General features: G+C 35.4%; 1 protein-coding gene across 3 annotated transcripts; it reads right to left on the bottom strand.

The window, feature by feature from the left end:
* Positions 1-15,279: 15,279 nt before the first annotated feature.
* Positions 15,280-59,306, bottom strand: LOC149545899 (pentatricopeptide repeat-containing protein At1g03100, mitochondrial-like). 3 transcript variants are annotated; one of them, XM_089790876.1, is made up of 4 exons: positions 59,141-59,306; positions 19,039-19,122; positions 18,848-18,923; positions 15,280-18,744 (listed from the first exon to the last, which is right to left on the bottom strand). In XM_089790876.1, the coding sequence occupies exon 4, from the start codon at positions 18,678-18,680 to the stop codon at positions 16,389-16,391; it is 2,292 nt and encodes a 763-aa protein (XP_089647002.1). In that variant the 5' UTR covers positions 18,681-18,744; positions 18,848-18,923; positions 19,039-19,122; positions 59,141-59,306; the 3' UTR covers positions 15,280-16,388. The 3 variants fall into 3 exon arrangements, with proteins under 3 accessions (XP_089647002.1, XP_089647001.1, XP_089647000.1); XM_089790875.1 differs by having other exon boundaries at positions 15,280-18,923; positions 19,039-19,154; XM_089790874.1 differs by having other exon boundaries at positions 15,280-18,923.
* Positions 59,307-72,089: the final 12,783 nt, after the last annotated feature.

Here is a 72,089-nt window from a genome sequence, read left to right as displayed (position 1 = left end):
TCCTGGCAATAAGAACTATTTCATCAAAACCCTAAATCTTACATGGACATTGTATTTTTATTCTGCCATATTTTGTGCAGCTTAATCCCCGATTCCTTCACTTGCCACACAAATTGTGCCAATAAGGGCCTGGTTTTCTTTGGCTGTTTCTACATTGATATTGGTTGGTTTCTGTGACATGTCAACATAAATGTGGGCAACCAATACGCTATTGATTTTGGGAGGATGTAAGATGCTACATGCCTATCAACCCCAAATAATACAAAATACGTTTAATTTATAAATAACAATGTGCATGGTTGGGGTTAACGAATAGTTCATCCATGTGCTTGGTTCTGATTTGATGAAAACTAAATCTCTTAATAACCTACCTCAAAAAAAAAATTGGCAATTGAGATTGGATATTAAAAACCACATATCTTGTTGTTTGGATGGTTTGCTTGTAACTATGTAATTAATGCATTGGATTCTGGTTGGATCAGAATTTTGCTAATACCCATTTTGTCTGAATTGTTAAGGTAGCTCTTCCACAAGAATTTTTTTCTGCTTTAGATAACTTGCATTTCATTGCAGGTTTCTGCGGTGTATTGATTGGAAAGTAATAGTGGCTCATTTCAAAAAATTATCAAATTTGTGGGATACTCAGCTTCAGAACCTGCACAAACATACTCATGTTAAATATTTTTATGGATCTGTCCAAAGAGTTCTCTTAGAGATTGCAAGTTCTTGCAATCCATACTACTAAACAGAATTGCTTCTGCGAAGATTGTGCAACAAGTGGATTTAAAGAACTAATAAAATTTAGAATAGATAAGTGTGATTGCTGTCGTTTGGAAAGAATGCATGTTTTATGCTTCTCAATAACTTTTCTTACATCGTTCTTTGTTACCTCTTACAGGAACTAGGATGACGGTAGGAGAGGTGGACAACAGTGTTTGGAGTTCTCTTCGGTGATTTAGGTAAAATGCCATTATGCAATTCCATGCTCTATGGTGTTCTGATTTGGTTTGATAGCTTCTTCTGTTGTGAAATTTGGATTTTTAGCCTTTGTCCCTGTTTAATACTGGTGTACAAATTTGTTATAGATTTGGAGTCTCAATTTTACTATTGAGTTTGTGTTCCTTATCTCTTATGTGCTCTTTAACCTTGAGCAGTCAAATGATGAAAACATTGACAATATCTAGTTAGGGCTGTGTAATATTGTTCCATGCCTTCACTGGCCTAAATTTAGTTGTTGTAGGTATTGGTCTCTTGGATTGTTTAGTTCTACCAATCCACCATTCTACATCGTTATTCTGCAGGATCCTTGAGGTTGTCAGCCTCTAAAAACTTATACCAAAACCATTCTGCCCTGAAATCCTCACGCTGCTACTTGTGATGGCCGGGAAATTCAGTTTGCCTGTCTTTACTGGTGGCTGTGTCAAATTGCATGACCTCCAAGCAAGCTGTTGTTTCACACTGGGGTCTTTCTGATGGGATCCATTAAAGTTCGGATAAATTACATCTACATAGGCAGGTGTATGAGCCACTTCATTGAACTTCATATTTTGCATTGCAAAATTTGCTTTAGGTGTTTTGTAATTAATTAGCATCTCATCATCTTATTCAAATTCCATTTTTATTCTTTAATTGTAACAAGCTCGATTTTACATATAATGATGTGTGTGTTATGTTCTTCTGTTTAAGATAGTATGGTCCTGTAATTCACTAACTTCAATGTCTGATTCCTGTTACTATGATTTAATTTGACACTTGGTTATTGATATAAATTAAAGCAAGCTTGTATATATCTCTATTGGCACAACCCATGGAGCTTCATCCTCATACCAGTGATTCTTTAGCAAGCTACACCTTATGAGAATCACAATGTTATAGTAAAAAGTATAAATTCTAGAAGCATGGGTAGCAAAAAGGCGAGAATATATATTTCATTTAGCCACGTAATGGAGTCAGAAGATCGAGAGGATGTCGTTACCATCTCCAACACCACCTGAGGGAGCAACAACAAGGCACCGGCAAACAATATGTGTACAACCAACCTCCACGATAAGAAGAGCAAATGGAATGGAAGTTTCTCGGCACGCCATCCAATTGCTTGATATGACTCGTAGGCCCATTGATCTGACGCTTTGGGGCTCAGCAGCCGAGCAAGTGGGCATTGAATTGCAACAAAGCTACTACTTGCAAGACACTACAGTTCTAGTGGTTAAGGGAGGCCGTGTTACTGAGTTCAATGGAAGAGTACTCAACACCACAGGTAATACACAACTGATGATCAATCTCCAAATTCCAGAGACAGTGGAGTTAAAGTCATGGTTCGATGACAATGTTAAGGACAACAGTGAGCCATCGATTAGCTATGCCCCACAACCTCCTGCAGTATTGAGAATGACAATTCATGACATACATGATCAAACTGTGCATTCTACTTGTGCTATAAAGTGCATCGTGAAAGCAACCATTATAGAGGTCAACACAGACAAGCTATCCTACCCAGCTTGCCCCAACCAAGTGGCAGGAAAGCAATGCAAGAAAAAGTTGTCTGAAAATGCAAATGAAGAATGGTACGATAAAAAATGCGACAAGCAGTTTACGGAATGCAATTATAGCTACATGGTCTGCCTATAATTGCAAGACCACACTGGGGAGCTATGGGCAACCACATTGAGCAATACAAGTGCTCGACATGACTGCGAACACATTGCTAGAGCTAGCAGCTGAAGATGATGCTTGTGGCAGGGCCGTTGTGGCGGCGACGGTAGTTGGCTTCGTCGCCACAGCGGCCCCGCCATATTGCTAACCACGGACGTCGTAATTGCGATGTTCGCACGTGCATTGCGACGAAATAAGCGTCGCATGCATAGTGACGTCGTCGCAATTGATGATTTTACGTTGTAATTGTGACACATTCGCAAACATTGCGACAGCTAGCAGCGTCGACAGCAACGCTACCACGCTCCTAGCACCGTTGCAAGTTTCCATGGACATCGCAAGTGCGACGCCCACGAAAGAATTGTAAAGGCTCCCACCTCAGCGAACCCGTGGGCAAATGCCGATGCCACCCCATCGAAATGCGTGGTGAAGACGTCAGAATTGTGACGGGAACCACATCCATTGCGACGGGAGCAATGATGGGTTAGAATGTTGAGCTTGCGACGGATAGGCATCAAAATTGTGACGTCCAAGAATAGACATCGTAATTTGTGACTAAAAAACAATGACATATGCTGTCGTCGCAGTGGAGACACATTTGCATCACAATTCCAACACTTGGCCGTCGCAAATCGATGCCAAATGTATTAGTGTCTAGAAAATAAGCATGTATCAATTGTAGGATCAAGATAGAATATGTTACCCTTTGTTTGCATTCATGTTCCAATCATATTACCTTCAGCATCAAAGATCTTGACCTTTCTTTTCATCAAAGATCTTGACCTTTCTTTTCTCAAATTCTAGCTTGTAACCTGAGTTATTCAACTATGCAACACTCAAAATATTATATTTAAGTCCTTAAACCCAATATGCAGATCGTCACATCTAATCTTATCATTCAATATTGGTGATCATCTAGCTTTCACCAGCCATGGAACATCATTACCAAGCTTAATAGTTCCATCATCGTCAATTTCTTCAAATTGATCAAACTCACTTAGATCACCAAACATGTGATGTGAGCAACCACTATCAATAATCCATGAATCATTCTTACTAATATGTAAAATAAGGGTAGTTTCACTTTCATACCTCTCTCCATTTGGATCTTTCTTGATTGCGATATAAATCATTTCAACTACTTCCTTTTCTTCATCAAAACTAGACTCGATATGCTCTTCCTCATCTATGTAGTGTGACTTCTTTCCTTTGTCTTTGTAGTCTATGTTCTTCATGTACTTAAAATATTTCTTGTCATTTATATCAGTCTTAATTCTATTAGGATATTTAGTAGCAAAGTGACAACCTCATTACATTTGAAATGGGTCAAGGGAAATTTACCTTTGTATTTACCTTCACCTCTTGATAAGATTCTTGCAGGAAATGCTTCAAGATCATCTAGATCATCTTTACATTCAGACTCACTTTCTTCTTTACTTTTCTTCTCTTTATTCATATTGTTGATTGTTAGTGAAGACTTGAATGTTTTTCTCATAGTAACCATACTATTGTCATAATTTATTATCTCAAATGCAATCAACTAATCAACTAGACAATCAAGTGTCAGATAATTACGAAGCATGGCTCTTACTTCTTGAATTGCAGAAACTTTAATAGCATAGACAGGCAGAAGAGTTCTAAGAATTTTACTTACAATTTCAGAATCAATGATAGTTCCTCTAGTAGCTTTGATTGCACTTACAACATCATTGATTGATTTGGTTCACATATTGTGCAACATTCTCACCTTCTTTAATTCTCGTGTAATCATACTTACCTCTCAAACTTTTAACTTTGGCTCTCCTTACATTATCATCTCCTCCATGTAATAGTTTCAGCTTATCCCACATTTGTTTAATGTTAGCACAATTCTAAATATCATCAAACTCGAAATCATTGAGAGAATATGCAATCTCAATCATCAACCTATTGTGATTCCTCTTTGCATTTGTTTGTTCCACAGTCAAGGGACCAGCAAGTGTAGTTTATTAATTATCTAACTTTCATGTGAAATTATATCCAATGCCAAATAGATGCATCTTCATTCAGTCTTCCATTGAGGAAAAGTTCTCCTTGTTTAGTTTTGGTACCTCTCTCTTATACATCTTTGATCTTTAGCTCAAGTTCATTTAAACTTCTTTCTCCAAGAACTGTTCTCTGATATGAATTGTTAGGTAATTGAGAGGGGGAGTGAATCGTTTATGTCCAGTTAACATACAATCCCTTTAAAAAAAACTAAGCACCAAAAAAATTTCATAAAATTCAACAAAAATCACTCGACGTAACCATTCAACTTATCACTTAACTCTTTATGTCACTTTATACCAAACTATTAACAAACTATTCTTTGCATTATCGAGTATTAGTAAAATTTCTAGTTATTTCCTAGTGATTACTTAGTTATTACCGAGTTGTAGAAAACTATAAAAAACATGTAAAATAACTTGCAACACAAATAACATTCACATTTAACACCGTGATTTTAACATGGAAACCCTGTGAAGGGAAAAAACACCCAGGACCAACAACCCAAAAAAATTCACTCTTCGAAAGTGAGTTCTGCTAGGAGTCAACCTTGTTAAAGATTACATACACATTATTAATGTGACCTTGTTTGAGAATTTCACCAAGATATCATCTAGACCTTATCACTCCTTGTTTCAGACAAAAGAGTGGCCTAATTTAAAGGACTTACACACACCACTAATCGATGTTACCATATAGGATTTCACAAACTTGTTAGGTCCACTCAGTACTTCCAAGATTTTTACTACAATGGTTAAAAAGTAATGATAGAAATGATCTATTAAGAATAGAAACCACCTTTTCTTGTTCAGATCACTATTCCTTGCTCTTGTCTATTTCTAATCTCTCATCTTGGTCTCCTTTCACTCTATTCCCTTGACTAGATGCTTAGAGCCAACTCTTTCTCCTTTCTCTTCTTGGTTCACTTGGCTCAACTATCTTCTTTCTACTTCCTCAATAGTTCACACTTTGATCTCTTCTCTTGCATTCGATCAACAACTTTAGCATAATTAACTCTAGACCAACATAATTATCATCAGTAGCCTAAAATTGTCTCAGTCTCCTTAAATGATCATCTTCAAGCTTCAAGATTGTTCCATATTTTATTGCTTAATCACAATCATCAAACTTAGGTTCATACCAAATTTCTAGATTCAAAAATTCATACAATGAATTAGACACTAAGAAAATATAACTTGCATAGAACTTGGTGTCCATCATTATCCTTCTCCAATCTCTGTCATCATATCCTTCTTGAACTTTCCCAGTCGTAGATCTTGTAACAAACTTTGACTCATCCCTTGGATCATCTCAAACTTTCCAATTTTTTTTATCAAAAGTCAACCTTAGAATCCAATTCTCCAAACTTGTTCATCTAGTTGTTACTAGATAAACATAAAATTTACTCATGTAATATATTACTCAATTATTACTAGACTTGCTCAGTCGATAATAAATTTCCCTTCTTCCTTTGCCAATGCTTGAGCAACATTGTAGTCACTCGGTGAATACAGTATCCCTTCATTAACCTTGTCATGCGGTTAATCTTGTATTCTGAAATAATATATTATTATAAAATAATCAAACCAATATTACATTATCATTGTCCAACTCATTCAAGTACCCATTGAATACCTTACATGTCAACTCTGTCTTCATCATACTTTCTTCAAATCCTCTTCATCAATCTAATGATATAGTACTCTACAGAGTTAGCGCAATGTCTAGCCAACTAAGACTTTGCCATCAATGACAATATAGAAAGCTATATGACTCTCTTATAGACATTAGTAGCATTATCAGTTCGGACTAACAATATCCCATTATCAATTGGGACTAACAATGATATCTTGGTTCAGTAGAAAATAATCATCAATAGCTAAGAGCTCCACAAAAGTAGAGTATATTGTAGCATCTATTGGACCACAAGAGGCAGTATGGTTGAGAAAACTTCTAGTTGGATTATTTGGGAAACCACTAGAATCTGTCATCATTTATTGTGGCAACCAAAGTTGTATAAAACTCTCCTTGAATCTAGTGTTCCATAACAAATCAAAATACTTAGAGATACCATGTCACTACATCTAAGGCATGGTGAAGAAGAATGTAGTCAAGATGAAGTATGTTATTATAGATAACCAGATAGAAGACATCCTCACCAAACCTCTTGCAAAAACAAAGTTAGAACACTTCTAAGGTAAACTTGGTATGGCTGTATTATCAAGAATGAGTCTCAACACCTTTGGTTTTTGTACTAATAAATACTACTATTTTATCATAAGTGTTATTTCATATTTCACTGGGCCCTATGTACATCATGAAGAAGTGAAAACTTCTAAATGATTATCACTTGTATTCTTATAATTTATTGTAAGGTGATGATCTTATAATAACTTAATCTTGTATCATGATGGATATCATATGGTTAATATCTAGGTAGGTCTTGATAGACTATATCTTGTAAATCAATATCAATTAAGGTATCATCTAATACATATATGTGAGTTGTATTGTATAGATATATCATGGTGGATTTAATAACCATTGACAAGCCATGAATTTGATGCCCCCATGGTAAGTATCATATGAGTGATATGTGTGCACATACCTTATGGACATATCGAGTACTTAGTGAATATCATGAGATTTGATATTCATAGGATAAGACATGAATTTGGTGTCCCTGTGATAAGTATCATATGAGTGATACATGTGCACATACCTTATGGGCATATTGAGTACTTAGTGAATATCACAAGATGTGATATTTGTAGGTCATTACTTTGAGTATTTGGTGAATATCATGAGACTTGACATTTGTAGGCCATTACTCTTAATATCTAGTGGATATCTTGCATCAAGGTATTTGTGGACATGGCATACAATTTAATTATATTTTTATGGTGAATATCTTGTAGTAAAATATCCATGGACATGCCATACAATCTAATATCACATTGAGGTATCTTCCCTGTTGCAGGGGGTTGGTCACGGGTTCTAGTCTCCCCCATCCTCGTGGTACCGGTGGGCGTGTCGCGCCAGCGCTACCGGTCACATTAAAAAGTTTACCAGGCGCACTGCAGTTTATAGGGGGGCCGTGTTGCACCAATTCCTACAGTCATATATATATATATATATATATATATATATCACATTGAGGTGATATATCTTCTTTCACTTTGTGATTGATGTACTCATGATCCTCCCTAGCTAAGAGAGAGTGTTACTAATTTCTAGCTTCAGTCAAATAAAGTCATGTGTGTATGTGTGTGTGCACGTGTGTGTGTGTGTGTGCGTGTGTGCACATGCGTGTGTGTATAATTGGAAAAAAAAATTACTAAAGAAGTTAATATTAAAAATTAATACTATAAATTTATATATATATATATACAAAGATTATTATAAATAATATTGACCTAATTAGGTTGACCGATTATTTAATTAAATAAAGCAGAGTGATTATGTGGACTGACATCTTTATAGGTTGACTCCATATTGATTTGCATTGTTAAGTTGTGGGAATAAATCGTGGAGACATGTTCATTTTTGGGCATGCCTCCACAAATGTTCCTTCACCTTCATACTTATATGTCATCGAGGGACTATAAATAAGATATAACAAACACAAAATATAATAAGCCTTCTAAGTTCCCTTTGCAACGAAGGTTGATCTACAATAGAAGTTGAAACAAACCATAGTAGTGTACAGTCTACAAATTATATAATAATTAAACAATCAAAATTTTTCATTGTCATTATTCATAGTTAGTATCAAAATTATTGTATTATTTTAAAGATTTCCCTACATGAATTTGTTCCAAAACTTTAACACTTGGCTTTATCCGCTATGAGTAATGCAATTTGAAAATTTATTGATACTCATTCTTATTTGATAATGTTCAATAATTTCTTTTTCATTCCCTTTTCATCTAGCATGTTGACTTGGATAAGGAATTTTTCCAACTCCAATGTAGGGTCAAATTCCTTCTCATGACTCATTTTCATCATTTCCCCTAACCAATATGGAACAACAATGCGTTGATCATATACTAGCAACTATTATTGTCCCTACATCATCCCTTCATTAATTTCCTCTTCTATGATGGGACTTTTGGCCTTGTGAAAGGGGCACCTATCTATTTAATGGGAACTTATGTCTTTTTAGTAAGGACTTCTACCTATGTATTGGGGACTTTCTCTTTTGCAACTGGTTAATCTAATATGGTCTTAAGGTCTTCCTCAATAGTATCCCCTTTCTCTTGATTTATCTATTGAGTGAACCTTCTTAAGCATTAATGTTTTCTCTATCTTGTACGAGCTAACTTATTTGATGTTTTTTCAACATCCTTATCCCATTGTTCCAACTTCCTCCCTTGTGAAAGGCTCAATCTCCTATAAGCTTAAGGACTAGCTACAGGATGTTGGTATTATCATTGGCCTTGGCTTCTTTTATGGAGGTTCTTCACTATGCACATCAAGTGTGTTTCTGAATTGTAGTTCTTAGGCAAGACTCTTATGTTTTCCTTAAGAAAAAAAATCTTGTGGAATCCCCCCTTCTTCTATTTTGACCCCTGGTGATTGCCTCACATCATCCCACCATGCCTAATGTCCCATCAACTCATAAGTTAAGATATCCTTGATCACCTTCAATTGTTGAGTTGACACTTGACCCACCGTTTTATGAATTTCATGACTAGTTCCAATATTGAATCGAGATCCAATATTTCTTTTCTAGACAAATCATATGGCTACATGATCTCCCCAATTTCCATCTTGTATCTATATTGGACTACATTTGTATCTTCTTCTACTTGGCATGCTACATGGATGATTTTGTGTGCCCTAATCATTTTGAGCGACAACTTGGAGAACATTCTCTTCCTAATTTTATATTCATCTACAACATTATCCAATAAATCTATGAGGTGGAGCCTACGTTAGTATTTATATCACACAAAACTCTAATTTGGTTTATGTGGATCATAATCATTTCTTGCTAGGTAATGTGCTAGATTGTAAAAATGTAATTTATTAGTTGATTTTTTCAGCTACCTATAAACATGGATACATTTCAACCTCATCTCCTATGGTGATTGGAAACTAAAGTTCTAAATTCTTCTTCTAGATTATTTTGTACATGGTCATGCTTGGTGACCTCCAAAAACACCATCTTATCAGTCAAATATCTCAGAAGTCTATGTGTCTCAAAAAACATTCCTACAACCTAATGTAGTAGAAAGTCAAGAACTGGATGAATGATGTCATGCACATCTCTACCAACTTTATCGCCTAATTTGAAATCCTTATATGGAAGTTGAGTCACAAATTTGTGATTTATATGTATGATAAAGGTATCATTGACCCTTATAAATTCATCTTTGGCATAAGGGTACAAATGGGGATAATATTTGTGCACATCCATATGACTTGGACAACTTCTTATTGGCCCCTTGTGCCTTAACCATTCATACCTTGTCTTTCTAACGAACATGTATATGATGTAAGAGTTTATTTAGAATCTCTTTAATTACTCTAAATTTCTAATTTGTTCATCCAAATTATCACTAACCATCCTGGCCTAATCCACAGCATTGATCCCTTCTATTACCTACTCAATGAAGTAGTATATCCACTACTCAATATGTATGATTGTGGACTTCTAAATATCCTACTTAACACCATCACCAAATCGCTATGCTCTTGTTAAATGTCTAACAACATCAACTACTTAGGTAACTTAGAATGGTGAGTCTTGATCCTCCATAGACATTTTTAATTGATTATACAATCACAGTGATCAATAAAAAAAGTGTAGAATCTAAGTGCATTATCTTTTGTCCTTAGCACCATTGATTTGTATGTCGAGATTCTAAAAGATTTAGAAATCATTAGAGGAGAAAGGTCACTTTGCACCTTAGCATCTAGGCATCTGATTGTTCTATCTTCTAGATTATAATGTCTATCACCCTATGATTAATTATGCATGTTGGATAGCTAGAAAAATTGAATTGTTGTTGCAAACCTATTCTTGGCTATCTAGTTGGCTAGGTATGTGGGAGTATGTTCCTTGTAGCCAAACATCCTTGTATTGAATTAACTCATGTTGAGGCAGCCCAAATTCGTATCCACTAATATATTTCCACTTTGACCCAACCTTTGACTCCAAATGAAAACACCTTTTCTCATTCTTAATCAAGGTCGGTCTAGAAAAACTTGATCATGTGGGCTCTATCATTCTCTTTCCTGCAAAACCAAATTCAATGTCTTCAGTCACTGAACAAATTATAACTTAAGAAAAGAAAATTTAAGAACTCACTACTAGATTTCTTCTCTCTAGAAAGGAATTTTATCTCTCCAAGGATTTATGCCCCTTCTCTAACTTTACAAACTTACTATTCAAAATTGCCTTCTCTTCAAATGTCACAATTTCTTCCTCTACTACTTTGAGCTCTTTCCAAGATCACCTCTCTCTAGAAAGAGATTTTTTCTCTCCAAAGATATCTCTTCAAAATGTGTGCTTCCTCATTGAGACTCGCACTTCATTGCAACTTCTTCAAAAAATTCACCATCAACTCTTGCCTCTACAATTCTTCGATGTGAGAATAAAATGAGAATTCAACTCTTCTTGGGAAGGCATCTATATTGAATTATCTTTTATGTTGCAATTCTAAGAGAGATTTTCATATACAACTCACCAATTGTCTCCAAGTTTCCATTATTTTCAAAAGATGTCATTTTGAATATTTAATTTTTTTGTCAAGTTTTGTTATGGGTGTATACTTAAATAGATTACATTTCAATACTTTGTTCATCATATTATTTCCAATATTTTAATTAATTATTCAACATTTTAAAAAAATCAACACTTTCCAATTTTCATCTCCATCTCTACTTAGATTTTGATTTTGACAAATTCCAAATCCACCATTACAGCTTTTTTTTAGTTGTCTTCAACATTTAAACAAAAAGAAAGGCAAAAACCTTAGTTCTTGCTAAAGGCAGATAACTATTGGAACCATAAGATGCCAAATTTTTTTGGAAAACCAATCAGATTCATAGATTTTTGGAGCTTAATTATATTTTACAAAGTTCTATAATTTCAACATATTTTCAAAAATATTATAATACCATTTATTGAGAATCTTATTGACTACGAGTAAAAAGATAACAAAAATAATAATATTTTCATTTGAAAAAAATCAATAAAATTGAACCTAATTGTTCCAAAAGGTACAAAGGATCAAAGTATACTAATATAATCATCAATAAATGTGAAACAAATGTCCTCTTGTCCCATCCATTTCAAAAATATCTATAATCATTTTTGTAGAGCAACACGCCAAATAACTCTTACAATGCATTAACAAATGTTTATAAAATTAATGGGACTACCATCTTTATATCATCTCTTTGGAATCTAAAATTTAAATCATTGTATACCAACCCTTCTTGAGTTTATATTGAAACTTTGTTGAATAAAACATAGATTTAGGTGAATGTATTGTGCCCTCTTTTTTAAACATGTTTATAAGTTAATTTTTAATGGGCTCATACTAGTTCGATACTTTTTTTATATTGGATGTAAATGAATCACATTTTATAATTAAAATTAATCATCAAGATCACATTTTATAATTAAAATTAATCATCAAGATTTCATTGACCTTTAAACTTCTAAAAGTATGTGTCGAGGTAATATTAAAATAGACAAGTTTCTATTTATTATTGAAAAAGATTGCTTACTTTTTAATATATAAATCGTGTAAAATTCTTAGTTAGTTAGGTTTTAAGATAAAAATATAATTAGTTGTCTATTTTATTATTTTAGTAAATTTTAATTTTTTTTAAATTAATTATTATTATTTATAAGAAACATTTTCGATGTCTTGATTTTGTATTGTTAATGGAGTTGAAAAATAAATTATATATTTAATACAAAGTTTCTTAATTCATTATTTGAATTGAGATTTCTTTTTTAATATGAATTATTTAAATATGTTTCTTGTATTCATCTTATTAAAGTTGTAAACTTAGTTAAATTTATCAACTATTTAAGAAAGATAAGTATTTAAGAAAATTGTGTAGCTAGTAAGTTTAAATACTATTACTTTTAAATAATGAATATAAATAAGTTGATTATTCTATTTTATTAGGTATAGTTAACTAAGTTGTTTCATGAATAAAAGTCCTCAATTAGTTCTTCCTTCCTTATGCATGTATGAATTTGTGGGTCTTTTGTGAATATGATAGAAGAGGGTTCAAGAAGGTGAAGTCAATATGGAAGTGAAGCAACAATAAGTAAAAAATACTTGTGTCAACTATTAAACCACACGAAACTATTTTGTCTATTTTAGGTTGTTATGTTTGATATCTATTAAATTTATTAACTCTAGGTAGTCAAGAATTTGTCAAAGCAATTACCAACTATTATTATACGCAACTTCACACATACTAAGCTTCTAAATGTTACATAGAATTTTCATGATTTTATTTTAGTGTTTTAGTATGCAACTTAACTAGTATTAGTCATTATTTTGATTTTCAAGTAGTTAACACAAATGCAATTTGATTCATAATGCATACAATTTTAATTTCATTCTTTGAATAGTTTTAGTGTTTACCTTGTGTCAACACTCATGAGGAGGATATTAATTCTGCAAAGAAATTTGAGATGATAGACTAGCATTTGTGGATGCATGTGCAAGGGATTTGAATGTTTTGGATAGATTGCTTGTTATCCGTTTTCAAATGCGTATGGGGCTTAATATTCATTCTTCACCTTCCATTTTATTAAACAAGTTTTACGTGTCTTAGTTTGTAGCACTTATGAGCGTGCAACACGTACGTAGGTAGATTTTAAGACAAAAAAATTCTCATGCCCTTCCACATTGGGCGTGCTTTACAAGGTCCAAGGGAATTTTAAATACTGGTCATGTTTTTGTCATTCTTACTTCCTCTAAAAAAAACACTCGGCAAACATTTCACACCCCTCCATTTGATTTCTACCTTTCTCATCTAGACTTAGCCAAATCCATTACTTACCAGTTGAGTCATGAGGAATTTCAGAGAAGATGGGTCATCAGGAATTTAGAATACTGGGACCACAACCACAAGAAAACAAAAAACAAAAAGACCAGGCAGACCAAACCCCAGATTCTATTTGCAATGGAACAAAGTATTAGGTCACATCAAATACATTAATAGTATTCTTTAGTCTAAATTTTGAGTTTGTAAAGATTTTTTCTCATTGATTTTAACACTAAATTTTGGTTATACAACTCATTAGCTTGTGGCGCAAAAAAACAGTATCATCGTAAAATAAACAAGATCAAAGTTCATGCAAATAGTCTGAATTTAAATTTAGTGAAATTAGTATGATTATATTGTTTAAATAAAATAACTTTACAAATAAATCTAAAATAAATTTGGGGTTAGTTATGTTCTAATGGTTATCTGCTAGTAGTCATCCAGCTTGCTTTAATGGGCCAGCCCCCTTGTTTTGGCTGCTTTTATTTCAAAAACTTTACAAATAAATCTAAAATAAATTATATGAAATATTAAAATAATACGCTAATTGATATTTTTTAAGAATTAAATTATTAAATATTTACACTTGACAAAGTTTAATTTTATATTATAAGTATATGGTGTGATAGTTGAATGACATGGGTTAATATAAAGGGTGATAATGTCTAATTAATGTAAGGGGTGATAATGTCCAATTTAAAATAAGGAAAAAATATAATGTTGACTTGAAAGAGTGTTTGAATGAATTCAAGTAATAGAGAGTTTAAAATTATTAATATAGAAGGTTCGCCACCAATTTACTTCCATTTTGTTTAATATATTGATCTATTAGTCTTTGTTTTGTTTTAAATTGCAATCATTGTTTAAATTTTATTTGTCACATTTATTAATTGAAAAGTCATTATCTCATCAAATTTATTTATTGTCACATTTGTCCTGTCACATTTATTAATTGATAGGTCATTATTGTCTCATCAAATTTATTTCTTGTCACATTTGAGCACTCTTGAGAACTTTTTTTCCTCGGAATTTTTTTTATTGGTAAGAAGTTGAAGCCAAATTTAAATATTATGTGTTTGGATTAATTATTATTATTATTTATTAAGTTCGAGTAGACTCATTAAAGAGGCTCACAATTTACTATTGTATTGTAGGCTCTTGCCTCATTTTTGCTTATTGAATCATTGCTATTGAATATTTTTTGAATTGTTTCAATACTTACACTAATTTGCATTAAGTGCATGTGCCATCATATACACACACACACACACACACACACACACACACACACACACACACACACACACACATATATATATATGATTTTATGATATTTATATTATAAATTTATGCATTAATTTTGAAACATGTCAAAATTAAAATATATTTATTTCTTGAATTTTTCACCTTAGAATATTTCTTAATATAAATTTAGAAACTTACTTAAATTTTGTATTACTTTTTTACTTCATATTAATATATAATTTTTAATTATAAAAGATTTTATATATAATTCTTGAAAATTAGATATTTTTCAACAATTTCTATTTTTCTTAAAAAGTTAAGATAAAGACATTTAAATCGTGATATTGCTATCAGATTGAATTGTGTACTATTTCAAGTCAAACTCATTGACCCATGTTTCATGAGTAGCAATTCACATGAATCCGTCTTTCATCAAAATGAATGAAACACTCAACACTCATTGCATCTAGGTGATGTTCACAGAGTTGAAGCACTGAAACTTCCCAGGGGGTCACCCACCAGTACTACTCCAACTCAAATGCACTCAACAAACATAGCATTTGCAAGGGTAAAATCAACTACCAAAGAGATTTAGGTTTCTGATAGTTGAATAGATGTCTTCATAGGATTGTCGAAATTCAGATTGGAGTGACTGTCAAATCACAGTCACTTTAATCTAAAATATAATTTTATCAAACCCTTTGTTGGAAGTAACAACTGTCAGTCCCAGGAAAGCTAGTCCAATTAGAACCCATTTTCTCCTTATCGCAATATTCTTGCCACCCTGTTATCTCAAGAATCTGACTAGCCAACATAGATTACTTGAACAAAAAATCCTTGGCCATCATAACAGACAGATCCATTAATAGACAGGATTGAAGAGGAGTAGTCGCTATGACTCTTGTTCATGTACATTCAACCATTAATAAATCATAATTCAAGTTAGGATTGGACAGTTACATTGTTTCCACTGCTGGAGAGGCATAAGAATCTCGTTAATAATATCCTTGCGCATGCTCCAGAACGTAATAATAGAAGCTGTACTCTACAATTATGTGTATTTATCCCATTATGTTCACAATGCACATTGCAAGCCTAGAGTATATATAATAGTTGAGATTAGAGCACTCATGATCCAACAATCAATTGGACTTGCTACAACTCTTTTTTTGTGTGTGCATTCAATGTTACTCTTGAAAGGCTGTAATTAAAAAGTGATCGCACATTTCATTGCACAAATGTCATTAACAGGTTGGATGCCTTTATTCCTTTCAATGACACCCCCAACCTCTCACTAAGCACCTTGATTCAACTGGCAACAGTATCTGAGAACCTTGCATAATCTACGCAGAGAGTCTACAAGTAACAGGAGTAGTGCATGTGGAGTCTCAACATGGAAGCCTTTCCCCTCACACTCCCCAACCAATATATGAAGAATTCTAATCTAAGCCTGCCCACCTTTTATAAGCCGTCGCCTGTTCTCTTTTTGTAAATTGAACTTCAGTTTGTACTTTGCGAGTTTTCGTATTTGTAGCAAGGTTTCTATGATACTTCAAGTAAACCTGTCTGTATTTGACTTTGTCTATAAACATATTCTCCCGCTCCATAATAGAAATCACTTCGAGGGCTTTTTCAAAAAAGCCCCCTCTAACAAACACATACAAAATATTGTCAAGAAGTTCTTGATCAAAACGTAAGGGCTTTACTCTAATATTTGAAACTTTCGATGCCATCTTCTTCATATCCGCCCACAGCATTATTATCTCTTCATACTCGCCTCTTGCAGTATAGTAACCTTGTACCAAAGAATAAAATGTCTGTGAATTAGGCTGATAGCCTAGCTTTTTCATCTTCTTTAAAGCCTTCTCTGCGTCATGCATTAGCTGTTTCTTGCAGAAGAAGTCTATGACAGAATTCCAATCACGCACACCAACAGCATCTGCTTGATCATCTTTTACTTCCTCCAGCAAACAGACCCTCAATTCTCGCTTACTTTGATTTGTAAATTCTGTCAGGGGCTGGTAGTTATCTGTTGATGATGCAATCTTAGTGTCTTTCATCTCTGTGAAGAGATCCAAAGCACCACACAGGTCCCTGTATGACACACGTAACTCAATTAGATCATCATAGCAGCTGGCATCAAGCTGAAGGCCTGCCTTCCTAACTTCCTTGAGAAGTATAGCAGCCTCTCTAGGTCGTTGTGCTTTGCAGTAAGCTTTCAGGAGTGAAGCATAAACTCCAGCTCCTACTGGAACCTCAGCTGCAGTTACTTCATCAAGAATATCATGTGCCTTGTCTATCCAACCCAATGCAATACAAGCATCAATCACTTGAGCACTAGGAGAATTTTCCGTGGAAACAGAGCCTTCCTCCCGATGCACTTTGATAAGAAAATCAGCCAAATCAGAAACCTTGTCCACTTCCAAGTAGCCTTTCACAAGTTTTGCGTAGGCTTTCTCATTTGGAATAAGTATACGATTTTCTAGGCTAACAAGCTCTCCAAAACTAGCTTCTATTGTGGATTGCATAAGCGAATTCTCAGCCCCAGCTCTGAACATGAGATCACTCTGTATTTTTCTAGATTCTAAAGATCCTCCTAACTGTTTAGGATCCTTGTCAATCATAATGGAGGCTGTTTCTGGTAGCTTATCATCTTGAACCTGAGGCGCATTATTCAGCTCTGTACTAGACCTATGTGGATTCATCTCTACAGCTGACAATACTGATTTGGCTGCAGCTAGAGAGCTCCGAGCTGCCTTTGCACGTTTTAACATTCCCAGTATAACATCAGAGGCAGCATCAAGATCACCGAAGTTAAAGTGGGACATCAGCAAGCTACTGTAAAACTTCTGATATTGATGATCAAGCATTCCAGGAGTTTCATCAATATGCCTCTTTAGTTTTATCAATTCATGTCTCTGTCCATTTTTCTCATAAATATCAACCATTATAGTGAAAGAAGTGGCATCAGGTTTCACACCTACTCGTGGCATCAGCTCTAAAAGCTTCTCAGCTTTTTTGGCCATCCCAAATGCCAGTGAAGCATTCAGAGCAATGTTAAAAGCTGCAGTGTTTGGTTTCATGGCAAGTAACAGAGCATTTTTTCTCTTTCGTGGATCCAACCTTCCATCTTTGAAGAAATAACACATTTCAATAACTACTTCTGATGCTAGATATGCACCATTCACTGTTTTAGACATGTCTGCTATCACAGCACTCCACATATTCACAGATGGATATTGCTGCATGTCCACCATTGTTCTCAAAATAGTGGAAGCTGGAATAGGCCTTCCTTCTCTTGCAAGGCTCTGACATAAAAGTATTAAAGAATCACAGTCTAGTAGTTCCCACTTCTTCTCCTCGATAACTGTGAGGACTAAAGAATAAGCTTTATCAAGCCATTGTAGATCTCCAGAATTAGTCAATACACAAATCAACCTATTTAAAAGAGACTTTCTTGGAAAACCCTCTAATTGTTTGTAATGCTCATAGCCCTTCCAGGCATCTTCAATCCTGTGATCCTCTAGGGCACCCTCCAATTCCTCAGCCAATGCTGCTGGATTGCGAGCTTGCCTCAAAATTGTAAGAGACCTTGCAGAAGATACATGTCGCCATGAAGGGTGAAAATATATCAATATATCAGGAGAGAATCCACGGTTAAAATTATCTCGTTCTGGAGAGAAGCCAATTTTATTTATGCTAGAATGATTTAAGGTCAAGGGACAAGACATGCTTGTAAAACTATACACATCCTGAAAACTGCCCAATGATGCCGACGGGTTGGCACATATAGCCCTGCTCTGACCATAAGAATTTATGTGTAAAACTTTAGCAAACTTTTTTATAATATCCAAAGAATGGATTGGAGAAGAGAGATATTTGGACAAGATATATGTACAAATGGCAGTTTTCGTGGCTTTACTCCTCTGGCTAGCAACAACAATCATGGCTACCCAAGCTCCTCAAAAGTACAACTGCAAGAAAAATAAACCTTTGAAAATGAAAATGTGCATCAGGAGATCTCTAGATCCATTTAAAACCAGCAGATCCAAATACCCAATATATTTCAGTAAAGGAAGAAAACCATACTAAGTTCTCATAAAACTAAAAGCCAGTAAACTAGCAACAGGAGGATTCCATGATGGGGAGGCTTCCTGCTTTGTCTCCTAGCACCTGCAGAAGACCTTGTACAGACTCAGACGGGTCTGAGGAAATTAAGAAACAAATTTGTAACCTCTTCTGAATTTTACAAACAAATGACAAAAAGATGATGCTAAACTGCCTGTGACATAAGATGACAAGAAGAGCAAACAATCTCTATTGGACACACAGCTTAGCTACCATTAGCATACTGAAAACTGATGGCTCAATGGGATTTCTCATTTTAAAGTCTCTAAGTTTTGACACACGCATAAACAATTGTCAAAGATTTCAATCTATTAAAAATGTAACACAGTCATATTCACTTACATAAATTACTTTTGCTAACTCCAGTGCAAAACGGTTCAGAAGATGATTTCATTCTAGAAGAAACTAAATGGTACACATTTTTTACATGTAAGCAATCAATATTTTCAGTAACATTCTAAGATGTCTTGCATTATTCAATAAGATTTGGTAAAATGTTAGGTAGAAAATAACAGACTTTTGCTTCTACTGGCTCCAGAGTATATTTGCCACAGCTTCTTCGGAATTTAATGTATTAAAAGCACCTTTTGTGGAGTATTCCAACCACCCAAGGGCCAATGCTACTTGATAATGTGTAGAATTCTAATCACTTTTAAAATACATTCACTAAGAATGAAGCATGTAGTGCTCACATTAAAAAGTACCAAAGAATAGGACAATATCAATGATAGCATTCCAGCAACTGAAATATAATGATGATTGTTCAAACATGTAGCTGGTTAATGATAGAAAAAGAATTTTGAAGACGCAAGAGATTTTATTTGCAACAAAAATTTGCTATTTTGTAAAGATCTACCCACAAGGAAGGAGGAGAGTAATTGTTGATCTCCTACCACCCAAAGGAGGGAACAACCTAGGACAGCTATGAGCCACACTGTCATCATTAATGCCACTGTTATCTATCAAGATAATAATTTTATGTTTCTAATGGTCATCTTTAGTAGTTTTAGTTTTATAACATGGTATCAAAGCAGGTTTGGGTCTAACTCCCTCACAGGAGGCACAGGGTTATGTGGATTGCATGTTCTTGCATGTGCTTTTTGTGAGTCGCATGTTGCTTGCATGTGCTCTTTGTGAGTTGCATGTTGCTTGCATGTGCTGTTTTCTGCACGTAGTGTTTTCTGGTTTTACTGCATGATGAAGTTTGGACATTTTCTGGGGTATATGACCACATGAAATCTAGTGTTTTGCCACGTGAAGGTTTCTATGATGAGTTGTTTTGTTTACTGAGTTTAGTTTAAATAAATTAGCATCATTATCAGCCACCATTTTACTTCAGTTGCCCTACAAATGGATATGCAAGTTTTTTCCATCATGGGAAGGAAAGTTTTTTCAATTTGTAACTGCTAACAAATAATTTTTTGCTCATTCAGGGGTGTTTTCCTCTACATTGCTCACATTTTTTATTTTTATAAGTTTTGTATTGCATCTGCTATACTGTAGTCATGTTGCTGGTTGTGCTAATTTCAAATCATGAGCTCCTGCCATCAGTCATGAACAACTCAAGTTAGAAAATTTTATGGAAGTTATGTTGGTAGTTGATGTTTGTATAAGGTTTCAGCTAAAGGGAACAAAAAAATTCGAAACCACAGTGGTCTAACTTGTAACTTGTTTCCAGCCGATGTGTGGTCTAATTTCTACCACTTTTAGGAGGTACAGCTTGCCATATTATTGAAGGGTAAAAGAAGTCAAGGTTTTAATATTCCAGATTCTTCATTACATAGAAAGAGCTGATTGTTGCAAAAAAACACAGTGATGAGTACATATGGAAACCCTTGATCTTGTGGGAGTTTGCAGGTATTTTCATGCATCATCAAGTCAAAAAGGTAACTTGTTTCCAGCCCATGTGTGGTCTAATTTCTACCACTTTTAGGAGGTACAGCTTGCCATATTATTGAAGGGTAAAAGAAGTCAAGGTTTTGATATTCCAGATTCTTCATTACATAGAAAGAGCTGATTGTTGCAAAAAAACACAGTGATGAGTACATATGGAAACCCTTGATCTTGTGGGAGTTTGCAGGTATTTTCATGCATCATCAAGTCAAAAAGGAGCATCTTGAGAGTGAATTACATTTCTTGTCTTAAACTATTTGGGAGACTCACCAAGATATCATCACAAATTTTTTTAGGGGTTCCTATTGTGTATACTACCCACTTGTTGGCCAAATTGTTTCCAAAGTTGCATACAATCCCTGTTGGTAGAGTTGGAAGATGGTGTTATTGTTGGCCCAAGTTTATTCCCTTGACACTCATGGAATCAAAGACTTTACAGGTGCAAGGGAGTTCTCAAATATTGGGTAGAGATCATCATCCATCATCACATTCGCGAAATGCATATGGAGAGTAGGTTGTCTCCATCGCTAGATCCAAGTCAAAGATAGGTTCCAAGTTACATGGACATTATTATTTGACTCATCAGATTGTTACAATGACACTTGAGAATCCAGGTCTACATGGTGTTCTTTGGCAAGAGATGTGTCATTTGACAAGATCTAGACTCTATCGACTTTACAGTATACATGATTCATCATTGAGTTTGAACTTTGCAATTGCAAGCGATCAAGCAATTTTTGGGAAGAGTGAACTATCATGCCCTTTTTTAGGATTAAAATTATTAACGAGATTACTTAAGCCCAATGAATTATAATCCTAGGGGCAACTTAATAATATTATTACTTGTACCCTCTTAAAAAGTAAGAGCTTACTCTTATGGTATTTTCGAGACCATTCTAGCCCTCCTTAGTGTGTTTCTTACATTAGGACCTCCTATTCCATTTAATATTCAAATAAAGGTCATTTTCCCTATTCCAACTCTTGCTCAAGACTCTAAGTTGGCATTAATTTCTACACATGGATTCTCGTTTATTCCTCTAATCACAAAAATCAAGACTTAAATCCATTTCTGACTAATTTTTCTGTATATCTCACCATATTTCCCTCGATCCCCTTATATTTCTTGGCTCTAGGAATTTCTACCTAGAAGTTTACACATCTAAATAGACGTCAACCTCAACCTATACTTGGATAGAGGTTGAGGTCGACTTCTACCTAGGGCAAATTTTAATTGGTCCTCGGGCCTAATGCAAAAATATTAATGCTTTTCCTACCTTGTGCAATCGGCCCTTTCAAATTTGATCCCCAAAATCAATATAAAAGGAGATCTTCTCACTTCATATGATCATCTACAAGTTCCATATGCGATCCACAGATCCACAATTTTCATGAGCATCCACTCTCAAGCATTCAAGGAGTTCAACCAAGCATTCATCCATCCATTCAAGCATGCATTTCCTTTGTATGGATCTAGCTTCTTTCATCATTAGAGACAAAGAAGTTAGCCTTCAAAGGAGGAGATCCACCTACATACATTCATACAAGTCTTCTTCATCTTCTTCAATCCTTCATCGAGGCGAATTACAAGCATCTACGACATGAGGTTTTGTCTTACGTGATTTCCTTTTGGGTTTTTGTGTTAAGGCTATTATATCAACAAACTCAATCACATACAAAGCACAGTTACATCTACATTGGTATGATACATGTCCATTGTTAGATTTAGTCATTACTACATGCTAGTTTTTCATTTCCTTTATTTCAATTCAAGGTTAAATCCTAAATATGGGCTTGCCTCCCTAACAATTTCCCCTCTCTTTGTTGTGCAGGTCCATATCCGGATTCATTGTTCCAGTTGAAGATATAAGTGTGCTAAAATGTTGACACACTTCTATGAGTCATTATATCCAAAATTACTCAACAATGAGATCTCAAATGGTAACTCATAGCTCTCTATTTATGCAGTGCAAGGGTTTGTAATGGAGGCCCTCAGTTTGACCTAGTTTGTGCCCATGCAAGTACACCGTAAAACGAGAGATTAAAAGAGGAAAAGCAAGAGTGCTAGTCTCCATGATCATCAAATATGCATGCAAATGAAGATGCAAGCTAATCTAAATGATAACAATGCAAAGCACTATAAGAAAGGAAATCTAATCTATGAAAGGAAATAACAATGCAAGATTAATCTATAAAAACAAATATGACTCTAAGCTAATATGAAAATGCAAGGATGAAACATGATAATGGAAGCCATGGATGCATGAGAGAAGAAGACAAGAAAAGAGAAGTTGCAATGAAGCTCCAATATCCAAACCCTAAGGCTCAAACCCCAATGCTCAAAACTCCTCCAAAATCGCTCTCCAAACCTGTGGCATAACAATACTATAGCAACTAACATCTATCCAAATGAGAAGGAGAGGGCTCCTTATATAGTCAATTGTGGAGGTGGGCGGCTTCTCACAACCAATATGGGATAATAAGGCTTGATCTGTGTGAGACAAAATTCCACCAATGAGAAAAGAGGAGTGTTTGACAAGAAAGTGGAAAGAGGAAATTAAGGAATCCCACTTAAAAATATGTGCATTTAAGTGTAAATAAAAAGGATTTTTTTTTTTTTTTTTTTTTTTTTTTCCTTTTTTTAATCGTACGGAGAGATTTAAGTGGGGATTTTATTTAATTAAAAGGGAGCAAGTTCTTTTAATTAAATAGGAGCTATTTTATTCAATTAAAAGAGAAGTTCTCTTTTAATTAAATAAGATTTAAAATAAGATGATCAATCTTAGGAAATATCGAAATAATTAAATTAATTGCAATTCGATCAAGGAAAATGATTTGAATTGATTTAATAAAATATTACAATGCATTGATTCAGGAAATTGATAAATTGAAGAATGGGAGCCCATAGTCTAGGCAACCATTTTAGGGTGCATACAATAAGGACCCTTTTTAAAGCACTTTCAATATCTGTCTTTTATTCCGAGTTTTGACACTTTCAAGTACAGGTTGAGGTCGACCGGTACCCCACTATTGTAGTACCAATTTTTGTGATTGATCTGAGAAGCCACACACCAAATTTCTCAAAACCCAGTTCCAATTTTGAGCCCAAGTCTAGGTCAAAGTCAACCTGTACCCTCCATTTCAACCTATACCAAGCAGCAAAACAGAGGGATACCCATATTATATTTGCAAGTTTTTGGTTGTTCAATTCATTTTAAGGCTCCGATCAGCAGATAACCAATCTCTTGCACCTTCATTCTACTTGATTTCATAGGTGCACACCTTCTTACCAACATTCTTTGCATTTACTTTCATAGATTAGGTTTGTCTCTTGCATATCATTTACGACTCCTCTCTGGGAAAGCAAGAACCATCCAAGACCCTACATTGTGAAGATCACGAATTCCTACCAATGTTCTTTGCATTTACTTTCACAGACTATATTCGTCTCTTGCATATCATTTACAACTCCTCTTAGGGAAAGGAAGAACCATCCAAGACCCTACGTTGTGAAGATCACGAATTGGCACCTTACCTTGGGCTAATCGGATTTCCTTTGTTCCAAGGTCTTGGATCTTCCTAATTATAACATATACTTTGGTGAGTGATCTGTCCTAGCATTGCTCACCATTTTGTATGTCATATTTTGATAGATCCAACTTCTTACATCTCCATTTAGATTTTGGTGTTAGTTTTCCTTCTCTTTGTTAAATTGTATGCACCTAGTTGCATCCCTTTTGCATTTGTATATCTAAATCTACTTTGTACACATTTCATTTACGTCATTGTTACATTGTATTATTTAGATCTAATATAGCTACATTCTTTGCATTCTTGCATTTTTCACACTTTAAAATACAAAAATATTTAATTTCACGCACTCATTTAGTCACATAGATGATCTAATTTCTTCTTTATGTGTTTGCATATAGTTTCATCTTGCATATCTCATCATGAATAGTTTCTTTAGGTTAATCACATTTTGTTCTCCTAAGGATCCTCCTTCTCATGGGAAGATATTAAGCCAAGACAATAATCCATATTTTCAGGATCCCCCAATTTTGGATGAGTCATTGCAAGATAATATTGATTATTCTCTTAATATGCATCTTCTTCGTGAGGATACTATTCAACCCCCGAGGGCCACTTTACATTCTATCCATCTCTATCATTTCCTTTCTACCAATGATGACTTAATGAGCAATGATCGTCCTCCTATGACATCCCCCCTTTCTAAGGATATCTTAGCACAAGAGGACAACACCATAATTAGTTTTCTTTATAACACTTTCTGAGGATATCTTAGTGCAAGAGGACGACGCCATAATTACTTTTCTTAATAACACTTTATTTGACACTCTTGGTTGAAACGAAGCCTTAAAGGAAGTCCCTAATCCCTATTCTAAGGACATCTTGGGAGAAGAGGATTCTATCATTACTAATTTCCTTAATACACTCCATTCTAGTGATGTACTCATAAAGAATCACAAGCCTAATCAAATTATGTTGTCAATATCATGCTCAAGCTTTGATAGTCAATAAGCCTATAATAAGTATCAAAGGATGCCCTCAATCAAATTCTACTCAAATTCCTAATAGACCTATCACCACTATTAAGGGTTATCCTCAATCTAATCCTCAAAATTCCAATTCACGTGTATTACAATTAAAGGATGCAATCTTCAAAGTTCTTTTCAACCTTTGAACAAGCCTATAATAATGGTCAAAGAAAAACCTAAAAGTTCTTTGGAGTTCTTTCAAGATTATCAGCAATGGTTCACACCTATCATACAAGAAACAGTCCTCGATGTTGATTTATCAGAATCCCTGCAAATGTATGCCATTATATTTGGTGTGTTTTTCAAATGGCAGTAACCTCTTATTTAAATCGAGAATAAGCAATGAAGAGATATGTCCCTTTACAGGACATGGGACATGTCTATTCATTAATTAGATAATTATTATGATAAAAACTTAATCATAGTTTATATATATATATATATATATATATATATATATATATATATATATATATATATATATATATATATATATATATATATATATATATATATATATTTCTCTCGTATATGATGAAAACATATATAAAAATTATATTACATATATAATTATGTATAGATTTATATGGGACATGTCGATTCATTAATTAGACAATTAATATAATAAAAACTTAATCATAGTTGTGTGTGTGTGTATTTATAGAATATTGATTTCTCTCATAAAAACTTCTCTCATATATGATGAAAACGTATATATAAATTATGTCACATGTATAATTATATATAGATTTATACGGGACATCTCTATTCATTACATAGATAATTAATATAATAAAAACTTAATCATAGTTATATATATAAATATATATAATATATATTTCACTCATATAAACTTCTATCTCATATATGATGAAAACGTATATAAATTATCACATATATAATTATATATAGATTTATCCAACAAAAGCTACCAAACATCAACACTCCCTCTTAGCTAGGGAGGATAAACACAAGACAGATATTACACCATTGGTAACATTCGGCATGACAAATTTTAAGGTGATCAAATAATATCCACCATTTTGATAACATGAGTATTAGCCTTCAGAATATATGATATTCACCGAATACTCTAAGTGATGGTCTCCAGAATATCAACATACGATATTCACCATTTTGATATCACATTAGTATTAGTCTCCAGAATAACAATATATGATATCCACTAAATACTCTTTAAGTAATGGCCTCCAGAATGTCAAGATGCAAGATATTCACTACGTACTGTAAGTAATGGTCTCCAAAAGATCAAGTTTCATGATATTCACCAATTACTCTGTCTAATGGCCTTCTAGAACATCAAGTTGCATAACATTCACCATGTACTCAAAAAATGTTTAAAAGTTATGTGCACACGCATTCTCATAATGCTTACCATATAAACATCCAACATGCAAAAGTATAATCTATCATGATCTACATAGATATCATAAGATATCCATCATAATAAAAAATTAAGCTATTTTAAGATCGTCGCCTTTCAATAACTTCTGCAGATACAAGTGACATCATTTGGAAGTCGTCAATTCCTCATGATGCACACAAGGGGTAGGCCCATTAAAATCACATAGTCACGAAGTCACGAAGTCTATTTATGAATCACAGCCTTCTTGGCTGCTACAATTTATTGAGCACTAGAGAATCCATCTTGACATGGTCTACTCCCTCTGAATCAATACGACCAAGATCACTAAAGGTTGACTGAACCATATCCTATATCTTCTCTCTCTCTTTCAAGGTTTCCTTATAGTGAAATGTCAAGCTCCCTCTGAATCTCAATCTCCCTCCTTTTCTTGTAGGAACATTCTTGGAAAAAATAGCTCTTATAGTACATATTGAAATAATAGGAGAGGCACTAATATAATATCCAAATAATATAAGACCATTCCAATATAGATAAAAATCTAATTTAAATATATGCTTTGAACATATATATATATATATATATATATATATATATATATATCCAATCTTATAAATATATATCTTTAATCTATATTTTAACACATTATTTTCTATATTGACAAATTTCCCAATCTATAATCACCTATATTCATAAGAAATTGTTTTAGAAATATATATATATAGATATAATCCTTTTAAAATTATGTATGAACATTTACATCTCTATTTAGAAATGAATAAGTTATATTTATATATATGAAAGTCTCTAACATAAATTCATATAAAAAGATATAAAATCATAAACTTACCTCTTATCTCCTTCCACGTGAATTTTACCATAAATTCATAAAAATGAAATAAATTCTTAACCTTATCTCTTATATCCTACCAAGTGAACTTTACCACTATTCCTTCCATTTAATATCAATAGTGGGTCCTTGTCTTTGGACTTCTTCAAGATCGATATCTTCGTGGTTATTGTAATGTTCCCGTCATAAAATAAATTATTAATCAAACCTTTGTTAATGGACCGACTGATTTAGTATATCTCAGACCCATTTTTATTTTTGTTTCCGTAAGTAAGTGTAGCCATTGGCTATCTTTGTACACCCTTGGAAAGGTTTTCCCTGACGAGTATTTAAGCATGGCTTGTAGGTAGTTGTGGGTATGCAATTTGGATTTTTTTTTGTACTGTGAATTCCTGTTGGGATTCTCTGTTGTTTGTCATTTCGGAACTGAAAGACATTCCCTACTTGGCTCTTCCGGTTCTTGTGAGATTCATCCCTCACCCTATTCCATTCTGTATTACTTGCTCAGATCTGGCAAATCCACACACCATCTTTGTTTGCAAATACCTATATTTGTATCAATCTGTGATTGGTTTTCAATATTTGTACTAGCGTTGTTTGGTGTCTCTAGTGAATGTAATCACTTGTAATGATAACTCTGAGCATGGCCTAATCATTAGCAAAGCAACCTGCAATACGCTCCATCCCTCACAGCATTGCACCATCTGTACACACTCATACCATACATCATCCGGTAACCCAAATATTAGTTGTACGACCATCCCTATTCCATACCGTACACACACCCCTCTACCTTCACCAACTAATCACCATACTGCATTCTTGGCTACCGTACTGCCTCCTTTCACAACCGTACGACCTCCTTGGTTACCGTACGACCAAGACTTTGTCACCATACACCACTGCCCCCACTACCATACGACGTTTTGTGGCCTTCCATACGGACATCCTGTTACATCCCAAATTTTGCCCTAAAATTTTTAATTGATTATAGTCGTTGAACCAAATTATTTCTTCATGTTCATGTGAAATTGAATTAGTTAATTATAGCCATTGTTATAACATGTTAGTTATAGCCGTTGCTTATTCCTTCATGATCATGTGAAATTGAATTAGTTAATTATAGTCGTTGCTTATTCCTTCATGATCATGTGAAATTGAATTAGTTAATTATAGCCATTGTATCGATTTAATTATCATATGAAAGTGACTTAGTTAATTTTAGCTGTTGTATCAATTTATTCATGATCATGTGAAATAGAGTCAATTAATTATAGCCGTTGTACATATATGATGAACAAGTTAGTTATTTTGACATGCCTAACAGTCACTTGATGATTTTTAATTAGCAATTTATAAATCTTGAATTGATGTCTTGGCGAAAATGTTGTTTTTGAATGATTACAGGATGAAGACTGGAGAGAGAGAGGGGAAACATTGCAAAACGAGGTCATCGGAAGGGGATGGTCGTATGGTTCAGTCATCGGATTCGACAAGTTTGACCTAAAACTATCCTTATTAGGACTTGGCAACATATTTTATGGTGGAACCGCATGAGCTATAAAGTGAAACGATATAATAAAACAATGTAAAATAAACATAAGTTCTTACCTTTACGAATTATCAAATATTAATATCATTTAACTATTATTTTATATTCTCAGATATGATCATATGTAAATAATAATAAAGTGACAGCATTACATTTAAAATATTAATCCAACGATGCCACCTTATCATTACGTACATATAAGCATTATTAAGAAAATAAAACAATAATAAAATAATATTAATTATTTAAAACCTTTCATCTTCTTTCCTTCTCATCTTTCCCTCCTTTCTTTCTTTTTCTTTTTAAGTCGATTTGAATAACCTTCGAATATAATCTTGTAACTAAAGTTAGCCGTAAGGTCTGGCTCAATTCTATATTATGGAATCCTTTACTCGTCTATCGGCACTATCCCCCACTCTCGGCTTTTCAAGTCCTTTATGTTGTCGAAATCCCTGTTAACTTCTTGATAACTTGCAGAGACAGTCCAAATATAAATATACTGTGCTTCCGACTGAGCTTCCTTGCTGCAGATCTCCAAGCAAGATAGGCGAGATTAATCAAGTGTAGGCACATCTCAGATATTGGTGACAGAGAGAGTCACATAAGAATCTAATTGAACTCGTGCCATCCTTCATATTTTCCATTTGCTGTTATGAAAGCTGAGTTCAATCATTAAGCCGACCGTAAGGCCAAAACTGTTCATAGTTATCGTTTTTCATTGCAAAGGTGTGTCATATTTACTTATATGATATATGCTTGGAGCCTATTGTTCTTTATTCAAAGTTTGTCGTTTTCTTGTGATAAAAGACAATGATAAAAGCCTGTCGTATTCCTTTCAAGTCTGTTGTGATCTTTGAAAAGTCTGCCGACTGCCATGTGTGATAACATAGCAATGATTTTATACTCAAGTCTGATAGTTTTCTTGTTGATATCTGAATATGTAATCTCTCTGAATTTTTCTTTGAAAGCTATCATATTAAATCATTTACAACTTGATATAAAACTTGATAACTGAGATTGAGATATTGAACCCAAAGCACCAAGGAATTCACCAGGCAAAATGCCAGAATAAGGTGAAAAAGGGTGTAAAATATCTAAATGAAGTTAATCTGAAGGCACCAAGGAATCACTGGCTTGATGGCCTGAATTTGGTGAGGAGGTGTAGATGTATCTGTAAAACAAGAATGATATCAGAATCAAATAAATATTGCATTAGCTCATGCAAGTTCCACTTGTGAAATAAGTTGTCAAGCCAAGTGGTGGAGATCGGATTGTAAACCCACAATTTGAAATCCTTGGCCAGGGTAGAATTAGGCAGATTTTCCGGAACAAGTGATCTATGTTGTTGTCCAGACACTTCAGTTATTTTGTTGAATAACTGTTGAGACCTCAACCCACCTGGATACTCTAATGGCTGGATTAATGAACATCCCAAGTCCGACCTCGGGGTAGGGAGGATCGTTCTATTAATTAGAACATATGGGGATAAGTAATGGTCCACGGCTGGGAGGTTAAGCCTATGTCAATGCTTCTCCTCTCACCAAAGCTAGGGCTTGGACAACCTATAAATGAAGCTTCACAAAATAATCTATATGTTCTTTAGCCTCTGTATGTTAGTTATTTCTTTTCTGGATGAAAGTCATTTTACTTTATAATTAGTTATTTCGTTAAAGAAGTTAATTGATTTCAAATATCTCAAATTGTATTTCCTTTCAAGAATATCTGCTATTTATTTTCGAATGAATAACTAGAAGTAGTTAAATGAATACGTCTGATAATTACTTCAGTAGATTTAGTTAGCTATTGTTAACGTTTCATAATCTTGGTAAATCAGCATTAAATTTTATTTCAGTTTAAATCAATTGTTGAAAATCTTAGTCATGTGAAATAGGAAATCAATTTATTTCTAGATTGAACATGATTAGGAAAATTGGTATGTTATACATCCTCTTCATCCAGCATCACACCATACGACCATCTTTCCTAAGTGTGCATTCCCCTTTTGGTACCATACGACATTTTACCCAAGCCGTACTACTTCTCCAGTGAACTATACACAATTGTTGCTTCGATTGTTTGAGACGAAGGGGAACAGCAACATTACAATGGTATTAGAGCTAACCATCCTGCCAGCCTGTGGACAGTAAATGAGAGTTTATAGTCATAAGAGAAGAAGATCCCATTCAATTGATAGTATGGCGGTAGAACAAGAACCCATGGCTGCTACACTATTGGCGCTACTAAGAGAACTTGCGAGGAATCAGGCGTAGATCAATGATACTTAGCAACTCATGGAAGAAACTCTCAAGAAATTGGCAAACAATAAGATATCCAGTGAACAAAATGATCACAACGCGTACTCAGTGTCGGGTAAGGCAAACCCTCATCCAACATGCTCTCGACCTTCCATGCCGTCTTTCCCCCAAGGATGGAGGCACCACACAGAGGGAAGCAGACAACCTTTGAGGAAGATATACCCTACAAAGATTACGTAAAACCGAGAATGAGATATTCAGAAGGCGAAAACCGAGGATATTTTAACGATGATCTCAGAAGGAAGTTGAGTAAAGTAAATCTTTCACCATTTGATGAATCCAGATCAATATTTGTGTTAGCGTCGATAATGAAGGCCAATACTTCCAACTTAATCCAATGCCAGAAGGAGAAGCAATTAAATTTGCAGCATTACACTTGGAGGGAGTAGCACATGAATGGTGGCATCACAACACCATCACACTGGGGCATGACCAAATAAATACCTATGCGGAATTCACTGAGAGATTGATAAATCGATTTGATGGTAAAGATCTAGAACTTAATTTCAAAGAATTGGCACAACTGAGACAAACTGGATCGGTTGACCAATACATTACAGAATTTCAAAAACTATTAGTTTTGGTCGTGGACATTTCCGAAACAAGACGGATAGTGCTCTTCATGGACGGACTAACAGAACCACTGAAGGGTTGGGTAAAAGGGTTCAATCCTATCACCCTGTCTGAGGCCATTAAGAAGCCTCAGAGTATGGCATCATCATCAACGTCATCCTCTTGAAGTTACTCACTATTGGATGGATATTTTGCAACCGAAAGTTTTGGGTAAAAATCCAATCGCAAAATAGGATTCCCAGCTACAGCGTATGAGACAGTCTATCCTACCTTAAAGGGAAGGCTCCCCCTTCTCACCATTCTTTGAATCAACTTAAGGTAAGCAAAAAGTTGAGAGATTATTATAAAATAGGTGTTACCAATATCTTTTCTTCTTATCTTTCAAGAAAGAATCCACTTACTCGTTGAGCGAGTAATGGGTAGGCTAAATCTCTAACTACACTTCTATCAAGAGCTGGAAATAGTGATACCGATAAACCTTCACTAACTCAAAGACTAGCTGAAAATGTATCAGTTTGGCTCTAAATCCGATCGTACTTCTATATGGAAAAGCTTTACAATTAGGGCACAAAGACTCCTAAAAGTAAAAATAGCTCAACTATTTGCGAATTAAGAAAGAAACTATAAGCTACAGATAAAGCTTCTAGCTACATATTTCCACAACCACTCCCAGTCAAAGCTTCAGCTCCGATTGCTTCTTAAATCACCATGCTCCTTTATTGAACACACAATAATAACATGAATCAAGAAAATAGGCACAAATTACAGTCAAAGCTTCTAATTTGCTCTATCACAATTGTTTCCAGTCAAAGCTTCGAATCCAATTGCTTCTTTTATTCACTTTTCTCCCAACTTTGTACTACACAATCAAAGTTATGCTTGCATAAATGTTGGCAGAGCTTTCTTGCATACAACAAAAGATGATTTTTACAATGAGGGGGCACTTCTTTATATAGGCATAGGAGTTGAGAAAAAGGTGGAGGAAAAAGTGGGAGCAACTCAACCAACTTTGACCTAGTCTAACTAAAAGAGAAAATATAGGGTTACATGCAACTCGCATTACATGTAATTACATCTTTTCATGCAATACATCATCTTCAATTAAAAACATAAAAGAAGAAGAAAGAAGACAGAAAAGAAGGAAACAATCCTAGGGATTGTTCTGAAGGGCCTTGTACTTGACGATGCACTCTTGAATGATCACAGGATCAGAAGTTCATGTACTTTGTACCATTGCAATCACCTTGATATCCATGGTGTTGCGTCTTTTGATAACCTCTAACTTTGATAAATTGTCTGCTGTCATGTGGAAACTTGATATGATCCAGCTTTTCTCGCTCAAGTTGTCGTGAATTCTCCTTTGTAGATTGACACATTCTGGATTCTTCGACACTTTGAAAACCTTCTTGACGATGTCCGGATGTAAACTCGAAACAACTTTCCATTAGCACCTTTAACTCTCTTTTTTTGTTGAAATAAAGTGCTTGGAGCATGGGAATGCGTGCAAATGGAGATTGCTGATTTTTATAAAGTGACTTGGGCTTTCAAGATGTCATTGCACGGAAATGGATTGCATGTAAATGCAACATGTAACAAGGGATGAAGGATGAGATGGAAAGCATGGAAAGATGCAGAAACATGTATTTGCTCATAAAGGTGCGAATGCATATGGAGAGATGGAAATGGAAAATGGAAGACGAAAAATGAATTTTATAGTCATCTTTGGTGAAAAGATGAAGTCAAAGTACATGGAAAATGAAAATGACATCTTTTTGACTTTTTAGAAAGTGACTTTTAATCAAAATCGGACCTTTGAGATGCAATTACACGTAAGGCATTTCATGTAATTGTGTCGTGCGAATGGATGCGGAAAGTGAGATGAGTGAAAATGGAAGCGGAAAATGGAATTACATGCATGTGCGGATGGTGAATGAGATGGAAAACATGTAATCATATTTGTCGAATGGAATGCAAAGTGTTGTGACATGGAAAGATGGAAATGGAATGTGGAGTGAAGTGAAACGTGCTCAAGTTCTTGGAAAGAACTTGCAATTTCTTCCAAAATGGAGAAAAAAACCGAAATGCAAACAAGAAAAACACAAAAACAAGCACAAAACAAACACATGCCTTTGGCAAAAGACTCAAACATGTCAACAAGCAAGCCACTTCAACATGCAAATTCAAATTTGGAATTTGGGGAAATTCCAGAAGTGTGAAAATGAGAGTTTTCATCATTTTTAAAGGCAAAATGCATTTTCCATGGCATATATATGGACAAGTGTGCAGTAACAAGTCATAATATGCATGGAAATAGCAAGATAAGCATAAATTGATGAGCAAATTTGAAAATGTCCACTTACTTGGAGGTTAAAGAGCCAAAATAGCAAGTTTTATAGACTTGAAGACCAATTCTCCTCCAAATCCGGATTTTCAAACAACTTTTTGACTTTTTCCGTTCTTGCATTCAATGGTCAAATTTGACATGGGAAGGCCAAAAACGTGGTCTTCAAAGACAAGAGCACGCATTAAAACTCAAAAACAACCCCACTTGATCCAAATGTATGGGCTGAAATGCCATTCTTTTAGTTTTTTGAACAAAAACATGACTTTTTTATGCAAAAATCTGGGCCGTTTTTGCAAAAACGTGGCCAAAAAATGCATGTTTTTGAGTTGTTTTTGACTTGTGAATGGAAAAACAACTTCCCCAAATGCATATGCATGGATCAAAATGCAAAAAAGTGGCTTCAAAATGCATAGAAGTGGATTAAAACCCCAATTTTTCAAGCACTTTAAGCAAAAACGTAATTCAAAAAAAGACATGAAACAAAAACGTTTTGGCTTCTAAAATTGAAAATGTGTATCACAATGCAATGACAAACACTTAAAATGCCAAATCGATTCCTCTTTGAGCAAAAATATGAGCCAAAAATGGTGTTTTTTGAAGATTTTTCCAAAAACGTGCCCTTGGAGGGAGTTTGGAAAAACATTTCTTAGCAAGATAAATTCATTTTTGATGTTAGAACCATCAAGTAAATCTCTGACAACCTCCAAAATCGGGCTCTTGGAGGGGCAAAGACATGTTATTCTTCAAAATCGGACTTTTTGGAGGTCATCACACATATCAAAACATGTTTTTGGTTAAAATCGGACCTTTTTGGGTCAATTGTATGTTTTATAATATGTATCTCATCAAAATCACACCTTTTGGGTGCTATTGCATGTTTTAAAATATGCAAGTCATCAAAATCGGACCTTTTTGGGTCACTTGCATATTTTAAGTTACATCTCACTTTTTAGATGCAAAGACATGAAAACTTCACTTTTGATGCAATTACATCAAAAAGGTCCACTTACATGATAACCTTTTGATATAATGACATCAAAAAGGTCCACTTTTGATAACAAGTTGAACTTTATATGCAACGACATGTATAATGTCCACTTTCGATGGATTTTACATGTAGTTGCATATAAAAGGTCCACTTTTAATAACTTAAAACCATTTATTCAATTTAATTTCATAGATGTTACTAAATGAGTCATAAACTATATTAATATATCATATTTATAAATACAATGCATAAATATCATTTAGAAAGTAACATTTAAATGAGCATTTAATTTAAAAATCAAAATTAAACTAAAAGTATATAGTTATATAGTCACTTTAAGTTAAAAATTTAAAGATAAAGTAACTTAAAAACATAACAAAAAGTGAATTTAAGTCATATTTATCAAAAAGTGAAAGTCAAATTAGAAATATAACATCATATTTTTAATTCGTGTTGTTGCATCAAAAAGGTTCACTTTTGGAGCACTAAAACGACCATAACTTTTGACTGACAACTCCGATTGAGCTCTAAGTTAGACCGAATCGAAGCAAAAAATAAAAGCCATGACATGAGCATAACCAAATGACTAAAAACCAACAAATAGAAACTCAAAAGCAAAGAAAAGGACGATGAAGGCCTCAAAAATCAAGCAAGGCCTCAAAAATCAAGCAAAGGCTCGACAGAAAGCAAAACAAAAAAGTCTTGACGAAAGCCTTCAGTAAAACAATTTGATATACGAATTGAAATTTATCAATGAATCAATAATGAACAATTGAATATCAAATTCAACTAAGTGAAACGCGAAACTAGCTTGAAAAAATTGTTGTTACCAACATTTTGTGGTGACAAAATGCAAGACAATACTCACATTCCAAACCTCAGGTGTTTCCGAGGAGCAAACATAATAAACCTCTCCCGAAGAAGCCGTCGTTGGACGAAGCTACCAGACACGAATTCCAAAGGAAGAAACTATGTTTTAACTACAAGGGACCACAAGATTCTGGGCACAAATGTCTCGGGAAAAGAATAATTCACTACATTGAAGTTGTATCCGATGATGAGGACAAACAAGAAGATCTACCCTCCGAAGACAACCATCCCCACGAGGACACCAAAATGGTTAGTCTGAACCATACAGAGAGAATTGCAGGATTGGTACGGCGCGGAGTAACTATCGCCTTAGCCAGAAGCCCAAGGTGTATGGTGTTTCGTGTACGGGGAACCCTTCAAGGACAAAGGATCATGGTGATGCTCGATAGCGGAGCTACTCTAAACTTCATAAACTCATCTTTGGTGAAACGAAGAGGTCTACTTACTAAGACGCACACAGGATTCCAGGTCAAGGTCGTCGGAGGGACCCTTCTGCCCTATACACACCTTGTTCCCCAACTAAGTATCACTGTGGCTAATCACACTGTGACAGAGGATTTCTTTATAGTGGACCTAGATGATATGGAGGTTATTCTAGGTATACAGTGGATGGAGACACTTGATGAATACTCCCAGAGCTTCAAACGAATGGACTTCACTTTTGTTGTCGATGGGAAGAAGGTTGTTCTGCATGGAACGGCCAATAAGGGACTGAAGGAAGTTTCAGCACATCGGATGGAGACAATCTTTCAACATGATGACATTGCATGGGCTGCACACTGTTTTGTTTGGGCAGAACCTGTAAAAGGACAACGGATGCCTCACCAAAATGACAATCTTCAAAATATCTTGAGTGCTCATGGTGAAGTTTTTATGGACATTCCTCTTGGCTTACCTCCCCATCGAGGGTTTGAACGTACTATCGAGTTGGAAGCAGGCGCCAAGCCAGTTATAACCACACCCTACTGCCATCCCAAGAAATTCAAAGACGAGATCGAAAAGACAATTCATGAATTGCTTGAGAAATGATGGATCCATCCTAATTCTAGCCCTTTTGCATCTTCAGTAGTTTTGGTTAAAATAGACGGGACGATGCACATGTGTGTGGACAACCGTGCATTGAACAAAAAGACAATAAAAAATAGATATCCTATTCCCAGGATCGATGAATTGTTGGATAAATTACATGGTGCGATTTATTTTCCAAAAATAGATTTCCGCTCCGAATACCATTAGATCTGCATGAGGGAAGAAGACGGCTTTTCGTTGTCACTACGGGCATTATGAGTTCCTAGTCATGTCGTTCGGATTAACGAATACACCTGCTACGTTCCAGTTATGCATGAATCACATCTTCAACAAACAATTGCATAAGTACTTACTGGTATTGTTTGATGATATGCTTATTTATAGCAAGACATGGGAAGAGCACCTGAAGCATCTGAATGAGTCCTAGGGATCATGAAGGCTCAGTCCTTGTTCGCCAACTGATCCAAGTGCGAATTTGGTATGACAGAAATATTGTACCTAGGGCATATTGTCGGTAAATATGGAGTACAAGTTCATCAGGAGAAGATTCGGGCTATCCTTGATAGCCCTCCCCCACAAAAATGCTCTCTAAGTTGCGAGGGTTTTTTGGACTGTGGAGTTATTATCGAAGGTTTGTAAAAAGATTCTCTCAGCTCAATGCACCATTAACAAATCTAACAAAAAAGGGTTCCTTCCAATGAAATGAAAAGGCACAACGCACTTTTGATAAGTTGAAAGAAGTAATGAGCACTTGTCCAGTACCTGTCTTACCTGACTTCACTCGACCATTCATTCTAGAGTGTGACGCATCTAGAGAAGGCATTAGCATAGTACTGATGCAAGATCGACACCCCATAGCCTAGGAGAGTCGAAAATTTACACAAACAGAGGGTATGTATTCAATTTATGACAAAAAGATGTTAGCCATCATTCATGCACTGACCAAGTTCCGACAATATCTGGTGGGTGCCAAGTTTGTCGTCCGTACTGATCATAATAGTTTTAGATATTTTCTGGAGCAACGGGACTTGAACGAGAGGCAACAAAAATGAGTAAGCAAGATTCGGGCTTTTGATTTTGACATTGAATATGAAAAGGGAAAGAACAATGTGGTTGCAGATGCCTTGTCCAAGAAACCCATCATTTGCTTACTAACTCAAATTTTAGCTGACTGGAAAGCACATTTATTGGTGGAATATTCCAAAACACATTTTCCTATGAGCTAATGGATGGAAACACTCAGGATGATCGGTACACAATGGTGGATGACATCATTTACTATAAGAATTGGATATACTTAGTGTCTGAATTCAAACTGAAGCAGAAAATCTTGAAGGAGGTACACGACTCACCCTTGGCTGGACACCCAGGTTTCCTCAAAACCTACAGACAACTCAGGGAGAGGTTTTCATGTTGAGAATTGTGTCTCAACCTTACAAGTTTTTTTCCGAAAAATTCTAGAATTTGTTTGTGGTAGTTTTCCACATGTTTATGAGTTGGAAAAAGGTTTATAAGTTGTTAAAAATGTGTTTTGTCCCTAGTACAATATAGGAGGGCTATTTTTAGAGTATAAACAACTCATTATATGACTTTTATGGGGGTCTGAACTAGAAGACAAAATTATGGACGAAAATGTTATTCTTGGAGTTGCAAATGACAAGTGGGTAACATGTGGCATAGTTGTTTTGCCCATGGTTTTGTAAGACCACAAATGGTTTCCAAGTTGTAAATCACTATAAAAGGAGGGCTTGGGGAGGTGTTTGGATAATTGAGTTATGTTTACAAGACTGGGTGCTAGAAGGAGTCTCTCTTGGTCCAAGTTCGAGTTTGAGTTGTGGTGATGCACTCCTGTAAGAACCTATAAGAACTTGCATTGCAAGTGTATTGTAATCTTCTTCATTTGAGAATACATTATGCGGATCTTGGAGGGTGGGGTTTTTCCCCCGGAAGGCTTTCCCCGCGGTAATAATTGTGTTATGCATTAATTGTTATTTTGATTATGTTATTATGCATTTATTGATATCTCTGCAATAGTTAGTTGAATTTGCATAATCGTCCTCTCAAGATTAGTGTAGGAAGCGATTCTGCGCACCTTTGCTTCCTTACAAGTGGTATCAGAGCCTAACCAGTTTTGGTTCTAATTGTTGGGTACAGGATTTTTTGAGCTAATCAAGGTTTGAGTGGGAGCTTGTGCAGAGGTTTTCATTTCTGTGTTGCAGGATTACAAAGATGGCAAGCATATCAGGGGAGGATTGATGTAAACAATTCTTCTGGCACAAACTTTGAGATGTAGAAGTTGAAGGTGGAAGATCTATTGATTGATCGAGATCTATGGGAGGCGATTGATGAAATAAGCTAAGGCCCACAGATCCAACTTTAGCCGTACAGTATGATGTGATTGACAGAAAAGCTATAGGTCTCATCAGATTGTGCCTTGCAGACTCGATTTTGATTAATGTCCATGAAGAACCTACCACGAAGAAGCTTTGGAACAAGCTGAGTGAGATCTACCAAGAGAAATCACTTGTGAACAAGATTTTCTTCAGGAAGAAGTTGTATTCCTTGAGAATGGAAGGTGGACAGATTTCTGAGCATCTTGAAAGTTTTAATATGTTGGTGACTCAATTGACCTCAGTTGGGGTGTCGATGGTGAAGAAGAAAGGTGTCAAATCTTGCTGCGTTGGTTGTCAGACTCATGGGACAGCCTTGTCATGGCCATAGGGTGCACTTCAGTTGTCTTGAAGATGGAGGATGTTGTTGGTTCTCTACTTTCTGAAGAAATGAGAAGGTCTCTCTGAATGCCAAAGAGGTTTTGAGTGTTCGAGGAAGACCAAAAAAAAAAGGCAAGAACGAAAAGCAACATGGCCGTTCTAAGTCCAACAATATGGGGAGATCAGAATCTCCTGGTGAATCCAAGGCGGTTTGCTGAAATTGTGGCAAACCTGTACACCTCTGAAAGGACTGCAAAGAAAAGAAGAAAAAGAAGAAGCAAGATTCTGATTCTGAATCCGAGAAGGAAGATGGAGATGTTTTCATCGCAACCTTGGCCACTCATGCAGGTGACAATGCATGGTTGATAGACTTAGGTGCATCTTTTCACATGACTCCTAATAGAAATTGGTTTAGTAAGTATGAAAAGTTTGATGGTGGTAAGGTGTATTTGGGTGATAACTTAGTTTTTGATATTGTTGGTCGAGGAAGTATTCATGTGAAATTTTTTGATGGTAGAATTAGAAGATTTGAGGGTTTCTTGCATATCCCTGGACTAGCAAGGAATTTATTATCTATTAGCAAACTAAATAGATTCGGGTGTGTATGTACAGATTTCTGAAGCAGGTGTGAAAATGGTGAGAGGTGCTATGGTAATAGCAAGAGGAAGCAGATTGGGTACATTGTACCAGCTTGATGCATGCACAGTTGAGTGCAATAGTACTTATGATAAGATGGTGAAGAGGACTACTTTGTTGGAGGAGAGGGTTTCTCTTTCAACAAATGGTCGTGGTTTTTGGTACCCAAGGGTGCTCTATCTACTTAATCAAAGTTGCCTGCAGAGAAGACTATGTTATGGCACTGGAGACTAGGCCACATAGGTGAGAAGGGTCTACGAACCTTAAAAAATAAAAATATTGTTGATGGGTTGAATGACTGCAATCTTGAGTTTGATTTTTGTGAGCATTGTATCTATGGTAAACAAAACCGTGTTCAATTTTACTCAAGTTCTCATAAGTCCTCACGTATTTTGGATCTAATCCATTCGGATGTATTTGGTCCAGTTGATGTTCCTTCTATTGGTAGATCAATTTATTATGTTTCTTTCATTGATGATTTCAGTAGAAGAACATGGGTTTATTTCCTTAGGAGTAAAGCTGAAGTTTTCAGTCGTTTCAAAGAATTTAAAGCAATGGTTGAGTTGCAGACTGGAAAGAAGATAAAGTGTTTGAGAACTGATAATGGCGGTGAATATTGCTTTAATGATTTTGACACATTTTGTAAAGATTGTGGTATTAAAAGAGAGAAGACAACTCTGTATTCTCCACAGCAGAATGGAGTTGCAGAAAGAATGAACAGGACCTTGATGGAGAAGGCTAGGAGTATGTTGAGTGGAGCAGGACTGGAACAAAAGTTCTGGGCTGAAACTGTAGCCATTGCCTGCTACTTGACTAACGGGTCTCCTACATCAGCTCTTGTTGATAAGACACCAATGGAAGCATGGTCAGGCTACAAGCCTTCGCTTAGATATCTAAGAGTTTTTGGTTGTGAGGCATATGCTCATGTGCCGAAGGATAAGTAAACAAAATTGGACAACAAAGTTGTCAAATGTATCTTCATTGGATATAGTTATGGTGTGAAAGGATACAAACTTTGGGATCCTATTGCACAAAAGGTATTTTATTCCAGAAGTGTTATTTTTAGAGAAACTAAGCCTTCGTATGTTACAATGCAGCCAGAACAGATAGAAGAAAAGAAAGATGTGATTCAACTTCCTACTACACCTGAGAAAGTTGAATCAAGGCCCTTGGAAAGACAAGATGTTGAAGAGAGCTCTATGAAATCTGAATCATCAGAGGAAGAGGGAGAACCTAAACCTGAACCTTGTTCGAAGGTCTAGTAGACAGAGGAAAGCACTAGAAAGGCATGGATATTCTCCTAATGATTGGAGGTGTATATTTTCTTTGAATGCTAATATTGATGAACCGAAATCTGTAGAAGAGGTTCTTGGTATAAAGGATTCAGAGTCCTGGAAAATAGCCATGAAAGAAGAGATGGTAGCTCTTAAGAGGAATGACACGTGGGACCTTGTACGATTGCCTGAAGGACGGAAGCCTGTTGGTTGTAAATGGATGTTCAAAAGGAAGATGGGTTCAGATGGAAGCATTGAGAAGTATAAAGCACGACTGGTTGCAAAAGGTTACTCCCAGGTTGCAAGAATTGATTATGGTGAAAAAATTTCTCTTGTAGCAAAAATGACATCCATTCGACTTTTACTTTCTATTGCAGCACCTTATGATCTAGAAGTTGAGTAGATGGATGTGAAGACAGCTTTTCTTCATGGAGATTTGGAGGAAGAAATTTATGTCACAGCCAGAGCACTTTGTGGTGAAAAGTAAAAGTCATTTGGTCTGTAAATTGAAGAAATCCTTATATGGTTTAAAACAAAGTCCTAGGATGTGGTACTAGAAGTTTGATACATATGTATTGAGTTTGGGATGTGTGCGCTCTAAATCTGATCACTGTATATACTACAACTCTGATAGTGATTATTTCCTGGTTATTGCCTTATATGTTGATGACATGTTTTTTATTGGCAAAGGAAAAGGTTTGATTACAGAATTAAAATCTCAGCTCTCAACAAAGTTTGAAATGAAAGATCTTGGTGCAACAAGGTACATTCTGGGAAAGGAGATTATAAGAGATAGGAAAAACAAAAAGCTTTGGCTAGGCCAAAGTAAGTATGTTGGTAATATTCTGAGAAGATTCAATATGCAGGATTCAAGACCATTGAGTGTTCCTGTTATTATGGGAACAAAGCTTTCTAGCTCACAATGTCCTTCATCACATTGGAGATGGAAGAGATGAGTCAAGTACCGTATCAAAGTGTTGTGGGAAGTTTGATGTGTGCTATGGTTTGTACAAGACCAAACATTGCCCAAGTAGTGAGAGTTCTTTCCCATTACATGTCTAATCCAGGAAGAGCACATTGGGATGCAGTAAAAAGAGTTTTCAGATACTTGCAGGATACCTCAGAGTACTATATATTTTTCCATGGAACAGGAAATGAGCATTCCTTGGATATTCAAGGCTATGTGGATTCAGACTAGGTTGGCAATGTTGATAGAAGAAGATCCACTAGTTCATATGTGTTTACATTATTCGATGGTGCAATTAGTTGGATGAGAAAGTGACAAGCTGTGGTCGCTTTGTCCACTATAAAGGCAAAATATATGGTAGCTACTCATGCCTGCAAAGACGATGTCTGACTTAAGAGACTATTCAAATATAGAGTTCAAACAAGGTGCAGTGACAATTTATAGTGACAGTCAGAGTGCAATCTGCCTAGCAAAGAACCCGACATTTCATGCCAGGACCAAGCACATTGATGTACAATATCATTTTGTGAGCGATATGGTCGAAAACAGCGGCAAGGTGAAGTTGGAGAAGGTGGAGACTTTGGTGAATATTGTTGATGCATTAACTAGGCCCGTGAGCATAGAGAAATTCAGATGGTGTTCAGAGTCTATGGGCCTCTTAGCCCCTAGCAATTAAGTCTGACATTTTGGATCCATTGACTCTTGCAAGGTGTTCGACAAGTAGGAGAATGTTGAGAATTGTGTCTCAACCTTGCAAGCTTTTTTCGAAAAATTCTAGAATTTGTTTGTGGTAGTTTTCCACATGTTTATGAGTTGGAAAAAGGTGTATGAGTTGTTAAAAATGTGTCTTGTCCCTAGTATAATATAGGAGGGCTATTTTTGGAGTATAAACAGTGCACCATATGACTTTTATGGGGGTCTAAACTAGAGGACAAAATTATGGACAAAAATGTTATTCTTGGAGTTACAAATGACAAGTGGGTAACATGTGGCATGGTTGTTTTGCCCATGGTTTTGTAAGACCACAAATGGTTTCCAAGTTGTAAATCGCTATAAAAGGAGGGCTTGGGGAGGTGTTTGGATAATTGAGTTCTGTTTGCAAGACTGGGTGCTAGAAGGAGTCTGAGTCCAAGTCCGAGTTTGAGTTGTGGTGATGCGCTCCTGTAAGAACTTGCATTGCAAGTGTATTGTATTCTTCTTGATTTGAGAATACATTATGCCGGTTTTGGAGCGTGGGGTTGCCGATTTTGGAGCATGGGGTTTTTCTCACGGAAGGGTTTCCCCACGGTAATCATTGTTATGCGTTAATTGTTATTTTGATTATTTTATTATGTATTTCTTGATATCTTTGTAATAGTTAGTTGAATTCGCATAATCGTCCTCTCAAGATTAGTGTAGGAAGTGATTCTGCATACCTTTGCTTCCTTACATTTCATGGAAAAGTCTTAAAGGAGACGTATTACAGTATGTAAGAGAGTGCGATTTGTCAGCAAAACAAATCCGAACATACTCTACCCGTCGGATTACTGCAACCTTTGCCTATACTAGAACAGAAGTGGGAAAGTATCTCAGTAGACTTCATTACTGGACTTCCCAAGGTGAACGGAAAGGATTGTATCTTCGTGGCAGTTAATACACTGACGAAGTATGCACATTTCTACGCCATCCCCTCAGATTTTCAGGCCGCACAGGTAGCCGATCTATTTTTCAGATAAGTGTTTCGTTTACACGGGTTACCCCAAAATATTGCTAGTGACCAGGATAGATGCTTTATCAATATCTTCTGGACAGAACTATTTCAGTTAGCATAAACAGAATTGTCACCAAGTACTAGTTACCACCCTCAGACAGACGGACAGATAGAGATTGTGAACAAGTGGCTAGAAGGCTACCTTCGAAACTACATTTTGGCACAACAACGGGCGTGGGTCAAATGGATGCATCTTGGGGAATACTGTTATAATACCACTTACCACATGTCACAACTATCGTCACCTGACTCTACACACATGACTCTATGCCAGGTTGTGAAACAATAATGCTAGAGCACGAACCCACATCTACTGACTCCACTGTAACACCCAAATCACCGACATCATAGCTGGGTGACTTCATACATGCATCGGTTCCACCTGAGGAAGCAACTGCCTCCTGCACTAGAGCAACACTATGATAACTCCCATACAAATCTCCAATAATAATTCCCTCCTCAAGAGAGCCTAAAGTATCAGTAGTAACAATTGCATCAACTATCTCTGCACTAACTGCAACAACTCTAGGGGCCTCAACGTGCGTTGAAGCTTAGTGCCGCTATCCACCAAGGGTATTGACACATCTACTGATCTCTGTAAAATGGGTCCATTATCAATACTGCAGATAGGACTAAGTGTCGTACTAAACACGGGTACATCTGCATCATGGACACTTGTCGGAGAAAACTAAAGCTTCCTTCCTTGTAACCTCGATGTCGGCCTTCTAAAGATAGAAACTATATATTTCGCTGTCCTCTAAACTATCTCTGGATCCGACAAGCTCTCCGTCAACCTTTATTGATGAAACTTAAGTTTTTCTATACTCTCCTGCAAAGCATTCATTTTTGTGCTAAATTCCTCATTACTCCACCGGCTTCTAGAAAATAAAATAACTTTCCTACCCCACAAGATGGCAAGAAACTAGGTTCTAAACAAAGTGCTTCACTTTATTTCTCACAAAGAAATACCCTTCCACCTCCAAAAGAATACAACTTCAAACAATTTAGATTAAACCTTTTGTAAAAATGTTTCTGATGAAATCTCTAATAAACAATTTCCAAAAAACCACATAGGCTCGCAGAATATATAGCTCTGATACCACTGTAATGACCTTTGCTCGAATTGAAACGATATTTTAAATTTTCTGTCTAGAGGAATTTCACAAACAATTGATGTGCAACCCAACTATCAATTACTGTTGCCACTATAACCTTACTGTGTTGACTACTAACAGACTTTCAAGAAATACTCGGATCCCAATGGCAAGGAAAATAACTGAACACCACTGTAATATTCTCTACCCGGATAAATCAGACATTGAGTACTTTGATTGGCGGAAATTTTATCAAATAGTTGTCATGCAATCAAATACTTAAGCAAAGATAAATACTGGACTATCACTTACTGTTTATTGATACTACTGCTTTGAATTCAATATGTCAACCAATGATACCGAAACTTCAAGCAAGTTGGGATTAGAAACTTTAACTCAGAAATTAGTGATAATGTTTTACATTCAAGACATCGAATCAACATATATTATGCAATATGCTAATGATAGAGTTACAGCTCCTTACAAAGATTAACAAGTGTACAATAACTAATATGCAAAGCGGGTAAATGATTAACAGACCTGTTTTAATGGTGAATGTCGTTAAGGGAAATTGATTGTGCAGTAAGAACTCAGCCCGTCACCACTTCCAAACACTTAGCCAACCTGTCGTCTACCACTAAGAACCTGCTCTGCCCACCGGTGCTGTGAAAGGAAATGAACTCATGTTGTGGAGGAAGTTAATACCAATGTTTTTCCAACTAACAATACATTTCATGTTTTGTAGTAACCCATAATGTCGTTGTTGTTCCTGTTAACTGCTCCTGTCTATCAATCCTGAGACGATGGTATTCATGTGTAGGATGTTCACCGCGAGGAGAGTTAATATGTTGGTTTGTCTACGTCCCACTATCCCGTGAACTCTACTATATGGAAAGAACGTTGGCAATGTATAAACCTAAAACAATAGAGATTATACTCACGCAAAGACTCCACCAATATATTCGACCATGGAATGACTGCCTCCTTGACTGTCATCCAGCATCAACTGGTGATCTATAAGTGCTAACAACATACACCGACCTGTTCTTCTTCCCGCTGTTTAGTTACTCCAGCTTCTTGCCTATTCTCCAAAGTATCAAATCGAACTTAAATCTGATAGTGCAATGTGAGATACTAGGTTTACGTCTAGTCTCACTCTTTTCCTCAAGGGGTTTCGCCCTTAGGAAATATCCAGTCTCATTTAAGCAACTCTTAGGATTTTAGAAGATAACATATATCCGTTGTAACAATCCCAATGCAAATGTTTTCCTTTATAACTTCGAAATGAAGAGAGGTACGAACAACTTAGCAATGTGGGATAAAAGACTATTTCATCTTTTAGTCACTTAAGTTACTTTTGTCATAAAGTAACTTTATATTTGCACTTTATAATATTAGAGTGACTTTATTATTATAAGTTACTTTATAACTTTATAATAACATTAAAATATTTAAATAAATCACTTAAGTCACTTGAACTTTAATATCTCTTGAAATACTTGTCTGATTGCCATGCCGTCTGAAATAGGAATGTCTCCTCATAATTCCCCATGTGACCAAATACACTTTCTAAAAATAGAACGGGTCCATCTCTATTACTCCTGACTTACTATACATAGTAAGTATGGCAAATGAAGTCCAAATGATATTGAATGAAGGCCAAATCCATAAATCCCTAAATGTTGGAGATGAATGAATCCTCAGAAGACTCTCTAACCATCCTCATTAGCCTACGAGGATCCAATATTAAGCTAATCCCTGAAATTCTTATGCTGGCAACAAATGGGGACATTACAACATAGAAATACGACCGGACTTAGAGCCAAACCGGTACATTTTCAGCTAGCCTTTGAGTTAGTGAAGGTTTATCGGTATCACTGTTTCCAGCTCTTGATAGAAGTGTAGTTAGCGATTCACCCTGCCCATTACTCGCTCCACGAGTAAGCGGACTCTTTCTTGAAAGATAAGAAGAAAGGATATTGGTAACACCCATTTTATAAAATCGCTCGACTTCTTGCTTACCTTGAGTTGATCCAAGGAACGGTAAGAAGGGGGAGCCTTCCCTTTAAGGTAGGAGAGACTGTCTCACACGCTGTGGCTGGTCATCCTATTTGCGACTGGATTTTTACCCAAAACTGTCCTTCGCAAAATATCCACCCAAGGCATTGGATGGGGCTATTTGATGGTTGGGTTTGTATTTATTAATTAATTATTAAAGCTTCATCATTATATTGGCACTTTATGATATTTAATGTTATTAAATGAAGTTGTGTTAATGAAGCTTCTTAAGTGAAAGGTGTGAAGAAGAAGCTAAGTGCCAAATCATGTTATAAATATAAGCCCATTTGGTGAGAAAAGCATCCAATTGCCTTTTTGCTTTTGTTGCTTTCTTGAGAGGGTTTTCCTGGTTTGTGAATTCAATTCCCTTGCTGAGGTATAAGGGCTTGATTCTGAGTTGTGTATGCAATCCACATCTGAACTATTGTGGATTAAATTCTGGAAAATGTTCAAATTTGAATTATTGAGTCTTCTTGCTGTCATTGTTGTTGCTAAGAAGGCTTCCTCAAGCTGGAAGTTGGTGATGATTCATATCTGCATTTTAGCGTTCATTCCCATTGGTTTTGGGCGTCCAATTTCCCTGATTAGGCGTGACTCTGCTGCTGCATTAGAATCACCAAACATCCTATGCATTGGCGTTGAGGCTTGGCTGTTGGAAGTGGTTCGGTTACTGCATTTTTTGGCGGGTTGAATGAATGTGTTAGGCGTCTCAACTTACTACCATTGATACACATTGACTGCTGCACGTAGGCGGTTATGTTTGGTGATATCAAGTGACTCACTCCTGCAGATTGGCATCCAATCGAATTGGGTTTGGCTGCATTGAGATCCTGGGAATTCCCCACATTGTTGGATTGTTCTAATGCTACCTCGGCACTCACTTAGTTGCAATCAAATACTATTTCAGGCAGCACTCGAAACCTATATAGCAGGGTCAGTGTTTACAATTGGGAGGCAGCATTTATCGCAGACTTGAGTCTGGTTTTGATGATCCCTAAACAGTCCTTGATGTGGGATTAGAGGCTACAATATCAAGCACTCCTATGGTGCATATCGGGTTCTTTAATTATATGTGAATTTCTGATGTTGTTGCAGTTATGACATATTGAATAAAAACACCATATTATTTTTGCTGTGTTAATATTTTAATTTCAGAATTCTGTGATTGTATTCATTTCTTATGCATTTATATCAATAAAACCCCAAAAATGTATAGAACACAAACAAAAAGAAGAAATATATATTGCAATCAATTAACATAGACAGTAGAGTTTGTCCAAGTTCATTTCAGGGGTAACAAAGTTTACTTGCCAAGTGTTTGACGAAATGTCAAACAACTAATTAGTTAAGGAAAATGGAGTTTGTCTAAGCAATAACCGATCAGGGTTACTACAGTGGTATTAGAGCAGTTTCTTGCCAACCTGCAAGGAATTGGGCTCAATGTTTTGTGATCAGTGCATTATCAAAAGTTGACAGTGCTTATTAAGTGATTGGTTATTTAGTTTTGTGGCTCTAAGGTTTTTCCCAAGTATGCATTATACCCGTAGAGGTCGCACCTCTCCACCTAGGGATGGACAGCCTGATATTGAATTTGATTCTATTGGCGACAGGGATAATGGTCGTCTGGGAGGTTCTGTTGGTGTGGGACTCAAAGATGCTGACATAGGCTCCAAGATTGATAGAGTGGCGAGAGAGACATTTAAGGACTGGGAAAATGAAAAACACCATATTCCTGAGGTGTTGCAGAAACTTAGAGACACGTAGCAACATATTGTTCTTCTTAGAAATTGTAACAGGGGAGCAAGGTGCTTGTGATGCTTATGTCAGGTCACATAGGTCCCGAGTAGATGAGAGGTACAGAGATGGCGTTGGGACTGGAGTAGAGGATCGGGACAGGTTCACTAACAGGGTTGACAATGATAGCCATAGAGGCCCACATATTTGAGACCTAAGATAGATGCATCCGATACTTAGACTAAGGCGATACCTTTCGCAAATGACGTAGTGGCACACTTTGCGGAGTGGGATGCTTTACCACAGGCCATAAAACAACATCTAAATTTTGAGAAATTCCTAACTCAGAAACGAGAGCATCCCAGAGAAATGCCTACACTTGAGAGACAAAGGCCCTAATAGACTGGTCTGAGTAAGATTGTCAGTAAGATGACATTGGAGCACTCTGATGTCAGTGAGGGAGTGACAACTTGAGCTTGGGTTCATCAGCTTGACACTTACTTGGCATTGCATCCTATTACTGAGGAGGACGCTATCAGATTTGGAGTTCTACATCTAGATGGAGTAGCCCATGAATGGTGGCACCATGGGTTAGTCTCCTTGTGACATGATGAAATCACTTCCTATCAAGAGTTTGCGGATCGACTAATCAAGAGATTCGATATGAAGGATCCTGAGGTGTACTTCCATGAGTTGGCTCAACTAAGGCGATTGGGTGGTCTAGAGGGTTACATCAGTGTGTTTTTTAGGCCCTTAGTTATGGTTTATGTTATATAAAAGCGTAGACGAGTGATGTTGTTCATCGAGGGATTGGTTGAGCCACTCCAACGATGGGTTAAGTCATTGGACCCATCTTCCTTATAGCAGGCATGAGGAAAGTAAGGCATTTAGAGTCATCTTCTCAAGGTAAGTCTACTTCAAAGTCTTCAGTTCCTCTGCCTGTTGTTGAGGAGACCCCATCAGTTGTTAAGGACAAGGGTAAGTCAACTAGGAGGATTGGTGATGCTTCTAGAGAGGACCTGAAGAGGATGCAACTTTGCTTTGGGTGCAAGGGGCCTTTCTCTAAGGGTCATACTTGTGCAATGAGACCAAAGGGGGCAACAAACCGGGCTATGTGGGTTTATACTGATGAGATTGAGGCGTAGTCATCACACCAGCTTAAGAATAAGGATAGAGACGGTCATAGTGGAAGAAGAGTATATATTGTGATGAGTACTTACAGTCTAATATTTGACTCACGTGTTCAAGGATTGCATTGGGGCCAGAGTTTGTCCGTGCCTAAGTGGGATTGGTGGCAAGATAGTTGGGTGGATACAGTGAAAGAGAGTATGTTGAGATCTTCTATAGAGTTGTCATATGGTGATGCCCTGACTTCTACACCATCAGCGTAGAAACTGACCGCTATGTTGTAGGATATTTTGATGGCCCTAATGATGTTATTGGTATATAGTTGGATTGGTGATTTCAGAGATATCATGTGCTTCATCATATGGGATCAAAGTAGAGGTTGGAGTTCAATGTGTTGTTGGATTGCTTGAGGCCAAGCAATCTTGGGAAGGGAGGGTTGTAATGTCCTCATTTTTAGCAGTCTTTGTAGTTGTGGCCAGTTCATCATCATAACCCTCATGAGCTAATAGTGGGATTTGAGGGTCTCAATTGTGGACTTGCTATTTTTAGTAAGTCAGTTTTGGTCAGTTACCATATTTTGTAGCACAGTTGGTGGCACTGATATTTAGTCATCATGTGCATTGGATGGGATTATTTGATGGTTGGGTTCCTATTTATTAATTAATTATTGAAGCTCATTATTATAATGGCACTTTATGATATTTGATGTTCTAAAATGAATTTGTGTTGATGAAGCTTCTTAAGTGAAAGGTGTGATGAACAAGCTAAGTGCCAAATTATATTATATATATGAGCCCATTTGGTGAGAAAAGCATCCAATTGTCTTTTTGCTTTTGTTGCTTTCTTGAGAGGCATTTCCTAGTTTGTGAATTCAATTCCCTTGCTAAGGTATAAGGGTTTGAATTTGAGTTATGTATGCAATCCACAGCTGAAGTATTGTAGATTAAATTCTGAGAATTGTTCAAGTTTGAATTATTGAGTCTTCTTATTGTCATTGTTGTTGCTAGGAAGGCTTCCTCGGGGCTGGGAGTTGGCAATAATTCATATCTGCATTTGAGTGTTCATTCCCACTAGTTTTGGGCATCCAATTTCCCTGTTAGGCGTGAGTAATCTGCTGCATTAGAAACACCAAACATCTTGTGCATTGGCGCTGAGACTTGGCTGTTGGAAGTGGTTCGATTACTACATTTTTAGGCGGGTTGAATGAATACGTTAGGCATCTCAATCGACTACCATTGATACACCTTGACTGCTGCACGTGGACGCTTATGTTTGGGGAGAAATCAAGCAACTCACACCTGCAGATTGGCGTCAATCAGATTGGCTTTGGGCTTCATCGAGATCCTGGGAATTCCCCACATTGTCGGACTGTTATAATGCTACCTCGGCACTCACTTAGTTGCAATCAAAAACCATTGCAGGCAACACTTGACACCTATATAGCAGAGCCAGCATTTAAAAATGGAAGGTAGTGTTTATCACAAACTTAAGTCTAGTGCCAATGATCCCTAAACAGTCCTTGGCGTGGGATTACAGGCTACAATATCAGGCACTCCTATTGTGCATATTAGGTTCTTTAATTATTTGTGAATTTCTGATGTTGTTGCATCTATGAGATATTGAATAAAAACATCAGTATTATTTTGGTTGTGTGAATATTTTAATTTCAGAGTTCTGTGATTGTATTTCTTTCTTATGCATTTATACAGTAAAAACCCAAAAAGGTATATAACACAAACAAAAGGAAGATATATATTGCAATCTATCAGCAAAAATAGTAGAGTCAGTCCAGGTTCATTCCAGAGGTAACAGAGTTTGTTTGCCAAGTGTTTAACAAAATATGAAACAGCTCATTAGTTAAGGAAAATGTAGTTTGTCTAAGCTATAATGTAATAACCCTGTCTGGCTATAGCTAAATCAAGCATCAATTTCTTTCACATTTCGATGGTTTGACATTTTATCAAACACTAGGCAAGCTACCCAATTACCACTAAATATATGATATCTTAAATTTTCAAACATAATATTAGGATGTATAGCAAACTGATCACAAATTTATTTAATTTTGGCCTTATAAGTTTTGCATAAATAAATACCAAACGCCAATAAACAATTCTGAAATGATTCACACCAGCCTCTGAATTCATTCATCAACAAACCATATAGCAATATAATGAAAAGGGAATTTAATTGTTGGCTGATTGCTATAAATCAGAATTTGAAGCCAGCCTATTTACTTTCAAACTATGTAATATATACTGACACATCTACTAATCTCTGTGAAATGAGTCCATCATCAACACTGCGGATGGGGCTAGCAGGTGTCATACTAAATATAGGTACATCAGCATCATGGACATCTGTCGAGGAAAACTCAAACTTCCTTCCCTACAACCTCGATGTCGGCCTTCTAAAGGCGGAAACCATATACCTCGCTGCCCTCTCAACTATCGCAGGATCCAACAAGCTCTCTGCCAACCTCTGTTGATGAAGCTTCAATTTCTCCAAACTCTCCTGCAAGGCATTCATTTTTACGCTAACTTCCTCATTACTCCTTTGACTTCTAGAACTACCAGTCCTATGTCTATCCATAGCTAGAGAAAATAAAGTGTTGGTCACTCTAGAAATCAGATTTGAAAATCTTCAAAGTCAGCACCGAACAAAATAAAGACTGGGCCCAATTCCTGCAAGCTGGCAGGAAACCGCTCTAATACCACTGTAATAACCCTGTCTAGTTATAGCTAAATCAAGCATCAATTTTTTTCACATTTCGATGGTTTGACATTTTGTCAAACACTTGGCAAGCAGCCCAATTACCACTGAATATATGATGTCTTAAATTTTCAAACTAAATATCACTGTGTATAGCAAACTGATCACAAATTTATTTAATTTTGGCCTTATAAGTTTTGCATAAATAAATACCAAACGCCAATAAACAATTCTGAAATGATTCACACCAACCTCTGAATTCATTCATCAACAAACCATGTAGCAATATAATGAAAAGGGAATTTAATTGTTAGCTGATTGCTATAAATCAGAATCTGAAGCCAGTCTGTTTACTTTCAAACTATGTAATATAAACTGAATTTTACAAATTAAGAACCTGGTCTTTGCCGTAGAATGTAATTGCAAAGTCAAACTGAAAGCCGCCTGGTCCAATTTCAATCTGTCATTCACAGTCTACCCTTACAAATGCTGCCCAAAACTGATAGAGAAATCACGCCAAATACAAGAACGCTTGGCATTCAAGCTGTAAATCCAACACGTTAATCTAATGCAAATTGAACAAACTAGGATATCCAGAATTACCAAACTCCAATCTGCAGACTAAACCCTCGTCTAGCAACAAAGAAATTATAATATTCAATTGTATAAATGCTCTTCAGCCATAACTAATACAGAAAGAGGAGACAATAATAAAACTCAAAAGTCCACAATACCTCAACTATGGATTCTCAGAATTAAATCTACAATACTTCAGTTGTAGATCCCAAAACCTTATAATTCAGCAAGGGCACAAACTTCAGACTCAGAAATGTCACAAAGACAACAAGAGCAAAATAAGATAATCAAATAATTGGATGTTTTTCTCATCAAATGTCCTCATATTTATAATCTCCAAATGGCACCGGTTTCCCCAAAAGAACTCCACTTAAGAAGCTTACTCTACACAACATTAGAATATATTAAAGTGTCATTAATATAATTTATTAATTGCTTTTGGCTCCAGAGAATGACCTTTTCCACCATAACTTAAAATTCTGACACACAAGGCCACTATTTCTTGTTCCTACAATTTAAAACTTTTCGTCCCGGTTCTAACGAGCTATGATATTGAGGTGACTAACAAACAACACCAACAAAAATAGCAACCTCAACGTATTTAGATGAATAATAACAATTCACCCGTCTTACGAAAACAACTGAAGAAGCATCAGAATCGAAATCTAACAACACCAAAGTGATCCTAATGATGAAAGACAATGAATGAACCTGATGGGGTGACTTACTATAAATAGATGCTCCCTCCAAGATTCTTGGAGCCCAAATCGAAACCCTGAAATAAAAACCGAGAGCATCACCCAACTCCTCTAACTCAACTGAGCTCATCGAAACAAATAGTTTGACTTACTATAAATAGTAAGTCCCTCAAATGGAGCCAAAACACACCATAGGTTGTTGGAAAGCCTATAACCACATAACTAAGACCCTCAAATCCTACTGCCAGCTCACTAGAGTCGCAATGGTGAACTAACCTAGCCAACTGCAGGAACCTGCTAAAAAAGGGGACATTACATATAACCAATCAGGGTTAGTACATGATTGGTGATTGTTTTGTGATTTGAAACGATGTCCCTACGTTTCTTATATAGGCAACTAAAACAAGGAACACGCCCTTTCTATTTGGGCCACCTTTCTTTAAGGGAAATATTTGTTTTGAAAATTTCTTCCTTTTTACCTTCTAATATCAGCTGACCTGGCTTATATTCATGGCCCTATCTATAAAATTAATATCAGCTGACCTGGCTTAATTCATGGCCCTATCTATAAAATTTCATCTTGTGCTCATGAATAACCAATTCTTCCTCAGGGTTGACTTATGAAAATGATTGTCCAATCAGAATTTTGAAAGCCAATCAGACAATTTTTGAAATCACGAGGTAATTGGAAAACCTCTAGCCATTTTGGGAAATCCAATCCCCATTGAGCTAAATCACAAGACTTTCAAAATTCCCAACTTGATTGGACCAAACTTCATTGTTGTGATTCAGAATTTCAACATCCATTGGGCAAAAACAAGCAAACTTTCAGAATTTTCATGCCCATTGATCTAACTTGAAGAGTTTTGGATTATGAGCTCTCATGGGGAAAGATTTACCATGCAATTTCTCGAACATTTTGACCTTCTGGGATGAAATCGGACATATCCATTTGTGAATGCAAACTTCCATTGGGTAAGACAATAAGCTCTTTCGGAACTTTCAACTTGAGATTGGGCAAATTCATAAATCATTTTGGAAATTCATCAAGCATTAAGCCAGATCCTTTGTCATATTTTAGCAGAATTACATGTTTTAAGGGCTGAATACACAAGACTATTGGAAATTTCTTACTGCATGGGGCAAGATCCTTATGCATTTTCAGAATTATCGTGCCTATTGGGCAAGAATTAACAACCCAACATTTTCAGAAATTCAAGCTCTATTGGGTAACAATCTCAACTAAAACAGTATTTAGGGTTAATTAGGAAATCACTTGAACATTTTAGGACTTGAGAGTTTCATTGAGCAAATTGCAAGCATTTCGGAAATTTGATGATTATTGAGCAAGAGTTTTCAGACAATCTAGCTTTATGGGGCAAAATCAAACATACCGAATTTCAGAAACTCAGTATTGGGCAAAGTAATAAGGTATTTCAGAATTTCACATTTTTTAGAGAGATCTCAATGGAGGATTTCAGAAATCTTAGGCTCATTGGGTATTCCATTTCGGGATTCAAGGTCTCATTGGGCAAGGTTGTGGCATTTCAGACATAAGGGTTTTGAGTGGCAAGGGAGAACATAAAGTATGACATTCAAGTCACATATTTTATGAGACTTGAAGTTATTTTTATGTATATACAGCCAGGATGTTTGAGAGTGGTTTCCAGCTTGGCCCAACTCTCACCTATATCCCTAACAAGCCAAAGTTGCTGAAATTCATATCTTAGACTTAGAGACATAAAACTGACATTGAAATTAGGACAACCACCTTATTGCCAAGCGAAAGAAGGGGTCCCCATTTGCAATGGCATGATGGTGTGAAAACCTCACAACTGTCTCCTTCCTAATTTGCCCTGGAATTACAATTGAAACAAATTAAGGTTAGGGTTATATCTTACCAAATTAATATTTCTTTAAATAATATGATCCTTGATTTGAATCTTGCAATCATAACATAAGCAACATATATATATATATATATATAATTCCATTCATAAGGATTAGACAAGATCACATCATGCGTACATATTATCCATATCCACAATATTGTAGATACACATAAGGGTCTAGAGGAAGAAAAAAGATAGATCCACCCGAAGCAATTTCTATGCTAAGCCCAAGAGTGGATGTCTACAAAAGCCCTTTTTGCTTAGTGGGTTGCTTGTACCTGCTTTCCCTATCAATGTCTGATCCTCCTAAAGATGAGTACCATCATTGTGGAATTGGGCGGAGGTCACAAGGGGGTTTCTCGGTTCTTCTATGTAAGTGACCACTTGTCCCTGGGAACCAATTATATGGTCAACTCTAGTGTGATCTACTTGCATAACCTTCTTATAACCCTCCTCTACCCGAGTCCCTTCCTACAAGATGGGGTTTCAAACAGTAAGTGTATCTTATATTTTACCATATACACTAAGCATTATCTATTATTCATAAGCACATACATACATATATGGATAGATAGATAGATATATGTGATTGAGAGGATAAGAGTGTAGAGAAAGGCAGATCTGATATAATATCAGTCTGATGTATTCTCCCTGATCTGAGAATAGCTCTGATGTATTTTCTGTTAGACCTCTAGAAGTCAAACTTAGACCATTTCCTTTATATAGAATGTTCCATTCTTGATTGACCTTCCTTGATTTTAAAGTACTTGTTTTCTGATTGCATTTCAATCTGTCTAATGTATCTTTTGTTTGTGGTACTTGACTGATTGGATTTATTGCGGTTCCCTCCATATAAAAATCTTATCCATTTATGAAGGCATCAAACAACTACCTTTCCATAAATGGACACAACCTTTCATGAGTTATAACTTCTCATGATCGCTGCCTTCTTTTATTATTAATCTTTATTTAATTCAGGCTAATCATTAATTCCTTGGTTATACTAAGACATTAATGATAATCGATGTTATACACATCAATAGCACTGCTACAAAATGATAATGGTTGCTGCTACAGAGAGTGATCACTGTCAACATAGACAATTACATCACAGTTTGATAATAATCCAGTCGCTGTTCATTGATCATGCTTTCTGATTGCTTCTTATCACAGCATTTTCGGCAGCTTGTAAAATCTTGTATCTTGCCTTTAAGGAAGTGATCTTTAGTGATTTGCAAGTTCTGGTTGCTTGCTCTAAGGTAGTGCGTCTTAGTCAGTGGGCTCTTTTCCGGAGCAGTGAGCTCTTTGGCCTTTAGCCTAAAATATTCATATTGTATTCAAGTTATTTATATAGTAAATGTTACTCTCACCGTGGTTTTCTGCACATTCAGGTTTCATATAAAAATCAGGTGTTCATGTGTATGTGTGCTCATTGCAATATCTTTCATTGACGAATAGGTGGATAAAGATAAGCAGAAAAAATTTAAGGTTTGTTCCAGACCCTCCACCCTCGCCCCAACCCTCTCAGTCTTCAGTGTGTTCAACGCAGGAAACATCAGCGAATCCTGTTTTATCTTCTCTAGAATCATAATTTTGATGAGTGCCTTTATTTCCTAGTTAATTTCTCACATTTATTCTTAGAACAAAAATAAATATTTCTTCATTTTCATTTAAAATTGACAAAGAGTTAAAGAAAACAAAATACGAGGTTGCCCATGGGACCTCAACCATTCCCAAAGATCAAGGGATGCCACGAAGAAGACCAGGGTTTGAGTCCACGGATGTTAGCTTTGCCATGTTGAGGTAGGCAGCTAAAAGTTTGGCACTCTGCTAAAAGACTCGACATAACTCAAGACCCGAGCCAAGTTAGCTGTGACAAGGCCAGTAGACTCAAACGAAGAGCCTTGTCTCAATCAACAAAATGACACACACAAAAATTAAGCAGAAATACTTAAGTTTAACCACTCCTTTCTGCTATTTTATACCCGAGCCTCTCCACAGGTGTAAAACAGAATTGCAGCCTACAAGAATACGGCAGAATTACAGTATAAAGGACCTTTTGTTGGTTTTTTGAGAAAATTTGAAGCGATTTTGATTGAGTTTTCCTTCATTTTATCAGGAATTTGTTTCCCTCTTTTAGTAAGTCCGAATCTGAGCCCATTCTCAATACGTTAAAATGTATCCTCAGTCTAACTCATTTTCTGGTGCAATCTGACTACGACATTTTCTGAATTATATCATATTGAATATTCATGTAACAATAAAAAAAGTTACATTGCTTACTAAAAAGAAAAAGGAAAACAGAGGAGATTTTCAAAATAAGATTTCTGCACATACTCAACGACTCTTTTCTGTAGTGAATACCCCGTTTGTTTTGGAATAATGTAATATAGCAATTAAATAGATTGCCTGGCTATCACGATAGTATAAGTAACGATGGTATTTCTCAAACATATGTAAAGAGCAAGGAAGTACGCACCTCATCGCTGGGGCCTGCAAATTTTGAGGTAGAAATTTGCACATTTTGGGGGCTAAAAAGGGATAAGAGTTGCCAGCATTCAAAAAACAAAACACTTCTAAAACCCTTCGATATTGTACTGGCCTAAAGCGGGCATAGGCATCGTTCGGATTGCACTTAATAGGGTTTGTTTGGTTGCTGAATTATGATTCCTATTTAGGAATTGGAATTTAAATTTTTTTTTTTTTGGAATTTTAGAATTTGAAATCTAGATTCCTGTTTTTGGAATTTATTTTAAGATTGTTTGGTTCAAATACAAAAATATTTGATTTTGAAATTTATTATTCCAAGTCTGATTGGTTCAAAAAATGAATATAAAAGTTATAGTGAGAAAGGCGATCCATATCTTCAATTTATTCAAGGACCTATTAATGGTGCTTCCAACTTCATACATGCCAAAAATGTCGATGTTTATTGCAAAATAAAAATTCAAGAAAAAGTTAAAAGAAAGACGAAAGAAATTAGATATGTGCAATACTAGTTATATAATTTAATCCAAACAGATGAGTAGTGCAACAGTAGCAAAATAATTTTTCCCTAATTTAAAATAAATAAATAAATTGTGCAAAAATAAGTGTCTCCGAATGGGCATTTGATTGTCAAACCCAATTAAATTTCACTTTAGTTGAAATCCTCATTTTCAAAAAATGGGAATTAACACGAGAAGTCCAAATAACAAGTATTTTAAGGGAAGATGGAATTCTTGTTTTGGGGGTCAAATAAAGATGTTGAATCCACATTTCTCTAGGTTCCAATTCCCATTTTGCAGATCCAAGCAATGGATTAGGAATTTTTGAGAATTATGAATTCCAATTCCCGCTCAAATCCTCAATGTTTAAATTGAACAATAACATAAGCTAATGTTTTAATTTGTTGGATTTGGAAATTGATCTTTAAATTTTTCTCAACCTTAGCCTATAGTTGAGAAAAAATTTAGGTTAAAAAAAATTTTAAAGACTGAGTAAAGCCTTAAGGACGCAACTTCCTTATGAGAATCATCAACACTATTGAAAATAACTCTGTACATGTAACACTATGTATGAAAAAAATAATATGTCAAATATCATTATCAATAAAATTATAATGTATCCCCACACCAGCAAGGTTTATTTCTAATTCAATTAATGTTTGAAACTAGCTAATAAGTCATTTTGTACAAGATTTCATTATATTCTAACAAACTCACTTCCCCAAAAGATTGCTTCAGATTTTCTCGCATGTGATAAAATGGACCACCGATTGGTTAAATCATTGTACATTTTAACTTTTCTAAAATGGGTAGTTTGAAATGTAAAATCTTCCAAACAATTAATTATGCATCGAAATTGGCTTTAGTTTTTATTATTTCGGCTAATAGTTTTGACCCAAAAAATTCATTAAACCTGCATTTCTACTTAAGAATTCAATCAAGACCTTAGGTGTCTCTTTGAAAGTTGTTGTAAATGAACCTTTTTTAAGGGGAAATTTAACAAAGTAAAACAAAAAATGGCATCATCCATAACCAATCTTTTGAAAAAGTTGCAATGGATAGGGGTACATAATTTCATTGTTGATTCTAAAGGTACTAAAGATTGAATGAAAATCATAAATACTTAGTATTTATTGCTTAGGTTGAACTATTCTTTAATGTAATGTAGAGATTACTTTAGCGGTGAATCTTCGCCATTTGGCGATCCCGTCTCATGGGTCAATTGTCATTTGGCGAATAGCGCATGTAACGTAAGTCAACCGCGTCGTTGGATATTTATCAGATTTGGGTCCAACATCTGTGGTAGTCACCCATTAGTTATCACATGATTGGTTAAAAATATTGGTCCAATCGCAAATGTAATATACGTTTTGGATACATTTATTTTAAACATTTCATCATCCTTTGCATGTTGTTTCTTATTGACCAACGTTCTTTCTCCATTACTACAACCAAATAATTTTCCCTTAGGTTGGGCCTCGCCTACCATTTTCTCGATTTGTGTCGACCACCAATCCCGTTTAGCCAACTGTTTCCTATTGTGGGCTTGCATAGGAAGGTGCATTTCACCTACATTTGACATTCCCGCTTATTAATCCGGCATAATTTGCCAACCTATATTGGAATATAAGATATCATTATTCTACACAATTCGCTCTTTTCTGGTCTGGAGACTAGCATTTCTTATTGCTGCCAAAGTTTCAGAGTGTTGAGTGCATTTCCCATTGACTCGTAGACCGTGGTTTTCATAGAAGGCAAGTGATTTTTAATTTATTTTTTATGTGGATAGTGGTACTGGTACTAGTTATTTTTTTAGTTTTACTGTCTAGTGTCCACTGGTGACTAGACATCTCACATGCTAAGATAGCTTATAGGTTTGTGAATTTTATTGGGTAGTACCGTAGCAGTAGTACCCTTTTTATGAAAATGAATCATATTATTGTTATTAAATGTAGTCTAAGTAGTCTACTGTCACTGTTCACAGTCTTTGACTCGTCACTATTTGAGTCTTTTGTTCAGCAACTAAGTTGATTTATTTTTTGCAGCCTTTATTAGTTTGCAGTGTCAAACAAGAGGTGTAACAAGGGTTCTGGTAGGATCCCTAACAGCCCAGAGAGGCCACCATTACCAAAACGCAAAACCATATCAGCATATTTTGGTGGTGGAACTGTTGGCAACCTACAAGATTCACAAGTTAGATCTCCAGTGCTTATTGAAAAAGGAGATTCATCACAAGTTGGAGATCATATTGAAGAAGTTCAAGTTGGTGAACCTGATATCCCAGTCAAGGACCAACTTGAACATGATTTGGAGGCACTTCCCCTGAGTAGGGAGTCACAAACTGATATTATAGAGTTGGAATGGTTAATGACCAATTGGTTGAGAAAACCAAGAGTGATTCCATAAATCATGTTCATGCACAAAAGGGGAAAAGAAAATTGGAATCAAAAAAAGATTGATCTCACTAGGATTTGTCCAAAAGGAATTTTCAATTAGAATGGGTGGAAAAATACCGGTTCATTGAACTAGTGGCCAATCCAATTGATGGTGAGCCTCTTGTAGAATGCAGATGTAAGATTTGCACAAAGATAACAAAGAAGTAGAAGAGGTTGCAGCTTAAACTTGATATCATAAAAAAGCATGTCGGTAAAGTTTACAAAAAGAAAAATATAGATGGAGTTAAAAAATCTATGCTAACTTGGAAAACAAAGGACAACTGTCTACATATCAAGAATGCCTAAATATACGAGTTACAGAAGCAATTACAGAAGAAGCGTTCTGCAGTAAAAGGTTCCATTGAAGATTTCATGGGGAAAGTAATGGCAGTGCAAAGTATGGGAAAAATAGTTCAATTAAGTGTGGTCTTTTATATCTTGAGTAGAGGACATCCTATGACGGACTACCCTTCAATTACTGCCTTATTGCGATTTTTAAATGTTTGAAACTATCCAAATAGTCACTGGTCAGTAAACAGCAAGTGGGAATGGGCTAGATGTCTTGCACGGGTTGAAAAAGAAGATATGAAGGAAAAAATAAAATACTCAAATTCCATTGCATTGTCTCTAGATGAAGTTACAACAATTGATAATACTTCTTGGGTGTGCATGCATGTTTACACTGTAAATGATCTTTTCCGTCAACCCTTTCTACTATCTGTTGCTAAATTGAATTGTAGTGCGACAGTTGAAAATTTATATGATTTATTAAAGAGTACTCTAATTGAATGTGGAGGTTTGGATAACATGGAGATTGCCAAAAAGTTGGTGTGTTTTGGAGTGGATAGAGCTTCAGTTATCCAAGGTCATAAAGGCAGTCTTTGCAAAAAGATCAAGAATGATTTGGCACCCTACGCTATTCTCATTCATTGCATGGCTCATTGAATGAATCTAGCTTTTTGAATCGTCAGGGATTTTGGTTATGTAAGTAAATGGAATCTCTAATCAAAGAGATTTACCAATACTTTTGTCAAAGTCCAAAATGAGTCCAGGAATTTCAACACTTTGCTCAAGGACTTACTGATGGGAGGAAGCTTCTTAAAGACAATGATACCAGATAGATCTCTTTGGATAGACCAGTGCACCGAGTATTCTCTGAATATCCATTATTGCTTGGACTAATTCACTCTGTGCGAGACAGATTCCCTCGGCTATATTCAAGTCTAACTAATGTTAAGATACTCTTAACTTTAGCAGTTATTCTCCCCATGCTATAGGACATGAGAAATATTATAAAAAAGGTTCAACAAATAGCTATGTACATTGCAGAATATAATAAGCTACGTAAAATTACATGTAATAGCCTGGATACTCTGTATCAATTACTATCAGTAGATGAATCAAAGTTTGCAAAGTGGATAGAAATCACAGATTTGAACAATCCTGGGAACTTTTTACATATTGGTGCAAAGGATGAGGTATGTGCTAGGGTATGTAGAGTTGACATACCAATGCAGTACTATGTTTGCATCAACCCCAACTCCAACCCCAACGAAGTAGAATAAGAACCAGAGAAGGTACTTTCACGTGTTACAAGTGAAGACTTCAAGAAGATCAAAGACTCTGTGCTTAACTCTATCAAGCGAGTTTGCTACAATCTTTCATCAGAAATTAGATTCAGATTCGCTCCAGAGGAACTGCTCGAAGAAATGTCTAAAGTTTTTCATCAATATTGGTCTCTAAGTTGTCTGACTAATTTTCGAAGACAGATGACGACTTTGATTCAAGATTTTTGCAAACCTAAAGCAATCAATGAAGTAACCATAAATAAAATTTTAGATGAATCTTGACTGAGAGATCAATCATATCCTTTTGCAAACATAATGAGGAAACAATATGATCTTATGGAGAATCCAAGTGAAGAGGGAGCGGTAAAAAAGCTTTGGAAAAATCTCAATGAGAGCAATTAGTTGAGAGAGTCAATACCAGAATATTTCAAGCTTACCGATTTATGTTTGACAATGATATTGGGTTTAGTGAAGGATGGGAGAGTTTTCAATACTTTAGGCTTCCTAAAGTCAAAAGTTAGAAACAAATTAAACAAAAATTTGGATAATTGTTTGAGGCTCTATAATTCTAAGTATGAGGTAGATGATTTCCCTTATGATAGGGCTCTCAGCATTTGGAGAAACATATGTCAAAGAAGAGGGATGGCCAACATTTCAAACCCAAGTGGCAGTGGCAGTGGTGGTGACAGTGGCGGTGGCAGTGGTTCATGTCCTGATATTGGAAGCAACGAAGATGATGTTAACTTTGGCATGCATACTGACACTAACAGTGAATCTAAAGAAAACACAATGAACAATGAAATGTTATATGCAATAAATGAGGAGGATTCTGATGATAGTGATGTTGAGCCGGTCCAGGAGGAGTGGCAACTATAGCAGCTTCTCAACTTCAAGTTCTAACTTCTGTGTGAGTCAAGTAGTAGGTTAGTAGCTCTGATCTAAGACTCTATCTACTAATTAATTATGTTTGTAGAAGTTAATTTATAGCCTTCATTCACTGTCCTTTTATAGATGCTTAAATTTTGTTTAAACATGTTGATGTTACAAACTTACATGTTGAGATTTTCATTGAAACTAGTTTTTACTTTTAGAGTCTACACATGTTGAGATTTTCATTGATTGCAGTTTTTAAACATGTTGAGATTTTTATTGATTCTAGTTTTAATACAATAGCACATGTTGAACTTGAGATTTCATTCATTCTAGTTTTTAGACATTTTTACTTTTAGATTTTCATTGATTCTAGTTTCTTTAAGAAATTGTAACATAATGCATTTAACTGAATAAGCTTTATTTTAAAAAAATTGAATTATAATTTATAATTATAAATCAGCCTGTAACATAATACATTTAACAATTACAACCCTTTGCAAATGACTCAATGTCAAATGACCCTAAATTCCCTTTTACAGATACAAGGGAGCAACAATAGTTATAGGTCAGTTTGTAATTGTATTTATAATTAGATTATTACTACATAATACATTATGTGTGTACAATCACATTGCCAATTGTACAATTTTTTCAAGTAGGAGTAGGGAAAATTTTTCCATCTACTCTGTGTAGTAATAGTATGCCAGTGCTTGTCTGTCCAACTATCCTGATATGTTGGCTCTTGATTCCTGTAACAATTAACATCAAACAAAGTTGAAATTAAATCCAAAATTTAAAATTAAAGAGCAACAAGTAACAAAATGATTATAGTACTATCACTTACTAAGTTGTTACTTCTTAGTGCTATTATCTATGATTGTCACTGATAGCAATAGTAACAGTTTGAGGAGATGACCCAGCTCTAGTGATGTTCTTTAGGGTGCTCCATTATGCATCATTTGGAAGCTCTATTTTTTTGAAGTTATAGCTAAATAGTTGTAACCTTGTCAACAATAGATACTTTAAAGAGATATTTTACATGAATTGAGGTATTTATCTATAACTACATTCATTTTTTATAGTGGTTTGATGCAACTTGCAATTCTTTCTGGAGTGGTTTCCTTAGGCAAGTTGCCTAAATCAGAATTCATGGTGTTCTACAACTTTTTCACGTAATCTTCTTTTCCAATAAATTTTTCATCTAAGTCGGCTGGATTTGGTAATCCAACATTTAGCAAGTTTAGTATGTTGTGATTCATCTTCATCAAATCTCTAGAAGCAGATTTGAGAGCTTCGTCTATTTCCATTACTTGTTCACAATTGTGACAGACAACAAAGGTCATTACAAAGGCATCCAAGTGGTTGTTTATTCCTTGGTTTGCCAAATCCCTGTCACTGGATCTCTGTACTTTATTCAAAATTTGTTTAGAAAGATTTTTTAAGGAATTGGTGAAGATACTTATTTTACCCTCAACATCTTTTTTTAAAATTTCAAAGACAAGTCTAAGATTTATATTTATATTAAGCCATTCAAACAAACTATCATTGTTCTTCATTATTTTGTCCCAATTTTCTCAGTTGATAAGCTTAACCGTGTTTATTATAGTATCCTTGACATGATGGTCTTCAGAAGATGTCATTATATTTTGTGCAATTACATTCTCCATCTTTTTCTTCATTTTAGACATCTTTATTTCACTCCTTTTCTGTATTTCCTCTAGTTGCCCTTGTCAATTAATTGCTCTCTTCCTCTCGTCCTCCAATTTCTTCTTTAAATCTTGGATTATCTTTGTAGTAGTTACCTCTTTTTTCTTCTCATCCTCGAGTTCCCTTTTCAAATCATAGATTGTATTCGCAATGAAATCCTCCTTTTTCTTCACATTGTCCAATTCCTTCTTCAAATCATGGACTGTTTGAGTAGACTCCTCTTTCTTCCCATTCTCCAATTCCTTCTTCAAATTCAGGATTTTCTTTGCTGTTGACTCCTCTCTTCTTTTTTTTGCATTATCCAATTCCTTCTTCATATGGTGGATTGTGTTACTGTTTGCAGTAGCACTAGACTCTGTTTTCTTCGCATTCTTCAATTCCTTCTTCAAATCAAGGATTGTTTTTGCAGTTGAATCCTCTTTTTTCTTCATAATCTCCAATTGCTTCTTCAAATTGTGGATTGTATTTGCACTAGACTCCTCTTTTTTCTTCTCATTCCCCAATTACTTTTACAAATTATCAATTATCCTTGCCTTAAACTCCTCTTTTTTCTTTTCATTCTCCAATTCAATCTTCAAATTATTATTTTCCTTGACATCAGAGTCTAGGTTAGTTTTCAATTTATTATTGACCTATGCACTACTCTCTACAGACTTGAACAACTGTGTAGTAGAGGTTTTTTCATGTTGAATTCTCTTTTTGCACTCATCCAATTCTTTAGTCAAATTTTTTAGTTGCTCATTCATTTTTTCTTGCTGGACAATTGCCTCTGTAGGAGAAGAATTCTTTATCCTATTTTGCAATTTTTTGAACCTATTGTCTACTGCTTTCTCCTTGGTCTTCACATTATCAAGGTCTGCCTATAACTTTTCTATTTTCTTTGTAAGCCTTTTGTTTTCCCTCTCTGCTTTCAGAAGTGTAGAGTAGACCATTTTGTTGTTCTCTTTTGATATATTGATTTTGTCTATATTTTTCACTCTTAACAAATCCACTTGAAGACTGGTAACTTGCACATCGTTATGATTTATTACATTTTCTGGTGGATTATTATCTCTAGCCAAGGGCATAACAGCCATGAAGTTCATCATTTCGGTGTTTGGATCATATGTTGGAAATATACTATTAGTAGATCCCTGATATTCAACAACTACATCACTTTTCAAAGTCTTCATAATTTGCCTATTTCTTTTGCTTATTTGATCAAACTTCGATGCAAACTCCTTCAAACTAAAATTTGGGTTTGCTGACACAATTGAGTGTTTGAAAGGTTAATTATCAGTTGTATTGTTGTATGCTCCTCCAACTCCATTTAAACTTACTCCACCTATAATTGTATTTTGAGGATTGCCAACATACTAAAGATGGCCCATTCCAAATCTTGGCATTTTAGGACTATTTTTAGGGTTTTTTTATAGAAGCTACTGGTGCATACATTAGTGAAGTAACCACTGACATTGCTTGTTTTGTAATTGTCATAACTTTTTTCTTTTTTGCACAAGGTTCATCCATGCTAGTGCCAGTGCCAGTGGGATCAACTACAATTGGATTTGAAGATTTAACATACAATGTGTTGGGATGACCTTCAGAAGTAGAAGTATAATGTTTTTTGCCCTTTCTAGATGAATCATCTTCAATCTCATCAGAGAATCCAATGATTGGTTTAATTCCTCTTTTGGGTGGGTTTAGTAGTGGAACTAGATTCTAAATCCCTTCACCACTTGCACTAATGGGCCCTATACTTGCATAACCCATTTTTTGTATCATAGTTGCCCCTTTAGTATATAATTGTTTAATAGAATCGCTCATTTGAAGATTAAGAATATGTTTGCCCCTGGTTGACCCAAAATCCTAAATACCTTGAATGTCTCCATTAGACTCGAGGTCCTTCTGTCTTTGAATATCATTGTCACTGCAACTGCCAAAATCATATAGTACAGTTGGATGCTCTTTATTCCAATAATTGCTGAAAATTTCATCCTCCTTAATTTCCTCAAAACCTACTGATGTCATAGGTTCACCCAAATTTTGCCTCATTTTCCAAAACTCGGTCATCTTGGTTTAACACCATAATTCAAATGCGCATGCCTCTTTAATTGCCTTTGACATAGACCTCTTAGAAGGTTGAGATGCTTTCTTGTAGAAATTTAAGTATGTTAGAGGCTTTGATTTGTGTGACTCTGATATGTGCAATGTCATAATTTGGGATGACAATTCTTGCATTGAAATATTATTCTCTGTTGCATGTTTCTCCATCTCTTTCTTAACCTCATCCCACGAATCCTTATTTTAAAACTTTTTTATCAATGACATCTCCTGCTGTTGATATTTTCTCGCAAAGTTCCCATTGGCAATAAGTCTTGATTTTATTATGTTTAGTGGATCATAATTCCAGTGATTGACAAAATCAAAGCCAAAAAAAGTTACCAATTCATTTGCCACTTTGAAAGCCTTTCTCTCAAATGTGAGGCCTCCAATTGCGAAAGGCAAGGAAGGAAATATCATTTTCTTTTGTTGTCTAGTGAAAAGTTCATCTACCATGCATATTCCAGTGCAAAAACCCTTTCTGTAACATGCATTCGAAGTTTGCACGGTTCAACCGCTAAACTGTAAAACCTTAAGACAATGTACTCTTCCATGAAGAACCAGTCGACCAATTGAATTTGACTTCCCAGTTGAATGCAATCTTTACATAACATAGGCAATCTAGGCATCAAAGTGCCTGTGATTTTTTGGTAAATAGGTGCCAAAAAGAAGTCTACAAAATGGTTGTAGTTATTATTGTTAGCAGTCATCCTCATCTTATGTGTCCACTCATATACTGGACTTGGAGTCTCTGATTTCTTCTGGGTTTTCTCATCAAACTTATAGATCTCAATATCAAGCTTGTTGTTCTTTGTCTCAAATATTGGGCAATGCTTTGCTAAAAGAAGGTAGCACAAGTAACTTGTGAAACTATATGTCTTCATCTTGCCTATAGTTATACTTTGTTTAATCATTAGTAATTGTTGTTGCATAGATTCAACAATGTGTTGAACAAAATTATATCTTACATCTACCTTCTCAACAAACTAACCTTGACAATGGATATTATAAATCATTTCAAGAACACTAGCCCCCACTTCCTTGTTACTGTCCAATCCCAGACAAAATAATAACAAAGAAATAATATTCTAAACCCATGGCACAAAGATATCATATTGATAAGGAGGCTAATGGTCTATGTCTAGTGTAACAGTAACACTAGCAAACAACTCTGAGTTTATTAAACCCTTAATATATGAATCTTGAAAAAATCTTTCCAGTTTGTCACAAGCCTGTGTTAGTTTATCCAAGTCAATGCACTCGTTAAACCTTTCTGATTTAAACCCCAGCCCTATGTCTAACAGAGTGAAAAATTCACTCTCAGTTATGGATAAAATTTCCTCCTGAGTGTTTTGGTTTACAATTGCCTTTCTATTTTCATCATAATTCTGAGTGCATAGCATTACAATTTCAGGGCAAGGGAATACTTCGAGTACAATGAGGTTTGCTAATCCAGTAACCAAAGCAGCTAGTTTATTTGTATGTGCACGAATACTGTTATATTTGTAATAATTTCTCCCCTTTTGTGGATCTTTCCACTTATTAAACAATGAATGTCTAATTCTCATGATTCCCAAATCTCCATGGATAACAGGATCAAAAATATCATGACATTCATCGGTGAAACCTGGGGTTTGTAGCACTTGCCTAAGTTCTATAATGTCTTTCTTTTCCTTTATGATGCACTCGTACTAGAGGTTTTTGACTTTGTTTTGCCCATGCGTACTACTGGTTATTACACAAAATTCTTCTTCAAGCCCTATTTAAAAAAATTGTAAAGTGTAAACCTAAGACAATAAAAATCATGATTTTTATTGCTACAAATTGCAATGAAAAAAAATTTAAAAAATTAAAATACCCAAAATCGAGAATCGAGATTTGACAATACTGATGCTAGTAGATACTCAAATAATTGGTGTTGTCCTGTGATACTCAAGTTTCACACTTTCAGTCTTCAGAACACAAAATGGAATTCAGTCAATCTTTGAAAAGTTGAAATTTGAAAACCCTATCATATCAGACTCTCGACTTGGAGTTGGAGAACTTTGAACTTCATACTCTAAAAACATAAAAGGTAAATAGTTAAAAGTTAAAACGTAAGTATTAAGTAATTAATGGTTTTAGGTACTTTACTAATACTATGTACAATGTACATGTAAATGACATAAAGACTCAAATTTAGATAATGTACATAACTATAATTATAAAAAGTAAAAAATATTACATTAATGTACATTTGAATTTTGAAATTTGTTCATTTTAAATAAATTAATTAATAAAAATCGAACTTAATAATCGATATGATTTCTAGGTCAATTTGTGGAATGCTATCGTTGTTGTCAAGAGTCATCCAGAATCGGGACACGTGTCACGATTTCAGATGATTCTTGACAACAGCGATAGCATTTCCAAAATTTACCTGAAATTCATCACGGGCTATTGATATGTCTTTTACTTAACAATCGCAACATCATCAAGTCGGGAGTAAGTAATAAATATTTGTAAAGACTAAACATAATAATTATTAATATTATTCGAGTCCTGACAGTTAATTGAGCATTGCAATGATTGGACATGTGTCACAATTCCAGATGAATCTAGGTCACAATTCCAGATGAATCTAGGCACATGGGAAAACATTCCCCAAATCGGCCCAAAAGTCATCTCTGGTCGTCGATCTTTCTTTTAGTCAACGGTCGGGAATCAAACATAACTATAAATTATAAGAATGAATCTTCGACTACATGTGTCCCAATTTCGAGTAGAAATAGAATTTAAATTCAATCTTTTAAAATTTGGCTCGAAACAGAGCCATGGTTGTTGATCTATCGTTCATTGAATGATCCAAATCAAATCGTGAATTGTTAAAACTTAAACCTTTCACATAACTAATATTAATTATTTAAACAAGGTTGCATAGCAACTAAGTTCGTGCCAAAAAATTGATAGAATTAGTAAAAAAAATGATTTAAAAAAAATATTAGCATGAAAAGAATTTAAATAGCATATTAATTAATATAGAGAAAAATATTGAAATAAATATTGTTAAATAAATTATTATTAATAATTATTATTTCATAAGGCATATGTCCACCCTGGGGTTTCCTTTGAAGACATTAACAAAGTGAACTTTTGTACTCCGAACATTGAGAAGACCAGCAGGGAGAAGTCTTCTTTTGAGTTCCCTCCGTTCTTCAAGGCAAAAAACCCCTGTGATGTTGCAGAGGTAATTATGATTTATTGGAAAAAATGAAGATTGTTTTGCAAGGATGGCCAGTTAGTAGTCTTCTCTTTTGTTGTTTACTATTGCGCTTCTGGAGGAATGGGAAAGTTATGTTGTTTTGGGTTGAGGTTTATTTACTATAAGCCTCTGTATATAGGGTCTGAGGTTTATTTTCTATAGTTTTAGTATAATGTTTAATCTGTATAAACCAGGATATCTGGGATGTATAATGTTAATTTTGATATACACTTGACATATAGGTAGAATTGGGATGGATAGTGCACTTTAGTTTTTGTAAGTTTGAATTTTAACATACTCTGTTCTGGCCTTAATGATACTTCTATGAAATATTATATGATTAATTTTATATGATTCTGGTTTGGAATGGACGGATCATGCTAAATATGTTATGTATTTTTAGTAGTTTGTTTGACCTAGAAGAACGTGTATATGGTTTGGGCCGGTTTCATTCTATTGTAGACTTGTTTAAATCATTCGGTCTTATTGAATTAGTTCTTTGTATCATTTAATTCTAGTTTTTTCTTCCCCTTTA

The sequence above is a fragment of the Cupressus sempervirens genome, chromosome 7 (genome assembly GCF_028749045.1).
Source record: "Cupressus sempervirens isolate cs-2001-9-10 chromosome 7, ASM2874904v1, whole genome shotgun sequence".
In the NCBI taxonomy this organism is placed as follows: domain Eukaryota; kingdom Viridiplantae; phylum Streptophyta; class Pinopsida; order Cupressales; family Cupressaceae; genus Cupressus; species Cupressus sempervirens.
Note: the sequence above shows the minus strand (reverse complement) of the source record. Positions and strands in the feature narration are given on the sequence as shown.

Bases quoted from the DNA above. Each gene is read 5' to 3' on its own strand.
- LOC149545899 (XM_089790875.1), bottom strand. From the start codon at position 18,896: ATGATTGTTGTTGCTAGCCAGAGGAGTAAAGCCACGAAAACTGCCATT.